The 72,089-nt window shown below is 35.4% G+C and overlaps 3 protein-coding genes and 3 non-coding genes across 6 annotated transcripts; 5 read left to right on the top strand and 1 right to left on the bottom strand.

The window, feature by feature from the left end:
• The first annotated feature begins 1,135 nt into the window (after window positions 1–1,135).
• LOC140805208 (receptor-like protein EIX1) lies at window positions 1,136–3,989 on the top strand. The gene has a single exon (XM_073161436.1). The coding sequence runs from the start codon at window positions 1,291–1,293 to the stop codon at window positions 3,976–3,978; it is 2,688 nt and encodes an 895-aa protein (XP_073017537.1). The 5' UTR covers window positions 1,136–1,290; the 3' UTR covers window positions 3,979–3,989.
• An 18,970-nt stretch (window positions 3,990–22,959) lies between these two features.
• On the top strand, window positions 22,960–23,080 carry LOC140806488 (U5 spliceosomal RNA). Its single transcript, XR_012112560.1, has one exon. It is a non-coding gene; the product is annotated as a U5 spliceosomal RNA (small nuclear RNA).
• Window positions 23,081–30,369: 7,289 nt separating this feature from the next.
• On the bottom strand, window positions 30,370–31,125 carry LOC140805553 (uncharacterized). Its single transcript, XM_073161817.1, has one exon. The coding sequence runs from the start codon at window positions 31,123–31,125 to the stop codon at window positions 30,370–30,372; it is 756 nt and encodes a 251-aa protein (XP_073017918.1).
• Window positions 31,126–39,610: 8,485 nt separating this feature from the next.
• LOC140806487 (U5 spliceosomal RNA) lies at window positions 39,611–39,728 on the top strand. The gene has a single exon (XR_012112559.1). It is a non-coding gene; the product is annotated as a U5 spliceosomal RNA (small nuclear RNA).
• A 2,460-nt stretch (window positions 39,729–42,188) lies between these two features.
• LOC140806485 (U1 spliceosomal RNA) lies at window positions 42,189–42,348 on the top strand. Its single transcript, XR_012112557.1, has one exon. It is a non-coding gene; the product is annotated as a U1 spliceosomal RNA (small nuclear RNA).
• Window positions 42,349–57,819: 15,471 nt separating this feature from the next.
• LOC140805551 (protein FAR1-RELATED SEQUENCE 5-like) lies at window positions 57,820–58,689 on the top strand. Its single transcript, XM_073161816.1, has one exon. It carries the CDS (start codon window positions 57,820–57,822, stop codon window positions 58,687–58,689), a length of 870 nt encoding a protein of 289 aa, XP_073017917.1.
• The last annotated feature ends 13,400 nt before the right edge of the window (window positions 58,690–72,089 follow it).

Below are 72,089 nucleotides of genomic sequence, written 5' to 3'. Positions count from 1 at the left end.
CTCGTTGCGGTACAAAATATAGCATATTACCATAATTTTATACTGTCTTCTGAATTTCCCTAATATCTGAAGAGATCTTAGAGGAATCTGGAACTATCTCCATAAACTTATTTGTTTGAATCATAAGTTTACCTGAGGGTGCAGTAGCTTCCCTTTCTGCTTCTGATATCTAACCATAGTTAGATGCACTTGTTTATATTCCAAAATATTGGAATATTCCTTATAAATTATTTTTCTCGAACCGAAGTTCGGATTCATAATTTTTTCGAAATTCTTCTCCTCAAACATTTAGTTACTTTATAATAATAAATATTGTGTTTGAAATAAATTAACCTTTTGCTCTGATACCATTTTGAAAGCGCGGAGGATCAATTAAAATTAATAGAGAATAAGGGGTATTTTTGTCAATTTTTAAACTTACTAGGTAGTTTGAACAAATGTTTTTAGGTATAGGAGGTTGGAATAAATTTGAGTTGGGTGTTAGAGATTTATGTACAATTTACCCTAAAATCAAACTAATAATAATGTGGATAAATCTTATCCATGCATATATGATGATGATGATGATGATAATAATAATAATAATAATAATAATAATAATAATAATAATAATAATAATAATAATAAAGTGATTTCGAATTTCACATTAAACAAATTGAATGGAAAATATATTATGTAAAAACCTGTGTGAGACGGTCTCACGGATCGTATTTTGTGAGACAGATATCTTATTTGAGTCATCCATGAAAAATATTACTTTTTATGCTAAGAGTAATACTTTTTATCGTGAATATCAGTAGGGTTGACCCGTCTCACAGATAAAGATTCGTGAGATCGTCTCACAAAAACCTACTCCATATATTATTAATGTTATTAAAGATAATCAACATAAAAAATGAATCAACATGGTTTGTTTCCTTATGTTTTGAAAACTTTATTAATGAAAAAATGGTGACTCATTATTCAGAGGTCCAATTTTTTAAATTCGACTCAGTACCCCTCAAGTACGTCACTTGTGACCATTCTAAAGATGGTCAAAATAATTACACAAAAAATATTGTTATTTCCATATTATAAGATTCCGTGGAGCAATTTTTCACATTCATTTGGATATGATCAGGGACAACCACAAATTGCCAGCCGCCACTAAATTATAAGGTTTTAACTAGCTAATGGGAAAAAAGACATTCTTAAAAAACATTTATTTGTTCAGAATATGAATGTCATACATGTGATCCGATTCAAAATTATAAGTTTTCTTCGAAGATTAAGATTTCACAAAAGAATTCTATGAAAATCCTTGCTTCACTTCTGTTTTTATCAGCTATTCTGTGCAGTTTCTTGATAAATGAGTTTGCTAATGCAAGTTGCCGAGAAAGTGAGAGGATGGCGCTCTTGATATTCAAGAATAACCTCAAAGATCCAAGAAACCGGCTTTCCAATTGGACAGGTACAAATTGTTGCGAATGGGATGGCATCTCGTGTGATGATTCCGGTTACGTTACCAGGATTCACCTTCGTGGCTGTGATGCTAAATTAGGAGGAAACTTGAATCCATCTTTGCTAAGTTTGAAGTACTTGTCTCACTTGGAATTGAGTTGCAATGATTTCGAAGGGATTCGGGTACCAAACTTCATCGGTTCAATGCGAAACTTGGACTTTCTTGATCTTTCTGAGGCTGGGTTTGGAGGAGAAATCCCACAAGAAGTCGAAAATCTGTCGAGTTTAAGGTATCTTGATCTTTCTGGTAATCATTTCAACTCCTTAGCACCTCGTTGGATTCAAAATCTGAGCAATCTGGTTCATTTGGACTTGAGTGATTGTGGATTTTATAATCAACTTCCTATCGGTTTGCAGAATGTGTCGCACGTTAGATACCTTAACTTGTCTTCAAATCATTTCAATTCAAGTTTCCCCGATTGGTTTAGCCGGTTTACTCGTCTCGAGGTTTTGGATTTTTCGGATAATCTTATGCCGGGTGAAATCCCTGATAACATAGGAAATTTAACTTCTTTGACGATTCTTGATTTGTCTGGGAACAAACTAGAGGGGACGCTACCGGAATCAATAAGAAATCTTTGCAAACTCAGAGAAATTTCCTTGTCTCGCAACCTGATTTCGGGTGGCTTAAACAATCTTTTAGGATGCAGTTCTAAAATTTTACATTACTTGCATTTGGCCACGAATAATTTTTCTGGTTCCTTACCATATAATCTTGGGGAACTATCTGAGTTAAGGGAATTAGACCTTGTGGGTAATAAGCTAACTGGAACTTTGCCTCATAGTATGGGACAGCTTAAAAATTTGGAATACCTTGTTTTATCTCTTAATTTTTTGGAGGGATGTGTGTATGAATCACACTTTAGAAACCTGTCAAGATTGAAGATATTTCGGGCGAATGGAAACGCATTATCTTACAAGCCGAACCGAACTTGGATCCCTCCATTTCAACTCACTGGACTATCTTTGAGAAAATGGGAGTTGGGACCTCAGTTTCCCTTCTGGATTCAGCATCTGAAACATTTGAACTATTTGAGCTTAGCACACACGGGGATTTCCGACACCGTTCCATCGTGGTTTTGGAATCAAACATTCGAGTTAGGATACCTAAATTTATCAGGAAATTCCATACGAGGACATATCCCAAGTCTGACAAATTTTGGCAGTGGTAAAAATATAGCAGTTGACTTGAAGTGGAACTTCATAACAGGCCCGTTGCCAATTATTTCTTCGAATATAACGTTGTTAGATTTTTCTTATAATCACATTTCGGGATCTATGCAAAATTTCCTATGCAACAACGGTACTCAAGAGAACAGGCTTGAAATTCTGGATCTCGGGTTCAACCAGTTGTCTGGAGAAATTCCTGACTGTTGGATGAACTGGTCTAGATTGAGAGTTTTAAGGTTGCATTCCAATTTCAATCTTTCGGGTGAAGTTCCGAACTCGGTAAGATTCTTGACCGTCCTAGAATCATTGCACTTACGGCGGAACAATCTTTCTGGGACATTGCCTTTCTTTGTGAATGAGCTAACTGGTCTCAAGGTTTTGGACTTGGGGCGTAACCATTTTACGGGACGAATACCAAAATGGATCAATATACTCTCTAAGTTAGTCATTTTTAACCTTAGGTACAACGAGTTTTCGGGAGAGATTCCAGATGAAATATGCTTTCTTGATTCTCTCCAAGCACTAGACCTGGCTAGTAACAGCTTATCAGGGAGAATACCGACATGTTTCGACAATTTCAGTGTGATGGCCGGGGAAAAAACTCCATCTGATCATATATACTACACAGTAGGGGACACGTTTGGGGGCCTTGCGGATAGCCAATTCCTAGTGATGAAAGGAAGATTCGCAGAATATAGCAATAATCTTCAACTAGTGCTAACTGTGGACCTTTCGGATAATGACTTATCCGGAACAATCCCAACTCAGATCACCAAACTTGTCAAACTAATGGCATTAAACCTGTCAGGAAACTCGTTAACCGGGTCGATTCCTGATGCCATAGGCGACATGGAATGGCTCGAGTCCTTCGATCTCTCCAAGAATCGTCTCTCCGGTGAAATTCCCCAAAGCATTTCGAGATTGACATTCTTGAGTAACTTGAACTTGTCATATAACAACTTGATAGGAAAGATTCCATCAAGTAGTCAACTCGAAGGATTCGGGAAGTCGAGTTTCCGTGGAAACCGGCTTTGTGGGCCGCCGATTTCGGAAAACTGTGATGAAAATAGTGAAAGAACAATAAACGAGGATGATGAAGAGGAGAGTAAAGGATCTTTTCTATCAAGTGACAAAATCGGGATTTTTGTTAGTGTTCTACTTGGTTTCATATTTGGTTTTTGGGGTGTTTTGGGACCAATATTGGTCAGCAATTCTTTTAGGACCACTTACTTCAGGGTCTTGTCTAGTGCAGGAAACTATGTTTACTATATTTGGTTCAAATTTTTACGAATTATAAATGTGAATTAATTTTTCTTCAATTTTTTTATTAGTTATGTGACATGTTAATGTGATTAGCTGCCCGATCAAACTAGATGATAATTTTTACAACAAATCAATGGAATATGGTTCCATTTTTTTCAAACCTAACATCCATACTAACTACATTTACTATTTTTTTTAAAAAAAAGACTTAATAATTAATTTTGGTGTCATTGTAAGTGTTTTGACAAATCAAAAGTATTTATCTTAGCAAATTACAAAAATATTTTTTATTTAATAAAATCATTATAAAACCTATTTTAATATTTTTCTATAATCTATAACTAACATATTCTAATAAAGTATATTTATATATTTATCCAAAAGACCTCGTATCAATATTGGATATATCATTTCATCTTATTAACTTATGATCTTCTTCGTATATTTACAACGTGGTACTTTTATTGAAATCTCAATAATCTTCCTTCTCAAATGAAGGACCACCATTCTTCTTGTGGTCCGAGCATCCCCCATTCCCATTTGTCCATCCTCGAGGTCGCTCTTCTCCACTGCATTGGGAACGCATGCCTTACGTGAAGTACTTGGAGCACAACCTACTTCGATGTCATCATTGATTTACCAGAAGCTCTCACCTCATTCGTTTGAGTATCTGAGGATTCCACTAACTTGACTCTGATAGTACTTGGTGTACAATGAAACTCACATATATCCACGATGATATGATATATTCTATTTTGGGCAAAGTCCTCATAAATTTTCTTTTAGACTTTACACAAAAGCCTTCACACTTGTAGATATCATTGCATCTTATTCAGTCATGATTTTCCTCAATTATTTCCAAGAATCCTTTGTGCATGACCAAGGGTTTTCATTTCAAATGTTTTATTTAGTTGATCCTTTAGCTTTAGAATTTCACTCATACTTTTACATATAATTTGCATATGGTTTACATAAAGTAGAAGATATAGAATACATCCTTCAGAGACTTTCTTGAAGTATACAAAACTATCAGTCAGTCTTACTAAATGAGATATTTATCATAAAGTTGTCAAAGTGCTTGTACCACTACTATATAGTCTCCTTTCAAGCAAACATACCTTAGATTATTTCCCAGCAACCTCAAACACCTCTGGATGTCTCATGAAGATTGTTTTCTCAAGGTTCCTGTGATACCCGTGACCAAATTTGCGATATAATAAAGAAAAATACATTTATTCTTGAGAAAATATATATTTGTTATGTTTTTCAAATCTATATTTTTATTTCAATCAACAATTTAGACAATTGATTTCACATGTGTTAAAATTATTGAGTAGCCTTCAAATCATTCCTTATTTATATCCTAATTACTCATATGTGTCGTAACCTACAGAATTCATAATGTTTTGTCCCACTAAACCACCATCTATACATGGTTTTTTCCCTCATTCATCGGTGTATAAAATTCTCCAGCCATTCTCATTTACAAAAAAGTTATATTCTCCAGGTTTTCTTTTTTAAAAAGGAAGTCACAATTTAATTTATTGGTGCCTAAATTTTCATTGTCATATTTTTGTGTTTTTAAAAAATAAATTCGCTTAGTGGGATGTATGCATTTTACTGGAACTATCCAATATTTTTTTGAGTGAGTCTCATGTGAGACCGTCTCACGGATCATAATCTGTGAGACGGGTCAACCCTACCCATATTCACAATAGAAAGTAATACTCTTAGCATAAAAAGTAATACTTTTTAATGGGTGATCCAAATAAGAGATCCGTCTCACAAATATGACCCGTGAGACCGTCTCACACAAGTTTTTGCCTATTTTTTTATGGTTACCTAATATAAATATAAATAATTTATGGTTTTTAATTAGTCATTATTTCTCAATTAATTATTATGCATAATGTCTTCCTAAAATCCTATCGCTATGATCCACTACCTCGTGCATGTTTCTTCCTCCATATATATATATATATATATATATATATATATATATATATATATATATATATATATATATATATATATATATAGATATAGTCTATATCTATATAAATATACGAATTGAATTGTGATTTTACTCTATTGTCCTCATTAATTAGTTGTCATCATTAAATTTGTATCATTCTCTTCCTCATCTTTAATTGATTATCCTTGTATTTATTTACTCATCTTTAATTGATTATCCTTGTATTTATTGATTATCCTTGTATTTATTTAATTAACTCTTTCACTCATTTCCATGCATGTACACTTTCTCTTTCACTCACTTTTATATATACATATTTGACCACCTCATTTTTATCATCAACTTGTTGCACACCATCAAATAATTGTTAAACATCTCAACTTCTTTTTCACCAAAAAAAAAAAAAAAAATCCAGTGACATATGTTATAGTACCTATAGTTATTTGTATTCTGAAATTTACAATCACAACCATACTCATGTATTTTACCATCAAATTAATCTTTCTCTGAGAAGTGCTTGGTAGGCTTGTTTGAATATTCTGATTCAATTCTTTGGTGGAATATTGATAGGATAGATTCATGTTTTATTTCACAATGCTTATATTATGTTTTCTACATGTTTGATCGATTATGGTCACTTGGAAGTTGGAAGCAGTATGTATTTTGACTCTGTATACCACACTTCGTTGATTTTTTTCAGCGACAATTTATTAAAAAACTTTGTTAGTTGATGGAAATGACAATTTAAAAATTAGAATAGTAGTTTGATTTCTGAAGTTGAAAACTTACATACACATATGATATTAAAGTTGCGTGTTTTAAAAATAGATATCTTCTGTTCATATGATTTTTATCATTGGAACAATCTACTCCAAAAACGATGTCATCTTCATTAATTGAAATCTTACACCGATGATTTATTATTGTATCTTTTTATATAAAACTGCATAACACAAATTATCATAAATTTTATTTTGTTCTTTTAATATTTCTTTAAAAATTCCCGAATTATATATACACTCCACAATAATTACATAAAATTGGAAAAAAAACAATAATTAGTTTATTTAATCAATTTGATTAAAATACTACTTTAACCATTTTTTCATAAAAAGCGTTCAATTATAATTTGATAATTAACGTTTCTACAAGAAAATATCAACTAAATCATATCGACCAAATTATTTTCCCCTCAACAAATTTGATGTTCGAACTAATTTATAATATTTTTATTTAACATAGAGTACGATCATTTAAAATTATCTTATATTACCATTTTTTTGTCTCATAAACGTTGTCAAATTAATCTTTCTCTGAGAAGTGCTTGGTAGGCTTGTTTGAATATTCTGATTCAATTCTTTGGTGGAATATTGATATGATAGATTCATGTTTTATTTCACAATGCTTATATTATGTTTTCTATATGTTTGATCGATTATGGTCACTTGGAAGTTGGAAGCAGTATGCATTTTGACTCTGTATACCACACTTCGTTGATTTTTTTCAGCGACAATTTATTAAAAAACTTTGTTAGTTGATGGAAATGAAAATTTAAAAATTAGAATAGTAGTTTGATTTCTGAAGTTGAAAACTTACATACACATATGATATTAAAGTTGTGTGTTTTAAAAATAGATATCTTCTATTCATATGATTTTTATCATTGGAACAATCTACTCCAAAAACGATGTCATCTTCATTAATTGAAATCTTACACCGATGATTTATTATTATATCTTTTTATATAAAACTGCATAACACAAATTATCATAAATTTTATTTTGTTCTTTTAATATTTCTTTAAAAATTCCCGAATTATATATACACTCCACAATAATTACATAAAATTGGAAAAAAACAATAATTAGTTTATTTAATCAATTTGATTAAAATACTACTTTAACCATTTTTTCATAAAAAACGTTCAATTATAATTTGATAATTAACGTTTCTACAAGAAAATATCAACTAAATCATATCGACCAAATTATTTTCCCCTCAACAAATTTGATGTTCAAACTAATTTATAATATTTTTATTTAACATAGAGTACGATCATTTAAAATCAACTTTCTAGGAGATTATTATCAATATTTAAGTAAATTTGACAATATTTGGTCGTATTTTGACTTTAATAGTTTTATACTACTATAAGCATCTGGATAAAATATAAAAATAATGATGATAATTGAGAACAAATGTTTACATCACTTGGTCGAAAAAAATAAGATATGATTTATGGGATTTATATGAAATCAATTTTGAGAGTATTCTTTATATTAAATTGATAATAGAGAATTTGAGATTAATACTTTTTTCAAACTTAAGTTAGATTGATTTTGGGATTAGTTCGTGTATTAAATCATCGATTGAAAGTTTGAAATTCTGATTTTTCGAGCTTAAGTCAATAACAGTGGGGCAGAGTAATGAGTAGCAGCTCGGCGCTGAAAACAAAGTCATCAATGGCTTTTCTCTTATAAATTCCAGGTTTACTTGATATTAATATTGTTGTGCCTAAAATATAATCCAAGAAGCCCACTTTGAAGCCCATGAGCAGTAGCCTTACAAAGGAAAGCCCAGGAGAATAGTGGTTGGCCCAGGGAAAAGCACGATGCACCATTACACGACGTGGAAATCGTGGAATGTGACTGAAACTCCCCCGTGGAGGTGACAAAAGCAGAAGGAATAATCAGAAAAAAGCTCTCGACAAATCAACACAAAAAATCTACAGCAATCTTCTGCAGAATTCTGTTTAATTGTTCGCTCATTTTTCCATTTCCAAGCAGCTTATTTTCTCATTCCTCCAACTTTATTGTAGATTGTTAACCAAAATTCATAACAACATATTTAATTTTGATGTTGTTAATGGATCCTCCCTATAATTTCTTTATTTTTCTCAGTTTATACATTAGCTTTGAAGCCATATCGAAGAAACTATAACTAACGGTTGAATCGAGACTCGCAACGCTTGGTAAACGAAGTCAAATTATTTCACAATTTTGGCACGAACACGTGCCTGACACGCCGCAAATTTCGTGATAAACAAGTTGGCACGCCTGGTGGGACCCAATGCCTCCAAAGCGTACTGAGAAGAATGAAGGAATTCCTCCATCACAGGGGAAAAGTCATCGTTCACAGAGAGAAGAAACTGATGCAGATGGAAGAGCAGTTGAAAGACTCGTACACCAGTTCAAAAAAGATGCTGTGAAGGAAGGAGTTGCCGTTTCTGGTGGTGATGGACCTTCCACAAACTTCATGTTGACTATGGAAAAGAATATCCGCAGTGATCTCAGAGAAATGACCCAAGCTTTCACTACTGTTATGATGGAATTTGTGGCAGAGGTGAAAGAATGGAGGAAATATGTAAAAGGAGAGTTTGTTACATCAGAAAATGATAAACTTAAAGAAGCGTACACTAAACTATTTAAAGATCAAGGCCAAGGATCGTGGATTCCTCAAGCAGGTGAAAATCGCTGCTTGGGAGAAGCACTGATTCCTGAATCTGCCAGGGAAGGAAGGTACACTCTTCCGCACAAAATGGATGAGGAATTGGGGAAAATTGCAGTAACAGTAAACAAATGGCTGGTAATATGTTCTCTGTGACGTCTCCTAACTTACATCCAGGGTTGTACAGTGATGGGGGAATGCGTAGATATTCAGTGCCAGGTTCGGGGAATAACACTCGGGGGGCAATCTATTCTCCTCACCAATTACAACAAACTCCAGTGTTGGATTTTGAGATGATACGTGATGTTATTCAAGAGTTGTATGGCCCAGGAGTCAGGTCAATCAACCGACCAGAATCCCATAAACCGTATCCTGATATTGTGGATCGTGACAATCCTTATCCAAGAGAATACCGCATTCCAGACTTCACGTTATACTCTGGAGAAGACGGTCAATCTAGCGTGGAACATGTGGTGAGGTTTACAATACAGTGTGGGGAACTAGCAAATTTGGATAACTTTTCCAACTACAAGCTACGTTTGTTTCCCAATTCATTGACTAGTACTGCATTTACTTGGTATGACACACTACCTCGGAATTCTATTATGACTTGGCATGACATGGAACGCCAAGTCCATACACATTTTTTCAGAATAGTACCTGAGATCAGTATAGCGGAACTGTCGAAAGTGGTCCAGAATTCGGGAGAATCTGCTAGTGAATTCATTTGCAAATTCAAAAGAGCGAGGAGTAGGTGCAAAGTTTGCATTCCAGAATCAGAATATGTGAAGATGGCTCAGCGAAGACTTGGCTTTGAGTTGAGAAAGAAATTTCAATGGATGGAATTCCGCGATTTTTATGAGCTTGCTGCCAAGGTATCAGAGTATGAGGAATTATTGTGTGAGGAAAGTCATAAAAGGAAGTCTATTGTTGGCTCTTACTTCCAAGAAGTTGAAGAAGTCGCCTTGGCAGAAGTGGTGAATTCTGGATCACGTACAGTCCCGTTGTTAAAGCACAAGAATGAAGAATTTCCCCGGAAAAATGATTCTCTTGTTCAAACGCCTTATACTGCATAAAAGACAGAAGAAATTTTTGATCATTTGGTGAAGGAAAAATTCATAACCTTCCCCCCAGATCATAAAGTACCAACCAGAGAGGATATCAGAGGAAGAGATTACTGTAAGTATCTCAATTCCTTCAACCATAATATTAATGCTTGTTGGGCTTTCAAGTATGTCTTGCAGGAAAGATTCAACAAGGGAGTCCTGAAATTTCCTGAGAAAAAAGAAACAATGATAGTGGATGAAGATCCTTTTCGCCCGGTAGCAAATGTGAATGTGAGCAATACTGACTTGCATTACTTAATCAATGAGAGGAGAAGGAGTGGAGGTGAGGACATGTCCATTGGGCCAAGATTTACTTTAAAGAAGTGTTGGGTGTCTTGGAAAATGATGTTTGAGGTTAAGGAGAAGAAAACAGAAATTTTTCATGAAAAAAACTGCTATTACAGAGGGAGTGGTGTGCATTATAGTGGGAGGAATATGAGATATGCTAGGTAATTTATGGCCAAAAGGCCAGAGAACCAGTACCTTAGAAGGAGCTCGTTTCCTGGGCTGACGAATGGTGAGAGAATAAGGGACCCACAGTTGGTTCAGAAGATAATACAGAGGCCAACACCTCTAAGATCTGATAAAAAATATGAAAGGAAACCTCGTTTTGTTGTTCTTCCCAGAGCAAACTCCGACGGTATATGGAAACGGGTAGAACATCCAAAGTTCCCAAAACCTCTTTCTCGGACCCAAAAACGATTGTGTTGAGAGAAAAATCTGTTGAGCGCAGATCTAAGATGGAGGATTCTTTCAAAGAGAACAAAAAATTTGGGAGGAAGGCTACTGAAGATAAAGAGGAAGAAGGTGATGACTTGCTATTGGTGGAAGACAGTAACATGGTCAAGAAAGCTACCTTCAAGGTAGGGCAGATTCTTGTCTCATTTGAGTGTGCCACAGGATCATTAATGTTACTAGATAAGTTCAAATGCAAAAGAATGTTTGGGTCTGGTGGATTTATAGGAAATAAAATTGCTACAGATTCCGTCCAAAATAATGTATCAAAATATTGTACTGGAGTTCTCGTTGATGAAGAGAAAATAGTGGTTATGACGAAACCTAATAATGAAATGACTAAACATATCAAACCACTTTATATCACAACGCATGTTAATGGAAAACATATATCTAGAGTATTGATAGATAGTGGATCTGCTATCAATATTCTACCCCACAAAATTCTGCAGAAGTTGGGGAAAGGTGTGGAAGAATTGATTCCAACAGAATTCTCTATGGCAGATTTTACTGGAGAATCCACCAAAACCTTGGGAGTTTTACCAGCAAATGTTACTGTAGGGTATCGATCCTCTATGTCAGCCCTTTTCGTAGTCAATTCCAGTGCTAGCTTCCATGATTTGTTAGGGAGGGATTTGATTCATTCCAATCACTGTGTACCATCATCCATGCACCAATTATTGTTAATGTGGAAAGGGGATGAGGTGGAAGTGATACAGGCTGATTCACAGTCGTATCAATCTAATTCCAATGTCATGGAAGATAGATATTATGATGGAGCTTTTGGTCCAATTAAGTTTCGTAACTACAAGGTGCATGGACAACCAAGAGCATTGTATATGGAAACTCAAAAGGTTAAAGAAGCAGTTGATAAGGTTCTCAAACCTACTGCCATGGTCTCTCCTAGACTCATGGTCCGACCTATTATCGAGAAGGTCAATGACTAAGTTCACTAAAGAAGTGATGGAAGTGGCTGCAACTTCCGAGAAGAAAGCCAAAATGCAGCAGCTAGTGAACGAAGTGCGGTCTCAAGAATTGTGGGATATTAATTGGGCTGGAGTAATATTTGAGGAGGAATATGGAGGTAGCGAGGAAGAAGAGTTACAAATGGAGGATTTAATCTTAGCTCCGGCTCAAATGAAAGATCGATAGTCGGAGACATATGGTTCATAAAGCTAAAATAGATGAGAAGTATTGTACAAAGTAGGCTGAATGGCCACTTTGGTTAGTTTTGTCATATGACATATAAGAAGTTTATGGAAATATGTGAGGAATAAGATTTTAAGCCATTCCTTACTGAACTTGTTTGTAAATAATGTCGGAGTATTTGTGAATAAATAAAAATAAGTGCTCATGGAATCCGCTGTATTTGATAAATTTTAGGGAGGAATATTTGTTGTGTTAGTTGGTCAAATTAATGACAAAATGAATTTCTTTCAGTGCATGTCTTGGAACCTTGGGGAGCATTATTTGAAAAATGTTGTTCAACTGTTGGTTGGTAGCAGACAAAGTTGACCCGCAATGTTTGCATCATTGTTGAAGAAAACAGGCTTTTGGTCGTTTTTTTTAGTTTTTAGAAAAAAAAATTGGCAGAGTTTCCTTTGTAAATATGACATGCCAAAAGTACAAATATGTGTAAACAAATCCCAAGCATCATGTATAAGGTAAACAACATGTTTTCAACAACAAGGTTTGGCTTTCAAGCCACTTTCCCAACTTTACACATCAGAAAAGACACTTGCCAAATCATGGCAAACAAGTGTAAAAGCGTACACCTAATGTCCCTAGCCTACGTATTTTATTTCATTTCAATGTGTATCACACTCCATACATATATGCTCAGTCGGTTGCAAATATATTCATCCAAGCTTGGAAAGTTATATTGGAATGGCCGACGGCACTCCCAAGAGGCAATATTTTCCTTCTCTATTGGTATTCAAGGTACTGCTTGCATTGGCATTTGAGATAAATCATCGATTTCTCCAACTATGTTCCTGTGAAATAAATGTGATCACATGAGTAATAATGGAGTATTGATCATCAAAATTATTCTTTGTGTGTGCTATATGTTGTCATTGATGTGGCACACGTCACTTCTTTGTGAGATGGAACGGATCTTGCCATTTTTGAGTTTATAGCTTGCCAAAATTCCAAAAAATGGGATCTCATCCTCAGCATCACAATTCCTTGTGCTGGTGCATTTCTTGTAAGCACGTGGAAGATTACATAAGTTGCACAAGCTATAGACCAAGATTTGAAGTGCACACTAAGGAAGCCGCTCTATTGAGGTGCAAGCAATGAGTGTTGCATATAAAAAAAAAAAAAAAAAAACTCATTCAAACATATGCACAAACACCTTGAGTGCAACATGAAATGTAACAAATTCTACAATGTTTTTGTGATGGAGAATTGAAAAAATGGTGAATATGCGTACCTTGAGAAGATGTAGCTTGATGTAAAGGAGATTGATGATGGCAATTTTCAGAAACTTGAATGGCATAACAAAGGCGATCTAATCGGTGATTTCTGTTGGAAGATCGATGAGAGTCTATGGAGATTTGGGGGAAGGGAATGAGGAAGAAAGAGATAAGGATGAGGTTCAGGAAATGCACACTTGGATTTAACCTGTTGGAGGAAAAACATGTGTTTCAGCTGTCAATTCTTCTTCAAATCCTTAGAACCATCCCTTTCAACCTCACGTATCTGAATAGATAGAAGGCTGAACAAAAGCAAATATATAGCAACATTGGCTCACTGGGCCGAATTTGTCAAATTAGCCAAATTGGCCATTGGCCCAAATTGGCTAGGGGGCAATTGTTGTGCCTAAAATATAATCCAAGAAGCCCACTTTGAAGCTCATGAGCAGTAGCCTTACAAAGAAAAGCCCGGGAGAATAGCGGTTGGCCCAGGGAAAAGCACGATGCACCATTACACGACGTGGAAATCGTGGGGAGATCGTGGAATGTGGCTGAAACTCCCCCGTGGAGGGTGACAAAAGCAGAAGGAATAATCAGAAAAAAGCTCTCGACAAATCAACACAAAAAATCTACAGCAATCTTCTGCAGAATTCTGTCATTAATTGTTCGCTCATTTTTCCATTTCCAAGCAGCTTATTTTCTCATTCCTCCAACTTTATTGTAGAATGTTGACCAAAATTCATAACAACATATTTAAGTTTGATATTGTTAATGGATCCTCGCTATAATTTCTTTATTTTTCTCAGTTTATATGTTAGCTTTGAAGCCATATCGAAGGAACTATAACTAACGGTCGAATCGAGACTCGCAACGCTTGGTAAACGAAGTCAAATTATTTCACAATTTTGGCACGAACACGTGCCTCGCACGCCCGCAAATTTCGTGATAAACAAATACATTCAGATATATATTCTTGTGAAAAAAAACATACATTCTCTTACTATAAATTACTTGATAGACTTAAGCGTCGGAACGACTACTCCGAAAAACCTTCAAGTCCCTTACTAACGATCTCTGTTATCTTGAGTCTGCAGATATATCAGACCCCATCCAGAATCTAGTATCCTTGCAGGAAGCAGTCCGACCCGAAGTAATTCTCCACCACTCTCAAACCCAATTTACCCGATCATCATCAACAGCCTTCTGGAACTTTAATCTAGTTTGTTTCTCTACAACACAATGTTCACATAATTAATCCAGCTTACTTTATTTGGTATTTCTCGAAGGTTCCTTGTTTACTCAACTCGATTAACCCTCTTTCACTAATATGACCTAACCGGACATTCCATAATCTTGTTTTATCGGTATTAGTTTGAACATGGAAAGCACTCGATCATTACAGGGCTTCCATTCCGGTACATATAAACCATTGTGCCTAAGTCCTTTTCATTACCACCATCAAACCTTTAGTGATATTGAGAACTCCATTCCTTGCCTTGAATTTATAACCAAGTTGATCCAACATTCCAAGGGAGATTAAATTCATTTTCAATCCTGGAACAAACCCAACTTCTGATAATATATTAGTTGTTCCATTAGACAATTTAATCTTGATATATAGAACCAATACCTTCAACTTGGCAGGCCACATTATTACCCATAAGAACTTTCCCAACCATCAAGCTTGGTGAAATCACAGAACCGGTCCCTATATGGACTCATGCGGTTCTTTCTGAGATTTTTCTGTGGTTACCAGCAATGCATCCACGCTTTCATATCCATCTTCAACCACTGCAGCATCTCCACAGCTCATTTCTTTCTCCTTATATTTATTATTTCATTCCAGGCAATCCCCTTTGAAATGTCCTTTGTGGCACAAGAAACATTTCCTTTTTATCTTAGACTTTGACCCTGATCGAGATCCGCCCTGTTCTTGGATTCTCTTCTGTGTGATCGACCCCTCACAAAAAAACTCTTATCTTTGTTCATCACTGGTCATCTCAGACCTCTTATTTAGTTTCATTTGCCGTCAGAGCAGCATGTGTTAGACATATAAATCATGTTTTAATCTTAATAACATGAATCTGAATGCGGATTAATAAACTAAATGTTACCTCCAGCCATTGATTATGAAGAACACCTTGAATACTTGAAGAACGCCTTGAATACTCCTTGAGAATTCCTCAGGTTGCTTGAGAGTCTTCTAAGTACTCCAAACCTCACTATGAATGGTGTTGTGATTTTCGGTGTGTGTACTCAGGGACCCCAAGCGTCACTATTTATAGATCTCTCTAACCATCATCGAGAACGTTTGAATTGATTTGTGACTTATCTTGATGACATCAAATCCATGATATGATAAATTAAATCTTTTATCATCATCTTAATACAGATAATGTTCTTGATTTACTTATTGATAAATATGAGACGTCTCTCGTATTTATCACGATGAGATATGATGACCACAAATTAGATTATTTCAAATAACTTAATTAAAATAACCTAACATTCTCCCACTTGGTATTCATATTTCAAATAACATAATAATGAAGAAATTAGTCATCATCCAAAGTTTAAGAAACAAATACATGAATCATAGCGATTAGTCCTCTTATACTGAGTATTATCCTCCATGTATCACATATATCATATTCCTTAATATAACTTAATGAATAAAACCCAATGTTTTATTCTAGGTCCAACTTTAGTGATATTTCTCAAATCAATGAATGCGTATACCAAAAAAATATGAGAAAAATATCAGAGTTTCATTAATAACTGAATTTGTTCTTATAACAAAAATTACATGGAGGAACCAAGTCCCATACTCTCTACATGATCCTTAAATTTATGTGGTGGCATGCCCTTAGTCAAAGGATCAGCAATCATCAATTCAGTGCTAATGTGTTCGATAATCACTGTCTTATCTTTAACACGTTCTCTTATGGCTAAATATTTAATGTCGATGTGCTTGCTTCGACTTCCACTTTTATTATTCTTAGCCATAAAAACAGCAGCTGAATTGTCGCAGAATAACATCAATGGCCCAGAAATGGAATCCACGATTCTAAGCCCTGAAATGAAACTCTTCATCCAAACACCATGTGAGGTGGCCTCAAAACAGGATACGAACTCAGCCTCCATAGTGGAAGTAGCAGTCAAAGTCTGCTTTGCGCTTCTCCAAGATACAGCTCCACCAGCTAGCAAGAAAATATATCCAGAAGTGGATTTTCTTGAATCAATGCAGCCAACGTAGTCTGAATCAGAGTAGCCAAAAACTTCCAAATTCTGAGTCCGTCTGAATGTAAGCATGTAGTCTTTAGTCCCTTGAAAGTACCTCATCACTTTCTTTGCAGCTTTCCAGTGATCCATACCTGGATTACTCTGATATCTCCCTAACATTCCAACTATGTATGATATGTCAGGTCTAGTACAAACTTGAGCATACATCAAGCTTCCAACAGCAGAAGCATAAGGTATGTTCTTCATTTGTTCCTTTTCAAAGTCATTTTTCGGGCATTGGTCCAAGCTGAACTTGTCGCCCTTCACAACAGGGGCTATACTCGGTGAACAATCTTTCATTCGAAATCTATCTAAAACTTTGTTGATGTAGGTTTCTTGAGATAATCCTAAGATCCCTCGAGATCTATCTCTATGTACCTTGATGCCAATGACATAAGATGCATCACCCATATCCTTCATATCAAAGTTTTTAGATAGAAATTGTTTCACCTCATATAGTAATCCCTTATTATTGGTTGCAAGTAATATATCATCCACATATAGGATAAGGAAAAAAATCTTAATCCCACTGACCTTCTGGTATATACATTGATCCATGATGTTCTCGACAAAACCAAATGAAGAGATGACATCATGAAATTTTATATACCATTGACGGGAGGCTTGCTTCAATCCATATATGGATTTCTTAAGCTTGCACACCAATTGCTCACCATCACTAGAGGAAAATCCTTCTGGTTGTTTCATATAAACCTCTTCCTCTAGATCACCATTGAGAAAAGCCGTTTTCACATCCATTTGTTGCAACTCGAGGTCAAAATATGCAACTAATGCCATAATTATACGAAGAGAATCCTTTTTAGAGACAGAAGAAAAAGTCTCATTATAGTCGATTCCTTCCCTTTGAGTGAATCCCTTAGCAACGAGTCTTGCTTTATATCTTTCAATGTTGCCCAATGAGTCTTTCTTTGTTTTGAAGACCCATCTACATCCAATGGTCCTTGCACCATCAGGCAACTTAACAAGATCTCAGACTCGATTTGATGCCATTGAATTCATTTCTTCCTTCATGGCATCATACCATAATTTTGATTCACTACAGCTTATGGCTTGTGAAAACGTTTCAGGATCATTTTCAGCTCCTACGTTAAAGTCCGATTCTTGCAAATACACAATATAGTCACTAGGTATTGCTGATTTTCTTGTTCTAGTTGATCTTCTTAAGTTATCATATTGAGGAACTTCTTGATTAATTGTTTCTTGTTCCTCATTGACAGTTTGATCGACTAGATTTTCATCAGCATTTTGTGGATCTTCAACAATTGGTTGTCCATCACCCGTTGTTTCTTGAGGGGTGCGAAGGGCATCCAATTGATTAATTGAATAAGAGGGTTGAACATTAATGTGATCATTTTCAAGAATTATATCTTGCATATGATCACTCCCACTAATCAAGTCATTCTCAAGAAATTTCGCATTTCTTGACTCCACAATTCTAGTGCTATGAGATGGACAATAGAATCTGTATCCCTTGGATTTTTCGGCATACCCAATGAAATATCCACTTATGGTTCTTGGATCCAGTTTCTTTTCTTGTGGGTTGTATATTCTCACTTCAGACGGGCATCCCCAAATGCGTATATGTTGTAAACTCGGTTTCCAACCTTTCCATAATTCAAAGGGCGTCTTTGGGACAGCCTTGGTTGGAACTCGGTTTAATATATACACTGCCGTTTTAAGAGCTTCAATCCACAAGGTCTTGGGAAGTTTTGAGTTACTCCTCATACTTCTAACCATATCTATCAATGTTCGGTTTCTTCTTTCAGCCACACCATTTTGGTCCGGAGTACCAGGCATGGTATATTGGGCAACAATCCCATTTTCTTGAAGAAACTTCGCAAATGGCCCAAGAGCTTGTCCATTTTCAGTGTATCTACCATAATATTCACCACCTCTATCAGACCTCACGATCTTAATTTGTTTATCACATTGTTTTTCTACTTCAGCCTTAAAAACTTTAAAGGCATCCAATGCTTCGTGCTTATTATGAAGCAAGTAGATATACATGTATCGTGAGTAATCATCAATGAAGGTGATGAAATATTTCGGATCATACAAGTCCATTTCTGGACAACATATATCTGTATGTATGATCTCTAATAATTTGGTACTCCTCTTGGCACCCCTTTTGGATTTGTTGGTCTGCTTACCCTTAATGCAGTCCACACAAGTCTTAAAATTAGTAAAGTCTAAAGTACTCAGTACTCCATCATTTACTAATATTTTAATCCTCTCTATGGAGATATGTCCCAATCTCCGGTGCCACAATATAGAGGAATCCTCATTTATAACACATCTTTTAATACCTGCTTGAACATGCATAGTGGTTTTGATATCATTTTGCAAAGAAATTGAAAAAAGACCATCATTCATTGTACCATTCCCAACGATATTCGATTTATAAAATAAATTCATAGATTTATCTAAAAAACTAAATGAGTATCCAAACGGTACAAGGCTTGAAATGGAAATTAAATTTCTAGAAAAACTTGGAACATAAAATGTTTTCTCCAAAATTAAATTAAAACCACTGTTCAATATTAAATTGCAAGTTCCTATAGCCTCCACATGTTAACGCATCTTGTTTCCAGAATAGATTGCTCCGCTCACTTCCCACTGGCTTCCTTAGGCTTTGCATACCCTGCAAGGTATTTGTGACATGGATTGTAGAACCAGAGTCAATCCACCATGTGTTATAAATCGTATCAACCATATTAGATTCATAACAAACAAATGAAGTATTAATACCTTTCTTATCAAGCCAATCCTTGAATTTGGTGCAATCCTTCTTCATGTGTCCCTTCTTTTTACAGAAGAAACACTTGGATTCTTTCTTGATGTCAGGTTGAGGTGGAATTATTCCTTTCCCTTTCTCCTTGACTTTTGCTTGCTTTTTAAACTTTGCATGTGCAGTCATAAGAACATTATCGCTCTTTTCCATCAACAACCTTCCTTCCTCTTGAACACACATGGTCATTAATTCATTAATTGACCATTTATCCTTATGTGTGTTATAAGAAATTTTGAAGGGTCTATATTGCTGTGGAAGAGTGCATAAAATGAAGTGCACAAGAAAGTTATCAGATATGGTCACTTCAATAGTTTTTAATCGAGCCGCTATAACCCTCATTTTCATGATATGCTCTTGCACACCTTTCACACTTATGAGCCTTAACGAAGAGAACTCCATTATTAGGGTGCTGGCAAGGGCCTTGTCTGAAGTTGCAAATTGTTCATCAATTGCCTTAAGTAGGTCCTTGACCTTTTCATACCTCTCAATCGAACCACGAATGCCAACCGATATCTTAGTCTTTATGAACATAACGCAGAGACGATTAGATCGCTCCCACATTTCATAAAAATCGACATCATCAGGTTCACTAGTTTCATGTATGGCAGCTGGTTCGTTTTTCCTTATGGCATAGTCAATATCCATCTACCCCAATTGAAGGTTTCCTTCCAGACTTTGTAATTATCCCCATTGAGTTCGGGAATATCACAACTCATATCAGAGAAATTAACAGGTTTTACTGCAATAAATATAATAAACATGCTTATTACAAAATATCTTGAGGAAATTTCATGTTTACCAATGTAAATCATGTATAAAATCTAGTAACATAAAATTTGCCTGTGGGCTAAAATTTTAATTCTATTAGATTTTATGCAATTATATAATAAAACTATCAAGAATAATTTTCCTTAACTCCTGTGGGTAAATTAAAAAAAACAGTTTTTGAAATTTTTATCCTAATTAATCACATAAATATAATAAAAGTCCCTGTGGGGTAAAATTTATTATATTTACATAATTAATTACAATTTCGTCCATAAGGTGATCCAATTCAACTTGATGTATAATTTTGCATAATTAAGGGTGCTGTGGCTAAGCCTCAATTATTTAAAATTACACGGTTCACTAGACAAAATTTTGGCACTTAAATATATAATAATTATTTAATAACACAATCAACATTTTTCAAGAGTGCTCCCAGGAAGATAGGTAGGGCTAAGGCCCTTTAAATACCTAACTCCTAGACAGAACAACGTTTATCAAGGATACCGGTGGCTAGTCAAGGCAATTTAAACCGGTCCATGAAAACTCCCCCAAATTATGTTTTCATGTGCATTTCATATTTATTATTTCTTAATAAGCCAAAATTTTTCACTTTACATTCACTTTTTTACTTAATATGAACAAATATGCTCCCATCGGTTTTTCTCTTAAATAAGAGTAGTGATAAAGTGAGAATCACATTTTCGTGAAAATCAGGATTCCTCAGCAGTTTTTCTCTTTTATCAAGAGTAGTGATAAGGTGAGGATCAAATTTTCATGAAAATGATAGCTTCTCAACAGTTTTTCTCTTTTATCGGAGTAATGATAAAGTGGGATCATTTGTTCATTTGTGAATATTCGAATAAAATATCTTAATTTGTTCATAAAAATTATGGATCCAAATATAATTTAATATGAACAATTTCCTCATATGCACAAAATTTTAACATAATATTTAATTGCATGCAAGATAAGGAAATAAATAAAATATTTTTGACATATATTATCCAAATAATTTAAACATGTAAAACATCAATGGTATCAAACGTGCAAAATATTCATAATTTGGAAATATAATTTTTCAAAAAAAAAAAAATTTCGAATTTTTATCAAGACAGAGGTAAAACTTAAGGCTCTGATACCAAATGTTAGACATATAAATCATGTTTTAATCTTAATAACATGAATCTGAATGCGGAATAATAAACTAAATGTTACCTCCAGCCATTGATTATGAAGAACACCTTGAATACTTGAAGAACGCCTTGAATACTCCTTGAGAATTCCTCAGGTTGCTTGAGAGTCTTCTAAGTACTCCAAACCTCACTATGAATGGTGTTGTGATTTTCGGTGTGTGTACTCAGGGACCCCAAGCGTCACTATTTATAGATCTCTCTAACCATCATCGAGAACGTTTGAATTGATTTGTGACTTATCTTGATGACATCAAATCCATGATATGATAAATTAAATCTTTTATCATCATCTTAATACAGATAATATTCTTGATTTACTTATTGATAAATATGAGACGTCTCTCATATTTATCACGATGAGATATTATTACCACAAATTAGATTATTTCAAATAACTTAATTAAAATAACCTAACAGCATGAACTTCTTTTAGTGTTAAATATTCATTTCCGTGATTCATATTGTCTCTGAGATTTTCATGAGTAAATGATCAAAGCTATAACACCAATCTTTATTTTCAACGTGAGATTATAGTTGAATTCTCCAAAATAATATTAATATAAATAAATATTAAAAAAAATAACTTTGTTTTATGAAGGAATAAACCAACATTGACAAATATAAATTAAAAACTAATTTTTAATTTTGGCTGTCCTAAAACCAATATATTAATAAGACTAATTGTCGAAATGGTCTTCCACTATTATCTTATCTTCCATGCAACTTACTTTGGAGCCGTTGCATTATTGTTTTTTTCAAACTCATACCCAATTTTTTTTGTTCACAAAATAAATAGCAATAAAAGTTGGATTTTGATGATCAGAGAAATTTGTAAAATAAACATAGTTAAGAAAAAGACATTTTCAAGTATATTTCAAATACATTTGATAAAGTCATTTTCTTAAAAAAAAATAATTAAACCAAAGAAAAAAAAATTTACCTCGATTTTGATGGCACCCTTACCTCGGTCAACCGAACTTCGCGATTAAAACTTTAAGTGCACATCAATTTTAGAAAATGAGATATACTTATTTTTTAAAACTAAAAATCGGTTATGTTATTTAAAAAAATTAATTTGATATTTAATAAGTACAAAAATATTTAAAATTCACTTATTCAATTAAATTATTGTTTAGTTTTTCTTCATAAAAAAATCCGAAGCTTAGCACTTCACATAGCCCCAGGGCACCAGCATTATTTTCACATTACATGTTCCCATATCGGTTAAATTACAATTAACGGGGAGAGCCAATCATATAAAAATCGAACTTGACCGAACTGTCATACCACGCAGCTGCGCAGTGAACACAAAGCGAATTATTCTTTCGCCTTTTACTAAAGAATACCGTGTGTTCGTTGCATTTAAGCAGCATACAAATTATTTTTGGAGGGGTCTTCTCTTTTGGTTGGCCTCAACAATTTAGTTCAAAATATTTCATGCTATTTTGCAGGGTCTCTCTCCTTTCTTTTGGCCCGAACAATGAAGTGTGTGAAGTTTCATGTCTTGTCTAGCGTATATTCTGTTCTTACGAATAAGGATATTGTATCTATTAAAATTTATATTTATAATGTACAAAAAGTCATAAATAACTAGTCGAATACAATAATTTAAGCTTGGAATAGCAAAATCATACACAAAGTTAATATCTAATATAAATTATTGGTGCGATCTCGCTGAAATAGGTGAGCCGGGTAAGAAGCTCCAACGGATCAGATCAACAATTTATAGTGTTTGGGAATTTGAGTGAAGGTAATGGCTTGGATTTACACCTGCAATAAGAGAATAACTCGTGAATGGTCGCCGGAGGGGTGTCCGATGTGGCCACTCCGATGCTAAAGTCAGCAGGTTGAGGATGAATACAAGCAATATTTGAAAGAAAATATGTGTAATGCTTAGAGTTCAAAGATTTCAGGATCATTAAATGATATTAATGCCTGCTATTTATAGTAGAGGAATGGGTAGTTACCTCGATTTTCGTGCCATCTACTAAGTCGGTTTACTATACTAGCCTCTTATGACTTCTCAGACACTCCAAACCAAAGTTGTTCTGATAGATTGGATTGCCAGTATCAATCACACTCGAGTGTGGTTTATTTCTCGAGGTGGTGCAGTTCTCGAGGTGGCCCGGGTTGTTAGTGAAAAAACCCGAGCTTACAATGCTGATTGACCGGGAAGAGCCACAATGCTTGAGAAGAGAAGATTTGCCCGGGTCTGCAGGAAAGTAACCGGCATACTGGTTACTATTTGGACTATCCAAGTAACGAACCGGGTTAATGCTGACCCGAATCCTAAAGGGGGGTATCACCACCCATCCCTAAAATAGTCGGGCTAGAACTTGACTCGCTGTCCTGATCAGTCAAAAATGTAACCCTGGGTAAATAAGAGCATTGGGTCTTCAAATATTCCACAGATGTGATGGGGTTTCGGGGTCCCACATCTCCCGGGTTTTGAATATTTTTCGTTAGTACTCTCGGAAAGTCCAAGAGGTGTCATTATGACGCATGCGGTAGTATTGATACCGTCGAAAATCGTTCGTATTCTGAGATAATAATGAGCCTATTTCCTCGATATCCGTACATGTCTTTTCACCTGCATACACAATTTCCTAGACTCCTTCTAATCGTCCGATTAGATTCGGATCCACGGTGGAAATTAATTTCCTTCCCATATATATAGTAATCCACCTACTTATTTTCCATCACCCCAGCAATTTATTATCCGAGAAGTGCAATGGTGGGTTCAAGCAGTTCGAAGGCTCCCGATATAGCAGAAGAATTCATGAACACAGCTTTCGAGAAGCGAAAAACTGAAATGGAAGATGAAGTCTTCTAAAAGATCCTTAGTTACTGGGAGGAGCTGCAAGGACTGCAATTCCTCTATGAATGCGGAGAAGCCACCACGCGTCGACTGATGGCCAAGTTGGAGAAGTACCGGGAACGCCTGCACGTTGTCGAGGCAGTGAATATTTTCGAAGATGAACATCTCTACCAGCTGCTACTTCACAAGGAGAGGAAGATTCTGGTGAACGTCACCAACTCTGCTAGCTTCCACAAGACGTCTACTGGGAATTTTAAAAAAATGGATGACCATGTAAATGGCTTTTGTAGAAAAGGAGTTCTTTAATGTAACCGGTGAAACCTTTTCTGAATAAATAAAAATTCTCATCTAATTTACCTCTATTGCCAGAATTTAATTTCATCAGTTGATATATGTATCATGAACTGAACAAAATAAATGACCATAACTGAAATACCGGGACCTTAAATTCCCTGTGCTTAAAGTAAAGTACTGAGGCCTTAAACCTCTCGGGATTTCGTTAAGACATCAGGGCCTCAAATCTCTCGGGCTATAAAATAAGATACCGGGGCCTTAAACCTCTCGGGATTTCGATAAGACGCCAGGGCCTCAAATCTCCCGGGCTATAAAATAAGATGATGGGGCCTCAAATCTCCCGGGCTATGAAATAAGATGCCGGAGCCTCAAATCTCCCGGGCTATGATGTGGTATCATAATGATGCACGAATCAGCATTAAATTCCCGTCGAAAAACGTTTCATATTCCGAGGTAATAATGATCTTGTCTTATCGATATTTGTGCACGTCCTTTCGACTACCCGGTACAATTCATCCTAAACATTCACATATTTATAGATTAATGTCTACGATTGGCTTCCTTCTCCTAAACAAATGAGAAGGCGTTTCACATGATTTGTGACCTTCCAACTTCCTCCACATTAAATGCCACTTGTCTATAAATAAGATGATAGAAATGAAAGGTGAGTATAAGTTCAATATGTCTTCAATTGATTCCACTGCTTGCAGTAGCACACACATCCTAGTAACCAACGAAACGCGTCCTTATCTGGAGGAACTAAAGAAGACGATTGAAGAGTATATCTGGGTGAAGGTCATGTCCACCTGGTATAAGATTCAAGACCTCGATGACACATACCGGAATGGTTTGGCTCCTACTCGAGCACAAAGAGCAAGAGCAAGGAAGTATAAGCGAGAGTTTGTAGTAGATCGAGTTACAGATCTGGCTATCGATCAGGTTCTGTTACACGCGATGATGTGGAAAGAATGACATCAGCTGAACAAGATCTTAACTACTGAGTCTTTCATCAATCTTCGGATTAATGAATTGACTGATTGGATAACTGAGTGGCAAGCTTCTGTAGCTTCGATAATGAATAATATAACAGTTCGTCGATATTTCCTTTAATAAAATTTTTATTGACGTTTTTTTCTTCCTTATTCTTCTGTGAATGAATCAATGTAAATTGAATAATATATAACCATCGCTAAATGAAATTGAAATGCCAGGACCTAATGTATCCTGAACTTAAAATGAAGTGTCGGGGCCTCGTGTCTCTCTGGCTTATAGATAAGATACCGGGTTCTTTCGCCACCCGGGCTTATAGATAAGATGTCGTTTGGTTTCCCCGGGCAATTAATGTGATGTCATAATGACGAGCCCCCTACTGAAAAGTTGTCAGAATCTGTACATTTTTCGAGCAGATGAATGATCACGATGCCTCGATTTGTGCGCCTGTCTTTTCAAATATCCCGCCTAATTATCCCGCTCAATTTTCGAGGCTAATTTGGTCTGTCTGATTCGTTTTAGATCAACGGTGAGGATCACTCGTCTCCTCCTATATATAGTAGATGACCGATTTCTGAAAAATCATTTGCAAATTCACAATCTCGGCGAAGCCCTTGCAAATTTTTCTCTCGAAGCTCTTCCGCATAAGCTCCTCCATCTCCGGTGAATCTCCGTCGCTGCAACCACCCGTTTTTTCTTAAGGAATCGTAAGTATTTCCTCTCCTGATTTAAAAAATATGTCTAATTCTACCACTTCTACATCAGGAGCAAATGCGCGAGGCTCGCCTAGTGACGAGTCTACCGCGCTACGCTCTGACTCCCTTCCGTCTCCCCCTCGCCGCTCTATCACCCAGCCTTCTAGAAAACCCTCAGCTAACCAAACTAAACCAACTTCTTCATAACCTTCTACTTCTAGCCACTCCCGAGCTCTTGCCAAGAGCAAGGGTAAAGGTAAAGCCCGGGCTTCGAGCCCTCCTCCTACTGAGATCTCAGAAGCCCCTTGGTTCTCCTCCCTGAGTAGCACATTGCGCTTGGGGGCAGATGAGGAACTTCAGGCCCTGGGCAATATTCCTTCATCTTTTTCTATCTTGATACCCGGGCCCTCTGACAGAGCCAACAACCCTCCTCCCGGGTATACTACTTTCTTTCGGGACCAGGTCAGAAATGGTCTCCGATTTCCCGTCCACCATTTTTATATTGCAGTTGCCAAGTTTTTTGGTGTACCGGTTAACCAACTTCATCCCAACTCCTTTAGGATTATGGCCTCGGCCTATGTCCTTTTCAAAATGAACAATCTTCTCATCACCCCCCCCCTCCCCCCTTATCCTTCACTATTACTTCTCTTGTCGGCTTGGGGATAATGCCTTCTCCTTGACCGCCCGGCTAAATGCCCGATTTCTTGATGACATCCCTTCCTCTCAGAAGAGATGGAAAGGAAAATTTTTCTACATCCAACTCCCGGGTCCTTTACCTTGTCTAACCGATTTTCTCCCTTCCCTTCCCCAACAACCTTCCCTTCCCCAATCCTGCAAATTCGAGGAGCCTTTCCTCATGAGTCAACCTTGGTGGAAGGGCGTAAGTATTCCTCCTCAATCCTTATCTCAGAGGAGAACTTAGCGGCCTATGGGTTGAGTTCCCAGGCTGAGGACCCTCTAGACAGGGTGATCGACGAGGTTGCTGTCTCGGGCTCTCAACCCGGTAATGCTTGATATCCTGGTTTTGTTTTTAAAGTATCATACTTATTGTTCGTGCTAAAAGTTCTCCTTGTTATTGTGCAGATACCTCAAAAATGCAGAAGGCCTTTGCCAAAAAGTGGGCGGCTGAAAAGACGGCCAAAGAGAAGAAATTGGCAGCCCGAAAAGCTGTTCTCGAGAAGAAACTAGCCGAGGAAGCAGTAGCCCGGCGTGCTGAGTTAAACCGGGTTGAGACTCAACAAGAAGAAGTGGCCTGGGAAGCACCCCAAGAGGACCCTGAGGACCACGTCCCCCCTCCTTCGGCGGAAGAGAAAGGCTACCACGAGCCCGGAACTGATCCTGACTGAGACTAATCAGGAAAGAGGGCAAGGCACCTCCCAGGAAACTCAGTCACTCAACCCCTCCCCCACAACAAACTACAGAGGAACCTCCTCAAGAAACTCCTCCGATCGATCAACCCACCTGGCCCAACATTTTTCTAGAGGGGGCCACTTCAACAAGCATTCGGCGCCTCAAGCACATACTTACTCCTGAAGAGGAGGCCTTCTTGAAGAACTCTGGGCCCGGTGCTCAATTTCTTGAGGGATCCAACCGCTTCCTATCTGTAAGTTTCCTCTTCATCCCCCCTTCTTTTTCTTATTTTTTTTAATAATTTGCTTTGTTCAAGCTGCCCAATTGATGCTCTCGGCATTCGAGGAAGTGGCGGCGACGGCCACTAAGAAAGGCCAACAAGCCCGGGCTGCCAAGGAAGTTCAAGATCAGTTGCACGGATAGCTTGCCAGGGCTAAAAGCCTTCATGAACAGGAAATCGCCATCCTGAAAGCTTCCTTGGAGTCGGCCCACATGGCTTTGGAAAAATCTTGGGAAGATCTCAACGAAGCCGCCCTTCGGGAGGAAAATCTACTGGGTGCCCTGTCTGTTTCGGAGTCGAGAAACCATTCTCTATCCGAGAGATGGAGGATCAGATGTCCCGAGCAGAAAAGGCCGAGAATGCTTTGGCCCTGGCGAAGTATGATAAAAATAAGTGGCATGCTTCCTTCCTCCAATCTCCTGAATTTAAGAAGGCCGTGGTGGACAAGGCCTACCCACTTTTTCAGACCGGTTTTGAGAAATGCCGTGAACAATTTGAGGAAGCCGGACTCCTACCCCAAGATAAGGAAAATTTTCCGGATTTAGGTCTGGCCATTGCATCCCTTCCCAAGGATGGCGAGGAGGAGAAGGAGGTGGGTCGAGAAGAGCAGCCCGAGCCTGAACACGTAGACATAGACTAGGATTTGTATTTTTCTTTTGTCTTCTCTTCTCTTGTAATTTTTCGGCCCTCGGGCTCTTATTAATGAAAACTTTATTTTCCTTTAGCGTTCTTGTATTTTCTTGACAAGTACTCAGGATTATGTCTCCATAATAACCGAGATATTTGATAATTCATTAGAAATTTTTGGGTATTAAGAACTGATCGGGGGCTTATGATCAGTATCCGCACATTCTTTCTAAGTAATAGTAAACCCTCCCTCAAATATTCAAGACGCAGAAAATTTAAACTGAGTTTTAAAAGCTTATCTCGAAATCTTAGATGGTTGAGGCGGGGATTTCTGAGCCAAGGTGTAGTGCCATGGGCTTTTTAGAACCAAGGTGCGGAGCCTTGGGCCGAGGAGCATGTCCCGGGACTTAATAACAGAAGCATTCAGAACACGCTCTGAGAAAATATATCTTTCCTTTATTTCATCCATCAAATAATTACATCTGTCATGCATAGTACTGCTTTAAATTAAATACATTCCAAGATCTTTTAAGAGAGCGTCCTTGCACATCTTCTAGATAAAAAGATCCCGAGCTGACTCTCTGAGTGATTTTGTAAGGTCCTTCCCACCGAGCTTCCAGCTTCCCAACTTCCCCAGCAGGGTTGACTTTCTTCATGACTAGATCCCCCACCTAGAATTCTCGGATGCGAACCTTTTTGTTATATGACTTCATAACTCGGCTCTTGTATGCCTCCATTCGAATGAATGCCCGGTCTCTTTTTTCTTCTATTAAATCCAATTCCATGGCCCTGCTTTGGTTATTGCCATCCGGGTAAGATTCTACCTGGGAAGAAGTCTGCCCGATTTCTACTGGAAGGACCGCTTCAGAACCATATACCAAGTTGAAAGGAGTTTCTTGAGTAGGTGCCCGAGGAGTAGTTCTGTAAGCCCAGAGAACACTAGATAATTCCTCCACCCAGTCCTTTCCTTTGCCCTGAAGCCGGGTTTTTAATGCTTGTACAATGATTCTGTTGACTACCTCTGTTTGGCCATTTGTTTGAGGGTAGGCAACAGAGGTGAAAGACTGAGTGATCTTCATCTCCCGGCACCATGATGTGATTTCTTTGCCTTGAAATTGTCTCCCGTTATCTGAGATTAGTTTTCTGGGCAATCCAAATCGGCACACGATGCTTTTCCACAAAAACTTCAATACTTCCTGCTCGGTTATTTTTCTAAGGGCTCAGCTTCTACCCATTTGGAGAAGTAGTCAACAGCAACTAACAAGAATTTTTTCTGAGCCCGGGCAATGGGAAAAGGGCCCACAATATCCATGCCCCATTGATCAAAGGGGCAAGATGTCCAAATAGGCTTCATGAGGGTAGCCGGGCTGTGCTTGAAATTCGAATGATGTTGACAGCCTTCACAAGCTCGGACCACCCTAGCCACATCTTGACTTAAAGTTGGCCACCAGAAACCAGCAAACATTGTTTTTCGGGCCAAAGACATTCCCCCGAGGTGCTCGGCACAACAACCTCATGAATTTCTCGGAGGACATAATCCACCTCTTTCTCATATAAGCATTTCAAAAGAGGTCCCTGGAATGATCTCCTATACAAAATATTATTTAAGAGCACAAACCTGGGAGCTTGTCTCTTAGTTTTCTGAGCTCAGGCTCTATCTTCGGGCAACTCATTATTTACCATAAACTTGATCAGAGGTGTCATCCAGGAGTCCTCTGGTTCTGGTAACATTTCTTCCTCAGTAGAAAGGATCAACCGGGAAACACGCCAGACCTCCCGGGTATTTACCTCTGACAAAGAAGCACCCATTTTGGCCAGAGTATCTGCATCATTATTCTCTTCTCGGGGTATTTGTTCAATACCCCAATCCGCAAAAACTTCTGCTCGGGCTTTGATGAGCTGTAAATATTTTAACATCCTGTCATCCTTAGCCTCATACACGCCCTTTATTTGTTGAGTGATGAGTTGTGAATCAGAATATAGAATAATCCGGGAAGCCCCGACTTCCCGGGCGGCTTGGATACCAGCCAGGACAGCCTCATACTCAGCCACATTTTTGGTTACCCGAGAGTCAATTCTAAGTGCCAGTTTAATCTTTTCTCCCGGGGGAGATATTATCACAACCCCTACTCCGTATCCAGCAAGGCTAGACGCCTCATCCACGAATACTCTCCATACTTCCTCTTCATTGGGTTGGACCATCTCGGATAAAAAATCTGACAGAGCTTGTGCTTTGATGGCCACCCGAGGTTTGTATTCAATGTCATACTCCCCCAACTCTATTGTCCACTTGACCATACGCCCGGACACTTCAAAGTGAGTCATGATCCTGCCAAGAGGACTATTGGTAAGAACAACTATTTGATGCGACAGGAAGTAAGGCCTTAGCTTCCGGGCAGTCATGACCAAGGCAAGAGCAATCTTCTCTACTTCACTATACCGGAGCTCGGGTCCTCTTAGAGCATGACTGACATAATAAACAGACTTTTGATCGGAGCCTTCTTCTTTTATTAAACCGAGCTGACAGCATACTCCGTAGTAGACAAATAGACATATAATTTCTCCCCGGGCTCCAGCTTCACCAATACAGGGAGTTTTGCAAGATGAATCTTCAAGTCCTGGAAGGATTGCTCATATTTATCATCCCATCCAAATTGCTGGGCCTTCCTCAAGACTTGAAAGAAAGGATAACTTCTATGCGCTGACCGGGAAATAAATCGAGACAGGGAAGCAATCCTCCCGGTCAACTTCTGTACTTCCTTGATAGATCGGGGAGATGGCATACACAACACAGACTTGAATTTTTCCTGATTCACCTCGATCCTCGGATCTGTCACTATGAATCCCAAGAATTTGCCACTCTTTACGCCAAAAATACACTTGGCATGGTTAAGCTTGATCCCGTATTGCACGAGAGTGGCAAAAGTTTCTTCCAGATCACCAATAAAGCTTGCAACCTCCCGGGTTTTGCCCAGAATATCATCCACATAGACTTCCACATTCCGCCCCCAACTGCTTCTCGAAAACTTTGTTCATCAGACGTTGGTAAGTAGCCCCTGCATTCTTCAACCCGAAAGGCAATACAATATAACAAAATGTACCTCCCGAGGTGATGAATTTGGCTTTATCTTGATCACTCTTGGCCAGGGGATTTGATGATACCCCTGGTACGCGTCCATGAATCTTAGCAACTCGAAGCCCGATGTGGAATCCACCAACTGATCAATGCGGGGCAGAGGATAATGATCCTTGGGACAAACTTTATTAAGATCGTGGAAATCTACACACATGCGCCACCTCCTGGTAGACTTGGGCACCAAGACCACATTCGAGAGCCATGAAGGGAATTGAATCTCTCGAATGTGGCCAGCCTTCAGGAGCTCTTTTACTTGCTCATCAATAGCTTTGTCCTTTTCAGGACCAAAGTGTCTCTTTTTTTGCTTCACCGGGTGAGATCCCAGGAGAATGTTCAATTGGTGCTCCGCTACCAGGGGAGAAATCCATGTCAACTCCTGTTGGGACCAGGCAAACACATGAATATTAGCTTTTAAACAGTTAACTAGACTAACTCAGGTGGATATGCTGAGATCCCGGGCCACCTGGATTTGTTGGCTTGGTCCGAATTCTACCGCTTCCTGCTCCTCTTCTGCTACAAAGTGAACCTCTCCTCTCTCCCTCACTCTCCCTTCTACTCCATCCACATTTGCCTTCTTCCCTTCCCTCCTGGTCTTGCTCTGATCAGCTCGGACTGCCTCCACATAGCATTTTCGAGAGGATGGCTGATCTCCCCGGACTTCTCCCACCCGGGCTCCCACTGGAAACTTTATCTTTGGGTGGTAGGTGGATGCTACGGCTCTCAGCTCGTTCATAGACGGCCTCCCCAGAATGATATTTTATGATGATGGGGAGTCCACCACGGTACATGAAGTCATCACCGTCCTTTTAAGATCTTGAGAACCCAGGGTTAATGGCAAAACAATCTCCCCTTCCGGGTAAACCACATGGCCAGCAAAACCAAATAGGGCAGTTTTCACAGCCTCTAAGTGATAGCCCTGCAAATCCATCTGCATAAAGGCATATTTAAAAATTACATTTACAAAGCTGCCCGAGTCCACGAAGACTCGTAGAATATCATAATTTGCCACTCGGACTTGGATCACCAGGGCATTGTTGTGGGGCAGATTCATCCTTTTCAAATCTTCCGGGCCAAAACTGATGACCGCCTCACTCCTTCTCGCTCCCTCCACCTCCAAACACTCCCTCCTACTTCTCGACTTCCTGGCTCGGTAGGAGTCTCTATCAGTAGAGCCTCCTAATATCATTTTAATCAATCTCTTAGCAGGGGGCGAATTCTTTTTTTCTTTCGGGTTCAGGCTCCCTTCTTCTACTGGGCTCAATCCTCGGGATATTCCTCATACTTCCTCCTCGAGCGCTGGATCCTGGTTGCCGAGATGTCCATGGTTGCACACTCGGCCTCTGACTATTGTTGCTGGGTCCCGGGATGGAAGGTGAGGCATAATTCCCCTTCAGTGTTATGGTAACAAACCTTGTGAAGAGAGCAAAATCCTTTCTTCTCTGACCGGGATAACTGATGATCTGTGGCCAAATCTCTGCTGCATTCCTGCACTTCCCCTTCCCGGGAAATTTTCAGAGGCACGTGATGAGAAAAGTGCCCTGTATTGCCCCTCTTCTGTCCCCTCACCTCGGGCTTAGACACCCGGTCTCATCTCTCCTTCCTCACAGCTTCCGTCTTCTGTTTCTGGGCCTCCTCCATATTGATGTATTTTTCTGCTCGTGACAACAGATCCTCGAAATCCCCAGGCACCTTCTTGGTCAGTGACTTGAAGAATTCACCCTCTCTCAAACCCTGAGTGAATGCAGTAGTCTTTGTTTCAGTGGCACAAGTGGGGACGTCTAGGGCCACTCTGTTGAACCTTCTGATATAGGCCCTTAAACTCTCATTTGGGCTCTGCTTAACTTCAAATAGACTAAAAGCAGTCTTTTTGTACTTTTTACTGCTGCTGAAATGGTGTAAAAACACCTTATGGAAGTCTTTAAAGGAGCTGATACTTTGGGAAGTCAAGCCCTCGAACCACCTCTGAGCTGAATCCACCAGTGTTGTTAGGAACACCTTGCACTTGATTCGATCTAGTATAACGGTGCAACATGGCCATATTTTCAAACCTGGCCAGGTGATCCTCCGGGTCTGCATTGCCATCATAGTCTTTCACTTTTGCAGAGTTGAAATTTCCGAGAAGAAGCTCCCGGACAATGATATCAGTAAACGGACATCCTCTCGGGACTGTCCGGGCAATGCTCCGAATTTCCAACTGTCCTTCCAGGACCTTCATCTTCTTTCTCAACTCCCGTAATTCTTCTGCCGTAGTCGGAGATTTCGACCCAGCACTGTTCTCCTCATTCTCTCCTCCTGCCTCTTCCTGCTCCCCCAACTCTCGTTCTTGCTCCTGCTCTTGCTCTTGCTCGGATGGGATGACATGCCGAGAAACTTCTTTTCTCGCCATAGCTTGCACGATGGCATCGACCATCATTTTCTTTAGCTCTTCAGGGGTCACGGTTATGAGATTTGGCCCGGTGTTATTAACACCTCTTTGTCTCGAAGTTTGTCCCCGTCCTCTGGGCCCGAGAATTATCCTGGTCTGTTCTTCTCGTACGAGCCATATCAACGTCTTGAGCTCAAGACTTCCCACAGACGGCGCCAATGATGCGATCTCGCTGAAATGGGTGAGCCGGGTAAGAAGCTCCAACGGATCAGATCAACAATTTATAGTGTTTGGGAATTTGAGTGAAGGTAATGGCTTGGATTTACACCTGCAATAAGAGAATAACTCGTGAATGGTCGCCGGAGGGGTGTCCGGCGTGGCCACTCCGATGCTAAAGTCAGCAGGTTGAGGATGAACACAAGCAATATTTGAGAGAAAATATGTGTAATGCTTAGAGTTCAAAGAATTCAGGATCATTAAATGACATTAATACCTGCTATTTATAGTAGAGGAATGGGTAGTTACCTCGATTTCCGTGCCATCTACTAAGTCGGTTTACTATACTAGCCTCTGATGACTTCTCGGACACTCCAAACCCAAGTTGTTCTGACAGATTGGATTGCCAGTATCAATCACACTCGAGTGTGGTTCATTTATCGAGGTGGTGCAGTTCTCGAGGTGGCCCGGGTAGTTGAGTACCGTGTTGTTAGTGAAAAAACACGAGCTTAAAATGTTGATTGACCGAGAAGAGCCACAATGCCTGGGAAGAGAAGATTTGCCCGGGTCTGTAGGAAAGTGACCGACATACTGGTTACTATTTGGACTATCCAAGTAACGAACCGGTTTAATGCTGACTCGAATCCTAAAAAGGGTATCACCAATTATTAAATTCAAATTTTCATAATTCTAACATGTTCATATTAAAATAATTATATCATTGGACCACCTAATAATTAAAGCTGTTAATTTTTAAGGTATGACCACAAGCATGGCATGTATCATGATTGGAGATTGATTTATAATGAGTGAATAAATAATTTCAATAAATTTTGAAAATATTTCGATTTGGTTTATAAAAAATGTAATTCTCGTTGATGAGGTATCAATAAACCAACAATTATTTACTGTATAGAAAAAAAGCTCACTGATAAAGGTTGAACATAACAAATGGCTTATGTCCAAGAACAGTTGGGCTATCAAATATTGAGCAAAAACAGGTTAATTGAAATGTAAATAACACAAGTTTGTTTCGGAATTTTCGGGAACTTGAATTACTCTTACGTGACCCCTTCTTCCTTGCAGAAGGATTTTGACAATTACAACAGTTTGAAACTGCACACTTCAGCAGGACTTACCACACATCCTAACTGAAACTCTCAGTATCTCAGAAACTTAATCACGATTAGCAATAAGACTTCTTACTCTTAATTACAATGATTTTTCAATTAAATTCTAACATTAATTGATCCTTAATTATCATATTACAAAGTATAAGCATGTGCTTAATATGATCGGTTGGGCTCTAAAAAATTTATTTGAACTCGAAGAACTTTGCTTAGACAGATAGAAAAGTTGAAGTTCAGAGGAGAGCTCTTAAGTAAGTGTTGGGTGCAATAATTGTCCTTGTTTAGTAGAGCGATCGAACCGTGATGCTTGAGCTGCTGTGCGGTTTAAAAAATTTGAGTTGCACCATTACAACCAACTATAGCTTTTGACAAAGTTGTAAGGACTCGGTCCTACAATTGGTATCAGTGCCAATGTCATGGGTTCGATTTCCATTTATTACAAGGAGTGCAATTATTGGGAAGGAGATTGTTCGATGCAATAATTGTTTTTGTTTGGTAGAGTGATAAAACATTGGTCCTTGAGCTGCTGTGTGGTTTAAAAGATTTGAGTTGCACCATTATCACTAGTTGTATCTTTGTTAAAACGGTAAGCACTCGGTCCTACAGTAAGCCCGAATCATCTATATAGACAGCGCCTGCAACAGTCGTCTTTTTAAATATGGAAATCTATTACAAATGCAAATGTCGTTGAGCTATGTTATTGTTCTTTTAACATATAGTACACATTTGGTAGTACGTATGGACTGTGATATTCAACTTATTGAAAAAGAAGTTACTTGAGACCTTATCAGATCATTAATCGGCTTTGCTTTTCAGGATTGATCAACAAATTTTCAGGGAATGTTCGTTGATTAGACTAACTGATCCATCGATTCATACTATTCTTATTATTTGAGTCTCATGGGAATGTCCAGTGCACTTGTATTGTATAATATTTTTTTTTACCTATTTTAAAGAACGAAGAATTCATTTTTTTTAAAAAAAAAAAAAACATGAACAACAACAATAGAAATAATAAAAATTGTCTAAATATCATCAATCATCAATAAATTAAAATAACTGAATACATTTTCAAACAAAATCAAACCAATGAAGACATGAATAAATTATTTATTTTCCAAAGCTTGATTTAATTTCTTTATATATATTCATACAAAAATTCAATTAACTTGAAATTTCTAATAATAAAAATGTACCGAACTAAAAAAAATCAAATTATACGAATAATTTATATTGAAGTTTAGTATGTTTAAAAATATTGAAATTATACATAGTAAATTTTTATATTAAATAATTACAACAGGACATTTAATTTTCTTATGGAATTTTATATATGAGTTCCGATTACATTATAAGTTGGTATCATAAATAAAGGTTACTTAGATAATTTTTATTTTTTTTTGGTTTAGGTGTAAAAAAATAATTCCTATAATGATAATTTTTTTAATGAAATAATAATGTTACTCGCACCCGCGTCGGCACTTTTTTATAACGTGCTTTTGTTTTTTTGTCACCTGCTTGTGTAAACAAAATATATAGATCAATATCTAGATATGATTATTGTAGTTTGAGGATCATCCAAGATATCGCTAAGAAATATGTTTGAGGAGTAATGCAGATCCATATAAACTAATGGTTGTGCTATGTGTTCCATACTTACCTGGACGGGGTCAATCGATGATCAAGAAGATCTATGGCATTGCTTGGTGACCCCTCCATTGTGTTTGAGTGTGTAGAAATTTTTTTATTTTAATAATATTTTATGCTTTATCCAATTATGACATTTACTTTATCTGTATACATATGCAAGCTGCATAGATAAAAATTTTGAATATATAATAGGTACATGATGTCTGTCTCTCAATGTAAAGATCATGAAACTCATTAGGAATTGTATCATATATTTCCCTAGTCAAAATCAGCCGCCTAAAATAAGGATAAATGTCATTTGAACTTGAAATTAAGATGTGAGATGTAAACGTCACGTTTCATTGATAAGGACATGTATATGTGCATTCATACAGATGAATAATCATTTGATGATGCATAAATAACTATCCATTGGACTGTGAAAGTGGTTATCATTTATCGAGTGGAATAATCCGCTATTATGGTTGTACACCATTAGCCCTTTGACCCAGGACAAAGCAAAAGCTCTATATATTAGCATGCACTTTGATCCATTTACAGACTCCATTGAGGGTCATCGGGTGGCGATGTTGGGTGTAGTTTCAAAATACGTAAGAGCCAATATATTGTAGTCGGGGATTCACCGTTTGCCTACGTGTGAAGATATCTTATGTGATCTGACGAGTTAATAGTACAAGGAATCTCTGGTCAAAGTAAGACATATACGTTTTGGAAAGGCTTTTCCTCAGTTGCACATACTATGTCACTGTTATTATTTAATGATACATTACATCGTTATCGAATTTATTTGCAACTCTCGATAAACCAAGAGTTACATATTCGATCGGGATATATGAGTCAAGGGATTGTAATGTACGATAATAATAACTTAAGGTTTTTGCAGACACTATAAATGATACCTATGGGATTAGGAACGATGCTACTAGACAGTCTTACCATGATCTGATAGATGCAATCAGACTTCAGTTCTGACATTTTTTATCAAGGTGCTAATGAAAAGAATGAAGCTAATTGGAGTAATCCCGAATAAAATTAAATGTTAATCTGAATAACATGAAAGTTGTGAACTCACGGCTAGCTGTATCTTTGATCATTAAGAATCACACAAGTATCAGATTGTATGTTCCCGTTGAGATAGTCAAGTTCAAGGAGTTGAATTTGGCAACTGCAGTTTGATGAAGATGAAACAGATTTCTTGTAAAGGAATTTATATGTGGATTACATGTATTGGAAGTTGTAGAAGTTAGCTTAACTGTTAATTAAGTGAGGAGAGTGGAACGGCCTGTTTTGGTGAAGGAATTCACAAAACTGTCAGCTGCCAAAAAAAAAAACAGTGAAAATTTTAATATTCGAAATTTTCAGTTTTCATTATATGAACAAGATTTGTAACTTTGGTACAGTACATTTGCGCTTTCTAATCGTCGATCAAAGTTATAATGAATTCACAATTATTTATTTAGTAAAGTTAGAATCTATTAATTAAATAAATAGATATGCTCGTAAGAAATTACGAGAAACGTTATAAACGTTCCAAAACATGAATAGTTAGAGCTATCGTTGAATACATAAAGTTAAACAAATATAAATATCCTATTAATCTTTTAAATCATACGATGAATGTTTTTCATGTCAAAATTAAAATTTTTAAACTTCTGCCGCGTTTTATTTGCAAGAAAAAGATACTCCTACACATTGCACTTGGGAGATTGGTGTCTGCCTAATGTCGGCCTAATTGGAATCTGGGCCAATTTCACCCAACTTCACCATGTTTGTATCAAGAATATGATGATGATAAATATATCGAAACATACTATTTTTTGTCTAACTTCAATAGATAATTAGATATTGTGGGAAATTAATAAATCGCAAACTCGATTTGTTGTGTAAAATCCATTATAGTCCGAGTTGATAACAATCCTATTTGGTCGCAGTTTAAGATTTGAACAAGTCCCTGTGTCTCAAGTTGATAACAAATCTTGAAAATATGTCGTTCGATGTTAAATTAACACTTTTGTTAAAACTAACAATTCAAATCTCTGTTTTATCATCAAAGAATCGTTGCACAAATTTTATCCTCTTGCTATCCGTTTCTGTGAAAAAGAAGCGTTGGTGGATTCCATAAATGTGACCAAAAAAAAAATCCAACTTTTATTGTGATTCCCCTGGAAGAAGAAAAAATGCAGCATCGGCAAGAGATTTCATATTTATTCCATGAAAATATGAAATTGTGAATTACTAGGCGCTGGAAGCCATAATTCGAGTGTAGCAAATATGTGGGAGACCCATGCCTCTAGCCTTGTTCCATTACCCTTTTCCCACATGGAGAAAACTGCATGACAAAAGGAGAACCTACCTTATAAATAGCGGACTCAAACTTCATTGAAACCATGCAGCTGCGCAGTGAGCACAAAGCGAACTATTCTTTCGCCTTTTACTAAAGAATACCGTGTGCTCGCTGCTTATAAGCAGCATACAACTATTTTTGGAGGGCTCAAGTCTCTTTGAGATTTGCCCCACAATTAAGTCTAATGTTTATTTATAATTAAGTCTAACAAAAATCTAATTAGATTTTGAACCATTTGGAAGATGGGATTTAGCAGTTAGGACAATCATCGAAGAAAGGAATAAATCTGATTGGAAAATTTTTGTTTAGTAGATACGTTCTGTTTAAAATGTAAAGAATAAAGAAATAATATAATATAATGGAAATAAAAGTGATGATAAGTTTAATGAATACTTTTTAAATTTTTTTTATTTTCACGAGCTTTTATACTGAAGGATATTGGTGAAATTTAATCAGAAAAATTGGAGTAAATAAAATTAAATGTGACTTATTTTAGAAAACTAAGAACTAATAGAATTGCATATATATTATTTTCAATTTATACTACAAAAAGTAAATATTAGGATTGTGCAACAGTCAGTTTGGTTCGGTCTTCTAAATTACAAATCGGTTTTTCGGATTTCAAAATTTTAAATTATTAATCCGAAACCAAACTACTTTATTTCGGTATGATTCAATTTATTTACAATATGGTGTGTGAAATAAATTTAGTTATATATCAAGTTGTATATTTTACTAATGATATAAGAACCTGAAATTAATTATCTGATAATTTGAAATAATTAGAAGGATTATTGAATTATTACATGTCAAAACTTCAATACTCTTTTAAAATATCTAGAAATGTCAAAGTTTTCATAATAAAATAAAATAAACAATTTAAAAAAATATATAATAAAGATCATAATCCATAATCAAACATCAATCAAGTAATTTATCTTACAAAACATGCTCTTAATATGCTTCATCAAGTCAACATCATCACATAAATGTTTCGAATAGAAACAAGTGCTTAAGAATTAGGAAACACCTTGAGACGCGTGGCTTGGAGGTGTGAAAATATATTAAAAAAAAAAAGAGGCAAAAAACCTACATATTTTTTTTGGACTATTTTATTATTTATTATTATATAAAACAGTCGTTTCAGTTGTTACAATTTTTTAAATTGAAAACCGAAAACCTACCGTAAAACCGAAACGGTCACAAACAAAAATGGAACCGACCGAAAAATCGTTTAAACCGTATCATAAAAACCGAAATTTATGGTATGGTTGATTTTTTAGTTTTAACAATTTAATGAAAGCAAGGGTACGCATTTAACAAAGCTTAATATATATCTTAATTCACCTAAAGTTGAACACAGAACTAAAACAAGGATCAGAACTCATCAAAACCAAATTATTTTTATAAATTTGAAGATACTCTGATCATTTTATCTAAACATATATTAAACTTTAGATTGATTAATATATATATATATATATATATATATATATATATATATATATATATATATATATATATGGTGTTTAATATCAAGTTTTTTTTTTAGAAAACAATATATATATACAAAGGAAACGATAGATGTTTGCAAATGGTTAAAAAATATATTATGAACTTTCTCTTTACAAAGTTGTGCAACTTTATAAAAAAATATATTTAATAATCACTTTTGTTAAGCATTTGCAAATTTTGCTTTAATATATTTGTTTCTTTAAAGTTAAGATGAAATAAGAGCAATAATTATTATAATGGGTATATTTTTAAAAAATATTTTCAAGTTTTTTTTATATTTAATGATATTGACAAATTTAATCATAATTATTCAAGAACTATTAACAAACTTACCTAAAAAATAACTAATATTATAAATTTTGTACAACAAAAATAAAGATTACTATCGGCACCATTTCAATAGAGTTTTTCCTTGTAAATACATACCGTAGGAGCTCATCCAGCTGATTCAAAATGTATGAGAAAAGTGTGACTTTTTTTAAAAATAAAATTCCATTAAATTTATGAATTTTAGTAAATCACAGGGACGATTAGAATGCCTTTCGTGATATGTTAAACCTAAGTTCATAAGAATCGATGTGCCGAGCCGCACGATTTACGCCGAGTGTAAATACGCAGATTATGGAACACTTGAATGTTCATGTTTTGGTATATTTAAGAGTACTTATTATTTTACGATGGAAACTAAAACAACTGAATCGGAGAGTTGAATAAAAACCACAAATCTAATTAAAAATATCGTATGCAATAAGTTTATTATTTTTCACATTTCGAAGAAAAAAATCAAATTTCCCTAATAATACACAATTTTTTGAACTCCATACGAATCAAAAAAAATTGACGGTTCGATTTCCATGAAACGGAGATCGGTCGACCCGAACTTATATTGTCTCTGATTTTAGGACCTCTTAAAGAGGACAATAAGACTAAAATTGGATGGCCTTGAAGTTGAACTTTTGGAGAACTGAAGGATACATGCATGTTTTGGAGTTATCATTACATTTTCTTGCATTGATCTAAGCAGGATTTAAGAAGTATCCCACATCGCTGATGAACATAGTTAAGAAATAACATATTTGTATATAAACCAATGGTCGTGCCCCGTATTACATACTTACCTGGATGGGGTCGATGGATGATCAACAAGGTCCATGGCCTAGGTTGGCGACCTCCATTGCACTCGGGAGGGGTGTCTGCCTGAGGTCGGCTTAAATGGTCGAACCTACATCATAATTTGTGATAGAGGGGGCCTGCGTTCGCGCGGCCTCTACCAAAACTAGTGAATTATTTTGTAGTTTTCTCTTTTTTTTTATTCTTTCCATTTTTTCATTTTCAAATTTCCCAGGAAACCAAAATGAAATTATAGTGAGAAAATTCCATTTATACCAAAATATATTTAAAAATTAGTTAGACCCCGCATAATTTTCTATTTTTTCAAATTAACCAAACCATTGAATTCTTCGTTTTATGACAGTCGTAGAATCGTGCGGAGACTACTCTTGATTCCCGCCTTATTAGTTAAATAATTTTTTTAACATAATAATAAAGATTGCGTGTATCAAATATAAGTGTTGTCTCGAATGTTGTAACATATGGTGACAACATACAACATAATAATATAACACAGATAAATAACTTGATTAGAAATATCACAAAGATAATTATGAACAAGTGAACACACTTGTGCGATATCTCAAAGAAAAATAATAACTAGAAAAGAAATTGAGTTTACAAAATTAATACCAGTCAATAAATGAAAAAAATATTTTCGTTGACAAGTTAAAAGAAGTAAATCGCATCCTAAAATATAAATAACCAAAACACAAGAATGCAAATCAGTATAGCCAAAATTTGGAACAAAAGAATTCTTCAATCAACACTATGTACGGTTGTTATCTTCAAGTGTCTCCAACACGTCATTACATCGAAGTGAAATATCGATGTTTTGTCTTTGCGAGTTCTTCAGAAAATTATCCAGAACTTTATCCCTATTTTCTCGTATCTCGCTCGTTTATTGTGCAACAACTATTCTTCAATATATAGAGACTTGTGTCAATCTTAATAAGATTCCTTGAATAGATTTCTAAAAGATAAGAAAAGTAATATTCTTTAGGAAACAAACTCTTTTTAGTATTAGATATCAAATCTAGAGTTTATGAAACTCCATATTCCAGAAAGACAATCTTTAACGTACAATCTCATTTAAAAAGAAAGAAATGATTTTAAGGAATTGTGTCTTGCAATGAAAATCACGTTTCCTTTCCTTTCGATCTCCACTTTTTTTGTTTTCCTGGAAAAATAAGCACAAACAAGTTTACGTATATTAATGAAACTCCATTTAACATCTCCTGAATTTGAAAACATATCTCCCCCTGAATTTGATCATGTCAGCTTGGATGTTATTTTCAGTGTTACAACACGGGGACAAAAACATTTATCACTTACTACTAAATCAGAGCATAACATTAAAAACAACTTAACATCCAATGAATTAACAAGAACTTAAGAAACATAAAAATTACTTAAAACTAAACAAACTTAAGAGCAGAGAAAATATAATTACTGATTGCTCTTAGTGTTAGCAACTTCTTCTTTAGTGTTATCACTTTCTTTTGTTCCTGATGGTCCTAATGGTCCTCCTTCCGAAGTTTTTGCACCACTCCAATCTCAATCTTTTTGTCCAGAATGGACAACAAAATCCAAAAGGAGGCAATATTGATGCGATCCTTCGACCACGAAAAGCAAACGCGCTCAAAAACGGAGTCACGCCCTCGATTCGATTAAACAAAAAAACGGTTGTGTTGTCCAGATCTTTTTGACACAAGTAATGATGTAATGTTCACCTCTAAATTACAACGAATCTAGCAATAAATATTAACGAAGATAAACAATTGAAATTCAAGCGAACCTTCAAAGAACTCGTCTTTGACAATACGAGTGAAAAACAATCGACAACGCCACAAAGTATTAAACTTTGATAAGTTTGATTTGAGAAACACACAAAGGTGTAAACAAAGTCAAGCTTTGAAATTGAGAGAAAAACTCAATTAATATGATTAAACTCAATGAATAATTCTTAATTGTCTTTTCCATCAATAAAATTCGTGCATATATTGCTACAAAATCAAAAATATATCAAATCTACTTGCCAAATAATTAAAACTCTAATTTAGGAAAAATATTCTCTCCAAGTCGTAAAGGACACGGACCCCGTGTTGGATCCCAGTTTTCTATACGCCCAAATGCAACGGAAGTTTTCAAATTTTTATTTATTTTGACAATCAAAATATGTTTTGCTTTGGGCGCTCGTATGATTTTATCATTAAACATTCATAGGGAGTGTAATAATATACCTTTGGTGACGATTCACACGGCTCCAACTATTCCTGGGTTAGCGGCGATAGCTCTTGATGATTTTCCTACGAACTTTCTTCAAGGACTCCTTTCTTCTAATCAGGTCCACGACTAGATGATTTGTTCCTCTTCTAATTCGTACTAAAAAAAATTAGAAGAAGTTTTACGTTGGAGATTTAAAATTTGAGAGAGACTCAAATCTCTTTTCTTGAAAAATGGAAAAAATATTTGGAGGAATTTTTGAATTGTGATTCTCGGCCATCGCAATTAGTATTGTTGGAGGCTAGGTCTTTTTTTTATTTATGTATTAAAAAAACAATAACCTTAACCTAAATTCCATAATTATGGATTTAGGTTACTTAATTAAATCCAATGTGCTTTGTTAATTAAATGGACAAGTTAAACTAGTTTAATTAATTATATTAAAGTCCATTAAGAACTTTAATCATTTAATATGTTGGACTTGTAGTCCTACAAGCCCATTAAACATACCTCCCATCATATTTAATTTAATATATAATAAACTCAACTCTTGAGTTTAATAAATTAAATCCATTATAAATTCAACATTTGAATTCATTATTATAAATTCAACTCTTTGAATTTTATCACCTCCAAAATTTAATATTGAATAAACTCAACCTTTTAGTTTAATAAATTAAATTATCAAATTTATAAATTCAACTCCTTGAATTTATTCTCGCCAAATTTCATAAATTCAACTTCTTGAATTTACTATCTCATAAATTCAACTACTTGAATTTATTTTCTCAAAATTTAATTATAATAAATTTAACTCCTTGAATTTACTATATCATGACATAAATTCAGCTCCTTGAATTTATTCTCTCAACGGGAACAAACGATCCAGTGCTTGTGTGACCCTCAATGGTTCAGGGATACAGCTAGCCGTGGGTTCACAACTCTTTGTGATTCAGGACATAATCCTTTATTCGGGCTTACCCTAGTTAGCCCCATTTTTTTCATCATCAACTTGATCAAGAATGTCAGAATTGATTTCTGATTGCACCCATCGGATCATGGTAAGAGCGTCTAGTAGCATCGCCCCATGATCCCCTAGGTATAGCTGATAGTGCCTGCAAGAACCAGTCGATTTTGAACGTACAGTAAGGTCCCTTTATCACATATATCCCGATCAAATCTGCAATAATTGGTTCATCGAGGGTTGCATATTAATTCGATAACTATGTGATAACTGTAATAGTGGCATCGCGTGTACTATTTGAGAACTCCTTCTCTAACGTACATCTCATGCTCTGGCCAGAGATTTCATGCACTATTATTTCATCAGATCACACATGATATCCACACCCGTAGGTGAGCGGTGAATCCCCGACTACAATGCACTGACTCCTATATGTGTCGCAACTGTACCCACCCTCGCCACCTGATGACTTTCCTAGAGCCGGTAAACGAGTCAAAGAACACCCCTAGAATATAGAGCCTCAGTGTTGTCCCGGGTCGTAAGGACGAATGGTGTACAATCATAACCACATACTTATCCTCTCGATGAATGATAACCAATTGGAAAGTCCGATGGATGATTGTTCAGTATAATCATCATATGACTACCCATATGCATGTTTGGACATCTCCATGCTCTTACCAAAAAATGCAGTACACAACATCACATATGCTAGTCTCGAGTTCAAGCGACCTTTATCCATGTTTTAGGAGGCTGAATCGACTAGGAACGAATTTAGAATATGCAGCAGTTTACTAATGAGTTTCAACATCGAATTACGATTCATTTGTATTAAAGCATAATCAAGGACTTTATCTATATTGATTGCATGGGTATACAGATAAAGTATCACGAAACCATTAAAAGTTAAATTATATTAAAATAAAGATTGTTTATTTCACTTGAGTCAAATAATTCCCTAGCCAACCGTTGGCTTGCAGGGCATCTACTCTAACACCCCATGTACAGGTCCGGAAGGGGGTCCGTGTAGGCACTGTAATTTTCACGTCTTGAAAGTAGTGGACACGGACCCCGTGTACAGGTCCGTGTAGGCCCTGGATTTCTCATGCTCGAATGTAAGGGACACGGACCCCGTGTACACGTCCGTGTATCCTCGGTCATTCAAAAAGATGCTTGAAGAATGTTCCTTTGGCCCTCAAACCTACTCCCATGCATCACGAGCTCTTCTTCCTTGATCATCACTCCTTGTAGTGCCTCTTTGAATTTATTTCCAACCATTAGCACGTCATTTCCGGCCAGATTCATATCATACTCTCCTTCTTCAAAAAGATTTGTCCTCAAATCTTGTCTATCTATGCAAAAATGAAGCAAGTTAGTAAAAAGAATTAAATTATCAACATGCTTACCTTTCAACTCAAGTTTGTAGACATTATCAGGTGCTCGCTTCATCATTACTGGAATTCCCAACTTCACGGTCGCCTTCCCTATGTATTCATATATTGCTCCATACGATAAATAATACATGACATAAAATGACATTAACAAAATCTCATTAAGCATCACGAAAATTAAATTCCTCCCCTTCTTAGACCTATTCAATACTAAAATAATATCCATACATGTGTACGACCATAGTTCACTAGGAATAAGACATAATTGATGCAACACATAAGAATCAAGCCTAGATGCCCTTTCCCGATACCCAATGCTGTAACGAACCGTACTTTTACTACTTTTCAAAATTTGCGGACAAATTAAAAATTTTCTTAAACATAAAATTCATACAGTCGTTACTTATCATTCAACATAATAATATTTAAAATCAACATCCCATACTCAAATTTTCCAACAAAGTACTTATTCCAAATTATCTCACAACCAACATAAAAACATAATATTTTTAAAGTTTTCATAAAACATAAACATAGGGGTCCTCGGGTTTAGCCTTCCGCTCAGTCCAAGCCTGCCCCTTGGTCGCCACCTCCTGTCTCCTCATCAACATACTCACCTGCATCGATCAAGTCTAGTGAGTCTAAAGACTCAACACGTATAAACTGGGAATAACGAGTATTACATAATAAAACCACATACAACTTCAAAATATAACATATATACTTGAAACTTAAACTTTGCGTAATAAACTTGAACTCTTAATAAACTTAACTTTCATAATAACTTTGAACTCTCATAAACTTCTTTGAACTTGAACATACATACTTTGAAACTTGAACTTGCATAATAACTTGAACTTTCATAAACTTGAACTTTGCATAAACTTTGAACATACATGCATACATAATATGACGTGTCCATCACATAAACTTTTCTTTAAACATGATTTCATACTTCAACATACTTAACTTCATCATTTTTCGTAGAGGATGTTTCAAAGCAAGTGACCCATAACATAATAAATATCTGATCAGACAAACCACAATACTGGGCTGACAGGGACGTATCCACTGCCACATACATGAGATCCCTGTTCATAATTTAACAGGCCAGTTGATCCACGTTCATAATTTAACGCTTCACAACCACGATCTAACCCGTTCATAATTTAACGGGCGGATTGGTCTCCGTTCATAATTTAACGCTTTCCAATCCTAACTTCAAACCCGTTCATAATTTAACGGGGTGGAGAGGTCCTCGGCCACGTTCACCGACTTCCAAACCCATTCACTTTTGGTCACAAGACATTTAGCATACCTCAAAAACTTCAAATATTTTCTTTGCACGTCATACATACTTACTTTGCATTGAGGGATTCGTTGAATGTCAATCGGGTCGTTGCTGCAACATACTACTATGAATACATAAACTTAACTTGTACAACTTAAACGTAAATGTCATGCTTAATCTCAAGCTAAATAAATTCTTAGAACATTTTATAATTTCCCATGACATAACCCTGTAAAACATCATATTAAACCATGGTATAAAACCTCAAATCAAACCTTAAATAATAAAAGAATATACCTAAAATCTGAAGGTACACGGACCCCGTCCCTAGGTCCGTCTCATGGTCCGTGTCCGTGCGCTTAAAAATTGTTGTGATGAAATAAGAAGGCACGGACACCGTGCCTACCTCCGTGTCCGGGTCCGTGTTCGCTCTGTTCGACGAATTATTTTATGAAAATTTTGCGACATGTCTATTCTCCCAATTAACACATAAGGCATCAAGATTCATCACTATGAGACCTATTCTAGGACACCATAACAATGAACTAAACTTTTATAATCACCCTACAATTCATACGACCCAAAATATTGTCATTTATATTAAAGTTTATTTCTTACGACATCTTAATAATTCAAGCTCTTAACGACATGAATCAAAACCTCAAAAATACTCTAAACATCATTACTAACTTTCTTATATGCAGCAACGATCACCCGTCGATCCCCAACAAAGCCTGCAACATAAAAACTTCAAGAACATATTAAAATTCATAACTTTCTTGAAACACGATTTGAGCAGTCATACTAAAAACACCATAACTCACTCGTTTTTAATCCAAATAACTCGAATTTTATATCAAATCGAACGTATCGAAAAGATCTACGTTTTTGTAATAAAAGGTTTTCTTAAAATATATACCGAAAAATCGCAGTTTTCGAAAGAACAGCGAAACATGAGTTTTCGATATAAAAATAGCAGTCATACTAAAAACACCATAACTCACTCGTTTTTAATCCAAATAACTTGAATTTTATATCAAATCGAACGTATTGAAAAGATCTACGTTTTTGTAATTAAAAGTTTTCTCAAAATATATACCGAAAAATTGCAGTTTTCGAAAGAATATCAAAACATGAGTTTTCGGATCTAAAATTTGTTCAAAACATATTTAATACATTTCTTGCTCAAACTTCTACATCATATATACATTTTTATGCTTAAAAACAACTCAACACATAATATGACATGATCGATGCAGCAAGAACAGATTATACGTGCCTTTTGATATTTAAAAATATCGTAACGACGATACCGAAGCGGAGACGATACGGGAGACGATCCGGGAGCAACGTGGCTCGATTTTCTTGAATAAACTACATGAAATGATGCTGGAAAATTTCAGAGAATAGATGTCGTTGAAGGGAAAGGAGGAGAGAACTTCAATAATTCTTCTATTCCCTTTTTGTCAAAGAAATATTTTTGAAACTCTTCTTTAGTCAAAGAAGACAAATTATAAGTTTGGTGTGTATATGTTGTACGTGTGTGGTTATAAAGAATAGAGTGTGTTTTGTTTTGTTGTGAGTATAGGATATGCGTGTATATGTATGTGTAAAGGTGTGAGTGTGTGTGTGAGTCAAAGTGTGTGTGCTTGCATGATTTGATATATATATATATATATATAAAAGAATTTGAAACATGTGTGTATATGAGTGGAACATGATTAAAATATATTTAAAAATATTTAACATACTACTTTAAAATAAAACTCATATTAACCCCACTATAAATTTTAAATTTAAATAATATGCACAAATGCTACAACTCTAAAAATTTAAAATCAATTAATCATTTAAATAATTTAATTAGGCTCTTAAATTACTAAAATTAATTAAATTATTTAAAATACTTCATCCTTTTCTTAAATAAAATAAATACCATATTTTAAAATAGCCAGAATCGTTGCCGATCTTTTCCTCTTCATAGGCAACCGACACATATAATCATGGATTATGTCGATGATAAAATAGCAACAGTATGCTCCACTAGTACGTAACTCATGCAATGAATATAAAATGTCAAATTTAATCTCTTTAAACATATATTCATCATGAATGAAACAATTATGATACCCAACTATCAATCTCTCAACACCATGCCAACACAAATATAAATCATGCAAATAGAACATACTAAATGTACTATCCATGTAATCATTTAACACCTCATGATGATTTAAGCATAATGCATACAATTCATGTCTAAGACTAAGTTTTATCAATTTGAAAGCTTTTGAGAAATCAAAATCAGTAACATTTGAAATTAACTCAATCAATGCCACACCACTCTCACCTCCATGACTCCTCGACGAAAGCGCTAATTCAGAGTTAGACCCTTTGGACATCACATTTTTGACACTCACTCCAAATTCTTGAATACAACACAACAACGAATTAAGATAAGGACGAAAGTCATACCTCATGGTTGTTGCGTTGGCAACTAACCTTACATCACTTTTATTAGTTCGAAATTCATATGGATCATCCCATTGCATTCTCACACCAATAACACTGTCTCGCCTCCTCATCACGACTTCATCAAATTCCTACAAAGAAGAAGTAACAAGGCTCGAGATTGAATCGGCTATATCATCACAATGAGAATAAACCACTTTGTACCTAGGTACTTGATATGGTTTATGCAAGAATAAGCAACTCTTCACCTCTCTTTTCACTCTTTTGGGCCTTTAATTTATTTTTCTTTTCTTTTTCTTCTTCTTTGGCCTCTTTTCTTTTTCTTTTCTCTCTTTTTTTCTTTTCTATGGTCATTTCACTCTTTTGTTCACTCTTTCTTTCGGCCATTTCACATTTATTTTCACTCAATTCACGAATAAATTACAATTGATCCTCAAGGACATTTTGATTCAATTGAAACAATGAAACATTTAGTTCATTAAGAAATTTATGTACAATAGCTTCTCCTTGCCTACTCTCTTCCTCCAAAATAGACAAATTAAGCATTTCTTCCCCACCTAATGATTCATTCTCCGCTGTATATCGTTCAACATGTAACTCACTCTCCTCAACCTCAACTTTAGATTGAGATTCAACAACAACCACAACTTCCACTTGAGACTCAAGCTCAACCGCAACATCAATCTCCATTTGAGATTTAGGCTCCATTGGTGATTCTACTACGGTCACCTTCTCACGTGGACATTGGTTGATATCATGCCCAACGGCTAAACACCAACAACATATAATATCAAGAGTATGATGATTAGAAGTTTTAGATGTACATCGATGTTCATGCCTTGTAGCTTCATGCCTCGACTCAACCATTGACCTTCCCATGATTTTGTCGTTTCTGTTGGGCCGCCAGGTGGATGACAACAAATTATCATACAAGCCATGTTCATCGCTCCTACCACCTCTCCCATCATTGTGATTTGGAACAAAATTGCTTCCTCATCACCCTTTTCATCTCATCACTTCGCCTATCATCATAACGATCCACATGCAACACTCTATTCCCCCCAAATCTACTATCTCGCCTATTCTCATCAACATGCATATCATACATCTCCTCTCCTTCACACCGCCTATACTTTTCACGTAGATGCTTAAATTCTTTCTCCAAAATTCTATCCAACCCTCCTAACATTGATTGAAATTGACTGTTCGTCAACATTATACCTGCAAGAAAAGGTTAGTATAAAACAATAAAGAATAAATTTCCTCACCACAAATCCTCACTGGTCACTCCAATGAATATTCACTCGAGTTATTTTTTTCTTTTTTTTTGTCCTCACTACAAATACATCACGTCACTCCAAGAAATAAACGCTCACACTCAAGTATTTCACTCGATTTTTGAGAGTTCTTTCGTAGGGTACTTTTTCAGGCTTTGTAGTTTGTGTGCATCAAACTCACAAGTTCAAACTTCACGACACTTGCAAACTGACTTACACGGACTGCGTAGAACAAGAAATTTGAAATATTTTTTTTTGATTGTGATTGTCACTTGAATATTACTCACAAAAAGGAACAAGTTAAAATGCTAGATAATAGCACAATGATATTTTTTTATTGTGAGAGACGCTTGAATATGGCTCACAAAAAGGAACAAGATAAAATGCTAGATAATAGCACAATGATTTTTTTTTATTTATTGTGAGAGACACTTGAATATGACTCCCACAAGAGAATAGAACAAAATACAAAAATCAATATACGGCAAAATTTCGGAATTTTGGTACTTTTTTTTTTGGAATTGCACAAGATGATGGCTGTGCAAACTCGAAAAAAAGAAAAAACAATCAGAATTTTCGAGAAAAAGAAAAAAAATCAGAATTTTCGAGATTCGCAAGATTCACGAAAGACGAAGAACGATAGGATAAACAGATATGATAACAAACGAGAGATAAACTCAGATCTGAAAGTAAAAAGGATAAACTTACTTGAATCAAAGGGAACCAAAAACTCTGATCAAATGATGCGATCCTTCAACCACGAAAAGCAAACATGCTCAAAAACGGAGTCACGCCCTCGATTCGATGAAACAAAGAAACGGTTGTGTTGTCCCGATCTTTTTGACACAAGTAAGGGTGTAATATTCACCTCTAAATTACAACGAATCTAGCAATAAATATTAACGAAGATAAACAATTGAAATTCAAGCGAACCTTCAAAGAACTCGTCTTTGACAATCCGAGTGAAGAACAATCGACAAACTCCACAAAGTACTAAACTTTGATAAGTTTGATTTGAGAAACACACAAAGGTGTATACAAAGTCAAGCTTTGAAATTGAGAGAAAAACTCAATTAATATGATTAAACTCAATGAATAACTCTTAATTGTCTTTTCCATCAATAAAATTCGTGCATATATTGATACAAAATCAAAAAGATGTCAAATATACTTGCCAAAATAATTAAAACTCTAATTTAGGAAAAATCTTCTCTCCTAGTCGTAAAGGACAAGGACCCCGTGTACAGGTCCGGAAGGAGGTCCATGTAGGCACTGTAATTTTCACGTCTCGAAAGTAGTGGACACGGACCCCGTGTATAGGTCCGTGCTCGGGTCCGTATAGGCTCTGGATTTCTCATGCTCGAATTTAAGGGACACAAACCCCGTATACAGGTCCTTGTACACGTCCGTGTAGCCTCGGTCGTTCAAAAAGATGCTTGAAGAATGTTTCTTTGACCCCCAAACCTACTCCCATGCATCACGAGCCCTTCTTCCTTGATCATCACTCCTTGTAGTGCCTTTTTGAATTTCTTTCCAACCATTAGCACGTCATGCCCGACCAGATTCATATCAAATATTCTGCCACTTGGGTTTCATAATGAGCAATTAACTGTTTGGTTTGGACAATTTCTTTGAGGGAAAAATCAATCTGAGTCTAGAGATGTGCTGAAATGATCAGTATGAAGTCAGATGATGAGGCCCTGGCGCCAACATCTGGGGCAACATGTGATCAGACCAGGGAAAATCTATCTTTCGATTACCTTTGAATAAGGCAGGGCAATCTTTAGCAGAACAGTTATATTGGACAGCTCCTCATCAATGTCTCTTATGTATCCTTGAAACTCAAGGATCCTATAAATCAATTAGAGAAAAAGAAGTTTGTGTTAGAGTAGCGTTTTCTCGCACCTAAGAAGCAGCAAAAAGTTATAAAATTTTTATTTTGGCATTCAAAACTTTTCTTACGTGTTGTATGATTTTAAATCATTCATAGGGCATATAGAATATTAAATTTTGTGTTCTAAGTATTGCATACCAAACAATTCCGGATTTTAATCAGAGATAGTTTTTCATGTATTTCCCTACAAACTTTCTTTAATCTCCTAATCAAGTCCACTATCAGAAACATTGTTCCTAATATAGATCACACAAGATATCTATACGAAGATTGCATCGAGCTTAGATCGTTGGAATTTCAAAAATTCGGTGGTGTTGCGGTGACAATGCAGTGGAAGAGTGGTCAACAAAATAATCGAATATAACATTAATGGATTTCATAATTGTCCTAGTACTTAAATTAAACATCTGATAGAAACGAGTATTTGTAGAGTATCCAAGAAATAAACATTTATCACTCTTGGAATAAAACTTTGCTAGTTGATCTATATCATTTAAAACATAAAATATGTATAAAAAATCATGAAAATATTTAAGATTTGATATCTTTCCCATATGACATGCAGTGTTTAAGGCCTCAGCTCAAAACATATTTGAAATATTCTTTGAACTCAGCATTACCATAATCATATTTTGCAAGGTACGATTTTTACTTTCGCCAATATCAATTTTTTTTGGAGTATTTGGGGCAGAGAACTCATGAGTTATACACTTTTTATCACACAATGATGAAAGCAGAGAGTTTTCAAACTCGTTACCATGGTCAGTTCTGATTTTTCTTATCTTCAAGTTATGCAGGTTAGTAATTTTTGCAAGTTAACTTTAAAAGCAATGAAAGTGTCTGATTTTTTCCTAAGAAAGCTTACTTATGTGAACCGTGAAAAATCATCGATACAAACGAAAGAATATTTTTTACCTCCATAACTTTTCACTTCCATTGGACCCATGAGATCCATATGTAGTAGCTTAAAGTACCGCACCCAAGTTTGCTTCTTCTTTTAACAAGCTCCGCAAACATATGTTAACGCTGATGATAAATTTTGTATACCTCGTACAACATCATACTTAAAAAGGTTCTTCAATTTCCCGAAGTTTGCAGTGCCCCAACTTTTGATGTCATAGATCAAGTTCACTTGCTTTTGTATGTTAGCTTATAAGTTCTTTTCATAATTGATAGCAATTATCTGCAGATCTTGTAACTCTCGTGACACAAGTGTTAGCCATATCAAAAATTCACAAGTGCTTTTTTTTAATCAAACTTAACATAAGTTATCATCACACAATTGACTAATACTTAGTAGATTTGAATTAAGTCCCTCGACATGAAGTATGTTGTGAAGCATGGGAAGTCCAGTCCTTCTACATCCTATGTTCTTTTTCCAATTATCCTTCCTTTTTCACTACCTTCATAGGTCACTCTTCCACTCTTTTGTTCGACATAGTCAGTAAGATATTCTCCTGAACCTACCATGCGACGAGAGCTTTTACTATCAAAGTATCAGAGACCTGCAATGTTAGTTATCAGATAATTATATATAACATGGCAATTAATTTCATCCTTATGTACCCAATTTTTCTTCGCCGAAGTTCGTTTGTTGAAGGTGTTGTGGGACACTTTGGAAAAAATCCGACTGGCTTCCCAGTATATGTAGTCTTTTCTTGGCTTAAAACAATACAGCTTGATATGACCAGGTTTGTGAAAATAATGGCAAAAAATGGCGCATACTTTTCTTCGGCTTCTGAGTGGAAACTTGCTTCTTTGAGTTGAATATTTTGGCCGTAGGAGTGACTATTGTTGTACTTGTCGTGTTACTACTTTCTCTCATAAGTACAGTTGGTTTTGATGATTTCCTAACTTCAAACAAAGTGTTGTTGAAACCTAGACCAACCTTACTATCCTTTTTCATCATCAATATAATGTTAAGCTTGGTTGTGTTTGTATTAAACTTGAGCAAAATTTTGGGTTGTTGTTTCAAGTTTGCACTTAATCTTGAACAATTCCAAATCTTTCTTGCTTAGGAATATATCAAATTTGACCACATCATCCTCTAACTCAGTATTGTCCTTTGAGAGAGTTGTGTCCAATTTATTTCTCATGATCCGATCAACATACAACTACTCCTCATACAATTTGTAAACACCATCCAAGGTGATTTCTTTGTCCTCAATTCCAAATCTTCCTGATCACTTGAATTTAAAAGAGTTGTAGCATTGAAGCAGACTGATTTTTGAGTGATGTTCCAGCCAAGTGTTGCAACACCAAAGGAAACACCTAGTGGATTGACTTACAACCAAAATCTTACTTCCAAGAGTCCAATTGGGAAGTGTAACTTTTTTATTTATTGGATTTTTGCTCTTCATCCGATTTCTCATTGTCTAAGGAGACATTTGATTTTTTATTTTTACGAAATCTATTCACGTATTCATTCGCGTAGTGTCCAAAATCAGTGAACTCTCTACATTACACACAATCAAACTTCTTAGGATCAGATTCATTCTTACCTTATTTTTCTGTCGAAAGTTTCATTGGATGAATTAAAACCTTTGAGATTTTTTAGGAGAAGTTAGACCTGAGAACTTAGATTATTGTTAAACTTTCTTTTTTTCTCTAATATTTTTCAAATAATCTCCAAACTTCTTCTTGGTTAATGAGTTAGAGTCTTCAATTAGGTCAAACTCATTGATTTCTTGTGGCAATTGAAGAAGATCGTTGTAGTAATCAAAGAAACTTGGAAATCATACTTTTGTCCTTTTTTAAGTCCATATTCATCTCAAAATTACAAAGATAACTAATAAAGACATCTAGTGTGATCTGAGTTGTATCCCGTGCTTCATCAATTGCACAAATTTTATTTTGAAGCTCTCCGGAAGTGATTGTAATTACTACTTTGCTGAACAATCTTTAGATTGAAATTGAATCACTATTATGAATTATTTTTTCTTAAATTACATACAAATGAAAATATTTGTCTTATAAATCATTAATTTTTGTCGTGGATAGATTTGATGATAAATAGAAGTTTGGTAATTGATAATTCAAATCATCCACAACTTTATAGTTATTGAGGTATGGGACCAGATCCTCTGCTGTGCATGGTCCAACAACACTGTGTACTGTGCGATCAAACGACGTAGCATCTATTTTTTTTTCCAATCGGGCTTGGAAAAAAATGAGCCCAAATTTCCATCTTTTTTTTTCTCCATTTCACTTCGTTTCCCTATGAACCAAAATTTCCCTTTTTTTCACTCCATTTCACTTTGTTTCTCTGCGCCCTGGAACTTGGCTAATTTGAGAATCCCAGAAAATCTGAGCATTGTGCCGCTCGAAGGTCCAGAAGCCATAGGGTCGCAGAGGTAAGCTCCACATTTCCTTAGTTTTCTGGCACTTGTCTTTCCTATCATACAAACACTCCCTAAATTTCATGTCCCTCTCCTTGGGATCCTCCATCATTCGCAGAGTCAAATTCTCTCAATTTCACATTGTTTCATTTGTTATTTAAACACTAAAACTGTATAAGATGTTAAAAATTATTTCACACCATTTTTCACGCATATGTTAATTGGATTTGTTCATATCTTTAGAAGCGCTCAGTTTAGCCAAGATTTGTTTTGTAATATTGTTCATGTATAAAGACAAAAATTTAATTGATCAGCAGAGTTTCTTGATGGATTGTGGTTCAGATATTGAATTCAAACCTAAGATTGATATGAAATTTGACATCTTAGATGAGACTTGGAAGTATTGGGTTGAATATGATTGAAAAACTGGATTTGTAGTTAGGAAACATTATTTTAATAAGAACAAGAACACTGACTTTGTAACTTCGTATAAATATGTTTGTTGCAAGGAGGGCGTTCGTATACAAGACAAAAGAGATTCTTTGACACTCAATCCTCGGGCTGAGACTCGAACAAATTGTAAAGTAAGATTGGGAGTGACATTTGACAATGGTAAGTATAAAGTTACTGAATTTATCGAAGATCATAATCACCCGCTTCATCTTCAAGAGACAGTTCACATGTTGGCTTTTCCCAACGTAATGTTACAGAAGTTCAGGCCTATGAGATTGATTTGGCAGTCGATGTTGGACTTAAACAGAAATAGACTTTTCAATTGATGAGTGGACATGCAAGAGGAAGAGATGGTCTCAGTTATACCATGTTGGATGCTAAAAACTATATTCGATCCAAAAGACAAAGAAATATGGTATATGGGGAATTTGGTTGTCTGATGCGATATTTTAAACAAAAATTATCTAAAAATCCATCATTTTACCATGCTAATCAGATGGATGTGGAGGAACAGATAAATAATTTTTTTTGGGCCGATGCAAGAATGATAATTGACTATGAGTACTTTGGTTATGTTGTGTCACTCGATACCACATATTGTACGAACCGTGCACACCGACCACTTGCTATCTTCTCAGGTTTCAATCATCATAGAGGAGCGGTGATTTTTGGTACAACACTTTTGTATGATGAGACTGCAGCATCATTTAAATGGTTGTTTGATACATTTTTAGAAGCACACAAGCAAAAAAGACCTCTCACTATCTTCACAGACCAAGATCAAGCTATGGCAAAGGCTTTGAAGGAGGTGATGCCTGAGATATTCCATAGATTGTGCACATGTCACTTAATGCAAAATGGCATCAAGAACTTGGGAAACTTGATGAAGGATGGTTCTCATTTCTTAACTGATTTTAAGAGGTGCATGTATGATATTGATGATGAGACCCAGTTTGAGGAGGCATGGATTGTCCTACTAGCACAATATAATATTCATGAAAGCACATGGCTACAATCCACTTACAGTATAAAAGAGAAATGGGCAGCTTGTTACACGAAGAAGGCTTTTACGCTTGGTATGAGGAGCACACAACTTAGTGAGAGCATCAATTCTGATATCAAGATTTGTATGAAGCCCGACTTAGACATAATGCAATTTTTTAAGAATTTCGAACAGGTCTTACAGAACAAATGATACAATGATCTAAGGTCTGAATTTGAGGCACGCCAAAAATTACCGAGATTAAAGATAGAGAGTTCTCCTATGTTGCGTCAACTTTCAGAGATTTATACCCCCACGATCTTTAATTTATTTCAAATGGAGTTTGTTTTGTTTGTAACTACTTACATAAAATATAAAAATGAAACCCAACCATTATTTGAATATGTTGTTGGGAAAATCGATGAGGATGGAGAATGGAGAGTGGCATTTAATCCTAGAACCAAGATGATTTCATGTACTTGCCAAAAATTTGAGATGACTGGTTTATTGTGTTGTCATGCTGTGAAAGTATATGATGTCATGGATGTCAAAATACTTCCAGAGCATTATATCTTGAATAGGTGGACGAGAAAAGCTAGGAGTGGAGTGGTACACGATTATATGGGCAACAAAGTCAAAGAAGATCCTAAGCTAGAAAGTACGGAACGATATAGAAAACTTTGTATGATGCTCGTAAGCCTGGCGACCGAGGCATCCGTCCAACCATCAACTTTTTCTCTGGTGCATAATTCGGTGTGTGATCTAACCAAACAGGTCATGGAAATGCGTCTGACAGAAGTGAGCCAAGACAACAATGGTTGTTCCAGGACATCATCAATAGAACCTTCCATGGTACAAGCAAAAGGATTCAAGAAAAGAATTGGTGTGAAAAAATCGAAACGATTGAAGAGTTGGGTAGAACTTCAATCAAAACGAAGAAAAACAAATCCGAAATTCAAGGTAAATATATTTATTACTATTGACAGTTTATGGAAACAAAATTGCCTAAATTATTTTTCTTACAATCATTGAAGGACAATGGAAATCATGATGAATTGCCTATATCTTATTCAGTACCGTCGGTACCTCATGCATATGTTCAAGCAGCTGGGAGTCAATTCAATTTCACCGAATTATTTATGGTATGAACTTGAATGATATATATAATTTTTTTGGTGTGTCAAAATTGTAAGCAAAAAAAATTTCATTCTTATAAGGTGAAAATGTTTATTATGATATGTATTCTTGTTTAATGTAGGCACTACTTGACCATCTCCAATATTCTCTTGAAACCATGGATTTCAATGAAGATATATCTAAAACATATTCTTGAATTGTTGTCTTTCTTTTTGAAGATATAATACAATTATTTGAATTTATTAATGCTCAAAATGTATGAGTAATTTTTTTGTCTATAAACTATGCAAAATTGTTTTATCAGAGATTCAGAATACTTTTTCATTTGTCAATTTAGTTGCTTTGCTTCAATTTTTCTTTTGTAGTAATTACCATTATTGTGTAACTATCTTAAATATTGTTTTGCTTAAGTGGGATCTCACTTAAGAAAATAGCAGATGATCCTCATATTTTTTATAGGTTTTACATTTCTCGAATAAATGACGTCGTGATTTATGGTTAAGAATTTTATATGCCACTAAATAAAAATGTTTTCCTTATACTTATTAAAATAATTTCACGATGTTCATGAAAGTGTATCTTTCCAAATGCATCTCTTTATTGAAAATATTAGTAGAACGAGTCCTAATATTTATTGTTTTAATTTGATATTTAGAATTTTTTTGGTGTGTAAAAATTTTAAGTTAACAAGTATGAATTTTTTTTTAACAAGTAAATATTTTTTAAGGTCAGAGTATAATTTTTTTCGTTATATGGAAAATTTGTTAACAAGTAAAAATATTATTACTAATATAATAATATCTAATTTTAAAATCATTGACTAACTTAATAGAAATAGATTTAATATATATATAATTAAAATTTTATATTTTAATTAAAATTTTCGTTTAGTTTAATTTCTTATGTAAAGTTGTTTTGCAAGCTAAAAAAAATTAAAAAATTATAAAAGACAAAAAAAGAAAGGAAAAGAAAACATAATAACACAGCATACCACAGTACACTTTGAAACCAAAAAAAAAAAACAGATGCTCCGTCGTTTGATAACACAGTACATAGTGCTGTTGGACAATGCACAGCATAGGATCTTCTCCCATTGGGGTATATGTCATAATTTTCTAATTTAAATACTATTTGAGAAATATTTTAATGATATTTTTAAATGCATGGACCCAATCATACGTTCCAAAAATAATCTGATCAATTTTATTGATCCATACCATTTGATTTATTTTTTGATCATCATCATTTTTTGATAAAATATCTTCTTCTTCTTCTTCCTCAGAAGTAGAATCTTTGTCCCAAGTATTATTATTAATACTAAGGCATAGTTTGGTACATATGATAGGATAAACATGTGATATATAATATAAGGATAAGTTGAGGATAAATAAGATGTAGGATATGATATTTAATGTTTGGTATGATTTTAATAAGAGTGATTAAATTTATATATTAGATTGTAATGACAAAATTAACCTTATCATAATAAATTTTATAATTTCAAAGTTGTTGCTTGAGTTCATATTTTTTATCCGTTAAGGTGCCGATAGTGCTTGCATGATTTATTTATTTTTACCTAATTTTATATATTATAAAATATGATAATTGAGCTCTTGATTTTGTGAGTCAAGTCAACTATCAATTTTTAAGGTTAATCGAGTGATACTAATAATTTTATAGAGATTTATAAAAATTATTTATATAATTATCTCGAATTCATTTATATAATTATCATATTTTATAATATATAAAAATAAATAAAAATATTTATTTGATTTTAATTTCTACCTACTAGCATAGATTTATAAAAATCATTTATAAATTGAGGGTAATTAAGTCATTTGTAGTGTATTTTATCATTAGACTAAAATTATCACACCAAATAGAAGTGACAATTTATCATTCTAAAATATTATTTATCAAAGGCCCATGATATTATCATGAGCTTTTTAAAAATGTAGCAAACATGGGATAGGGAGGATTATTTATCAATCCCTCCCTTATCCCATGTACCAAACTATGCCTTAAGAGTATTTACTCTTTCTTTTAAATATTTTATCTCAGATTTTATCTGATCTATTTCTCCTTTTAATTCAGAAATAGTAGGCTCTCTTTCTTTTTGTTTAGCCTTTTCTAATATTTTATTATAAGAATATAATTCATGTTCTTGTACAGTATTTTGTACAAGTTTAGTCGGCTTGTGATTTGCCATATTTAAATTATGCGCGTGTTATACAGAATCTAAATATATTTAATAGATTAAATTTTCATTTTAATTTAATGATTGAATTTGAATTTAAATTTTTTTTGAATAAATTATTGTTGGAATTCATATTTGAAAATGAATAGATCGGATCAAATTTGAACTTATATATATAACCCAATCATACGTTCCAAAAATATTTTTATTCGTTGATTAACAAATTTTTTTAGTATTTTATTTGTTTATCGTTAGACTTATTCAAGAAAAAAAAATAACATATTTTTTATATTAAATATTTTATGCGCATGTTATACAGAATCTAAATATATTTAATAGATTAAATTTTCATTTTAATTTAATGATTGAGTTTGAATTTAAATTTTTTTTTGAATAAATTATTGTTGGAATTCATATTTGAAAATGAATAAATCGGATCAAATTTGAACTTATATATATAACCAAAGATGTTTGATTTTTTTCCATTTTATATTAACATGTTATTTAAATTTTTTATTTTCAGATATCTATTTATAAAATTACATATAGTACTTTCAAAACTTTCAGATATAGCCGATACATCTTCAAGTTTTGTTTGGGTGTGTTTTACTGGTTCCATTCTTTCTTATTTATAGATAAAATTTTCGGGACCAGTTGTCTTGCCTTTATTCATTGGATTCCCTTTTTAAATTAGGTATTCAATGTTCCTTGTCATTTTCCACCCATTATTGGTGGTCCTTGAATTCCACTCACATGATTTTTCACATGCTGGTCCTTCTTTTCTTGGTGGGATGCTCACATGTTCCTTTTAACTTTGTCGAGGAATCTTTGGCTTTCGATTTCCTCGAGGAAAACGTGAATGTGGTCCATCCCCACTTGTGCTCGTGTCGGTAAATTGTTTCCGATCAGATCTCGGTTTGAATCCTTTACCGAATTCAGGTTCCTTCTGGTTTTGGCATTCAAGGCAGACGTTTTCTGACCATCTTCCTATGTGTACCATGTTACAGAATTTTCGGCGAGTTTCTTTACTGGCCGGCAGCTTGCTGTTCCACAAAAGATTTCTCTTTTTCTCGAATAAATCTTCTGCAAAACTTGTTGTTTTTCCTGTCATGGTATTTAACAGGAATGCTCCGTTCACTGAATGATTATAAAATTTGAACGAAAACTTGACTTTATCCATCTCAGTGAGACAGACCCATAGACCCCAAGCTCTTTTGGTAGAAATATCATCTTAGTAATTGAAGCAACCAGGGGTGTTTCGTCTGTCGGAGGATCCTTGATAAATTTTTGGACATTTGTATCCGGCCTCCTTAGCTTGATGAAATGAAAGGCTTCATGAGAACCTTTTCATACTGGTTCTGGTGCTGCGCTAAAGAAGTATAGCTCCAGAACATCTCCTCTGGACAAATAATCATTATTTGTCCAAGTCTCTTGAACAGCTTCCTGGATCCACTTTGGTAGACCTGAAATTTCTGGAAAGCTGGGTGATGTAGTATAAACTGAGGCAAGAGCCCCGAATTCATATCATGCCTTGACCTCCTTTGGATATGAATTTGGTTTCAGGAAAATGGTTTAATCCATATCCTGGGATATTTTCCTGAAACATCAACCCTGTTTGTAGCTGGGTTAATGCCAATACGTGTTTTCAATTTCTCCCAATTCTGGTGATAAACCTGAAATGGAGAAATTACACCTTCATTAGTATCAACCTTAGTTTTGCCTTTGTCAATACGAAGCCTAAGGTTGATCTCTCCCTCTTCAATCCCCGAGGTGAAGGGTTGACTTGAAAACTCAAGATAAGGATCAGGAGTCTCAATTTTTGTTTTAGCCGACTCATCTGGTGATGATCCCGACTTAACACTTGTGCAAGGGGTATTTGAATCCCCCGCTACAGGTATAGAGTCATGTACTCGAAAACTATCCATTTGGGAAACCAATGGCTTCTCAATGCCTTGGAGGATAGGCCTTTGCATTACAGACCATAACTGAGTATATGCCTGTAAACAACCTGTAATTCGATCAGAGACAATTCTCTTATCAGCTTGTTGTAGCCTTCCCGCAACTTCTGCGTTAACGGCCAACTTGTTGAACTCGGTTTGAAGCATTTTAAGGTGTTCCCTTAAATGCCTCTGCATCTTGATAATAGCATCAATGTCAATGCTGTCCATCTCTTGTTAAAAAATCTGCAAGAATATTTTCATGAGATTTTATTATCACAATATCAAAAATATAATTCTGACATAGTGCTTGCCATCGTAATAATCTAGCCTTCTCAGGTTTAGACTCAATTCTATTCCTTAAAAAAGCTTTAACTTGTGTGTTATCAACTTTCAAAGTGAATTTCTTTGCAAGTAGAAATAATGGCCATTTTTCAAAAGCCCTATTTACTGCATAAAATTCATTTTCGTTGATATGCCATCTTATGGCTTCTGCATCCGAGAATAATCCACTACAATATCTGCATGGTTGTTCTCCATCTGGTGTGAGCTTAGTAAGAACTGCTGCCCAACAATGATCACTGGCATCGGTATATAATACCAAATCATCTTCGTCTTGAGGAATAGCCATTTTTGGAAGATTTTTACAAACCTTCTTTAAATGGATAAGTCCTTCTGTGTGTTCTTTTGTCCTTATAAATCTTGCATCTTTTTTCAATAATGGACTGAACACCTTCCTGTGTTTTGCTAGATTTTTGATAAACATCCCAGCAAAATTAACAACTCCTAAAAAACTTTGAAGTTGTTTCTTGTCTTTGAGATTTTCTTGAAAATTTTGCACTTTTTCAACTATGTGGTCTTGCAGAATTATTCCTGACTCATCAATTTCATTTCCGAGGAATTCAATCTTTCTTGTAGCAATGATTGCTTTCTTTTCAGATAAAACCAGTCCTTCTTTCTGGCAAACATTAGAGAAAATCTCCAAATGCTTAACATGTTCATTCATATCTTTAGATGCTATTAAAACATCGTCGATGTAAACAAACATAAACTTAAAATAATCTTTAAAAAGATTATCCATCTTTCTTTGGATTATTTGGGGTGAATTAGCCAATCCCATTGGTAATACTTCCCAAATATAATGTCCTTGAGGTGTGGAGAAAGCTGTGAATTTCTTGCTTTCTTCCTGCATCCGAATCTGGTAGAATCCAGACTTGCAATCAAATTTAGAGAATATCTTGGCATTGCGTATGCAACTAATTAGATGTTCTCTGCTTGGTATAAAATACCCATCAAACTCCAGAATCTTATTAATTTCTTGATAATTAATAACTAATCTGGGTTTACCTCGTTTAATTTCACCATGATTTCTTACCAGAAAACCCGGACTGCTATATGGTGACATACCTGCTTTGATCAAACCAAGGTCCAAATGTTCCTTGATTATAATCTGCATATCCCTTTGTCAATGATGTTCATTGGGATGGGTTTGCAACGGACAAATTCATACTCTTTGCCTTCCTTGATCTTAAGGCAAGCCCTAAGTTGATTTCTGTCCCACCATGCCAAGAGATCTTCATTGTAATTTTCTTTGATCCTTTTCTTGACATCTTCCAATGATACCTTAGATTCGAACTCTACTTCATTTGTTTGTAAAGTTATCTTAAGGCATTCTATATCTTCTGGTTGGAGTGTTTTATCTGCTCTCAACTGGAGCATTATTTCTCCAAACTGTCTTGAATCCTTCATTTTTGGATTCAGAAGTTTTCCTGAATCACCACGCTTGCTGCGAAACTGGATTGGCAATTTTCTATAAAATGCCTCTCTAAGTCTCTGGATTATGATTCTGTGATCACATGGTGTTGTGAACACTAATCTTCTAGTCTGATTTTCTTGTGTATATGACTTGAACATTTGTAGGAAATTATTTCCTAACAATATGTCAGCTCCTGTATCATGATAATAAATTGGTGGTGTCTTTACCTTATACCAAGGTGTTTGTCCAGCACCGCCAATCGTGATTTCAGTCATCTTAGTCCCTTTACATAGGATTAAGATTCTTTTGGAAAAATCTCTTCCAGCAATCTTGGGTAATTCTTTTTCCAAATTATTTGGAAAAACTCCTCGTTTTGCTGTACATATTCCAGCACCTGAATCAATATATGCAGCAAAATATTCTGCCTTATATTGTTCATACAACATTGCTACTGGAATGTATATGGAGAATGGACTTGTGGTCATTGGATTTTCCACATTTTATCTTCTGCCATAAACTCCATTCCATACTCTAGACGTTTCCAAGGTTTGTGTTCCTCGAGAAACTCTAGTCCAAGAATCAGTCGATCTGATTATTTCCCTGGAATTCCTTGAATGTGAACCTCCAATTCTCCGATATTAATCAGTCCTTGGTAAGTTCCTATCATCGGTTGTTCTAAATAGTATATTGAATTACAAGGAAATTGATTCATTTGTTTTTTAATATCAAATACTATTTCTACTTTCTTCCAACCTTCTGGGCATCTAAGTTTTCCTATTGTAGAAAAACTCTTTGGCTCTTGTTGGGTTTCTATGACAGGCATTTTTCCCGACCTGTAACTTGTTATTCTATCTCCCTGAAAAGATAGTCTTCTTGATTCCAATCTAAGGCTTTGATTCCTTTGTAGAATCGGTTTGTCTTGTATTTGGATATCTGTTTCCTGTATTAATGGAAACTCTACTCGTTCTGGATAAACTACATGAGCAACTTTTCCGAATATTTCAGGGATTTCAATAAACTCATTTCTAATAAACAGTTCAGAATGATGTGTATTAGATAGAGCATATGAAATTTGATAGGTAATAGAATATGGCCTATTACTTTCTTTCATCAGCCTTTTTTCTTTGAAGTTCTGATGCAATGTCAAGGCTCGGCTGAAATCTCGATCTGCCAGGTTGTAGGCTATCCTTGGATAGATTACTCCTACAATCTTTCCCGCACCGATATTTCCTGAGATTGTTCCCAGTACTGAATCTTGTAGATTCCCCATTCTTTTATCACATATAGCAATATCAATAGGTGAATCTATTCCCTCTTTGAAAGTAGCTTTTATCATAATCTGGATTTCTCCGATATGAATCGAGGACATGGTCCTTGCTACTTCTATCTTGAGTTTTTGTAATTCCTCCTTAATTTCTTCGGAAGGAATTAACTGCATCTCCATTCTATTTCCTGTAAGTTCCATTGGGATTGCCATTTCCCTTCTAGAAACTTTATAGATTAGATGATGCTTTCTGTTTCTTAGGCCAAGACTTCCTAAGAACTTTTCTACTTGTCCTGCAGAGAAACCTTGATATCTCTGTAGACTCGGATTTTCTCTCATGATTCTTTGAACCATATTATGAGATATGGTTGTCTGGCTGAAAAATCCAGACAGATCTTCAGGTGTTTCGTGTCGAAACACCTCGTTTTCAGTCAGATTCCGATTCTTTTCTATCAGATTCTTCCTGACTTAAAACTTCTTCTTCTTCATATATACTTTCATCTGAGGCGATGTCCTCAAATCGGTATACTTGAATAAGATCTTGGTAGTAAACTGATTCTTCAATATTTGGGGTAGGATCAAAGCGTTTAATACCTCTTTTTTCATTTTCTGGACAGTTGGTCGAGATATGACCTCTTGCTCCACATGTCCAGCAATTGCAATCCTTGAAACTTTCATTGGCTCGAGTATGAGCTCTTCTGAAAGTTTTCTTCGTAGGTGTTCTTCCCGTGCTTCGAGATGTACTCGATGTTTGGGATGATATCCTACTCCTGGATGGTCCGCTTCTTTGTCCAGATTTATAAGATCTGGCTTTCTGTCTAGACCATATAGTTCTTGGTTTCAAAGAACTTCTTCCACTTCCTGCATAAGGATGAGTCCTAAAACTCTTCCTCTTATGCTTCTGTGGTTTACTTCCAATAATTGTTGGAAGATCATTTTCCTTACAACACAAAGGATTTCTTTTGTTGATACCCCTTAGTCGTTTGTAATTCTTTTGTAATGCTGCCATGTGACACCATTCTGTCAATTTTCCTTTAAGGAAAGAGGCTCTTCTTGCCAGCGTATCTGGATTACCTGGTACGTATTCCCTTATGAGCATTTCTCTCCAAGGGCTTGGCATTTTTGCGAAGAAAAGCTGCATAGCTATATCTTCTTCGACTCCTGAATTCCATCTATATTTGGTGAATAACATGATGTATTCATCCACCAAACATATGTCATGTAATTCAAGACTATACAGAGCTTGAGTGTATTTCTTCTTCTTCTCTGTATCTTGACTGTTGAAATAGTCAACCCCTATAAAATGTGCTTTAAATAGGGTAGCCATTTTTCCAGCGATCTCACTAAGAGATTCACCAGCTAGGACTGACTCCTTCATGTCTAATGAAGTCATGTCCCATGCAATTTTCACTGATCCCATAATACTCATTTCCAAAAGTTTAATGAATCTTTCTTTGTTGAGATCGAGTATTCCTGCTGCAATTCTCATAGCAGATGTCCAATCGTCTATGAGATCTTCTCTGTTTTTGAAGTCTAATACATCAAGGTTAAGCATAACCCCGTAAAGATGTATAGGATCCAAAACAGTTTTTCCATAGGGTGTTTGGTGCAACGGAATTTGATTTCTCCTTGCCCTTGTCCCTGCTGGGTGTGATCCTCCACCAGTATGGAAATCAGATTGAGATTCTCCCATGTTTACATTTTGAGATCCCACACTTTCCCTAGGTGGCTCTTGAGAAGATGATCAGTTTATAGCAGGTGGTGTTTCACCTATTGCTGTGTTCATCTTTAGATCTACTACTTTGAGATTTGCGAAAGATTCCACAAGCTCTTGTAGATCCTCTAAACCAATCCTTTCTAAAGTTGTCATCAGCTAAATTTCTTTTCTGAGACAGACTTGATTAGATTGATCATTTTTTCTTCTTCAGTAAAAGGTTTTGACACCACTCTGGCCTTCCCTTGTTGATGTAACAAAGGTTCAGTACCAAAAGATGGTGGTAACCAACCTCCTGAAGCTCGTCTACTGGAACTGGGTTGTTGTTCCAGTTTCTGGATTCTTGTTTGAATATCCTTTAATATTCCAAGAATATCTTCCTGGGTTTCAATGATTTTCTCAACTCGTTGTGGTACAAAATATAGCATATTGCCATAATTTTGTACTGTCTTCTGAATTTCTCTAAGATCTGAAGAGAGCTTAGAGGAATCTGAAACTATCTCCAGAAACTTATTATTTTGAATCATAAGTTTACCTGAGATTTTACCTGAGGGTGTGTAGCTTCCCTTTCTGTTTCTGATATCTAACAATAGTTAGATGCACTTGTTTATATTCTAAAATATTGGAATATTCCTTGTAAATTAGTTTTCTCGAACCGAAGTTCGGATTCATAATTTTTTTCAAAATTCTCCTTCTCATACAATTAATTACTAGTAATAATAAAATTTGTGTTTGAAATAAATCAACCTAAAGCTCTGATACCATTTTCGGAGGCACGAGGATCAATTAAATTAAAATAGAGAATAAGGGCAATTTTGGCAATATGAAACAAAGTTTCTCTTTCCATGTACTAAAACAAAAATCCTTTTATAAAAGGTACTGAATCTCAATTAACCCTTCATTTAATGACAAAAACTTGTGTGAGACGATCCGGGTCATATTTTATGAGACGAGTCTCTTATTTGGATCATCCATAAAAAAATATTAATTTTTATGCTAAGAGTATTATTTTTTATTGTGAATATCGGTAGATTGACCCGTCTCACAAATAAAAATTCGTAAGATCGTCTCACAAGAGACCTACTTCCATTTAATTATGCTGACCAATTTGGTTTTGCATTTGAAAATGAGTGTCTAAAGTAAGGCAAAGTCATATTCGATTCACGCTCCACATCTTCGTTTTTTCTAATTAATTATTGTAATTTGTACTTAAGAGACATTGACTTTCAATTGAACTTATTAAACATTTTTATTATCATATTTAATGCTTATCGAGATTATTAGGGATTATTTATCAGTCTCCAAATTAGTTTAATTAATTGTACCATATCTCCCATGCATATTAACATATTACTTACCTTACACACGCGTTGCATGCTTGTATAATATTTTTTTATAATTTATTTGGTTTATATTTAAATATAGATCAAAATATAATTATAAAAAATAGTGATGGACTATATATACTGTAATTTTGATATGTTAATTAAAAAATAAATAGATGTAAGAAAGTAATAAAAAAAATATTCAAGTAAGAATTTAATCTACAACTTGATGTCTAAAAAACAAAGACTTTATCCGCTGAATCACATGTTTGCTTGCACTAAAGTTTTAACATTTTAATAATATATATAATTATAAAACAGACAATAACACCAAAACTTATTTATTCTAAGTGTATCAAACTTTATAATATAATATAGATAGTAATAGTTAAATTGAAAAACAAATTAATTTTCTGCCCAAAACGGAATAAAAATCCAACTGTCCAAAAAAATTAAATTACAGATATAGACGACAAACTAACCGTGAAAATGAAGTTGTAACCTCGTTTGAGCACATCTCTAAGAAAAGACGTTCTTCTCCACATCATCTTGATAAAATCCTCAGACATGTAAAGCTTTTCTCCCACAAAATCGACACCCTCAGTTTCGAGCTTGTAACAATGGAGTCTGAGGAATCGACACCTTTCGTACGAGGTTTGATCCATCGCCACGATCAACAGATGTTCGGTTAAATTCCTCGTGTTTTCGCCCATCCAAAACCCGTCGAGAAACAAGTCGAGCATCGGCTTGTCTCCTTCTACATATGCTTTATTTATAATGGTGATGATCAAAGTCTTGCTCCTAGCTAGTTGAAGTTGATGATAAGGTCCTTTCCAGCTCGTCTTTATCGACTAATATGTTACCCTGACATATATCGCTCAAAATTAAATAAAGTAAATTTATTTATTACAAATTTAATTACATTTCAAACTATTTATCATATCTTTCTCACGCTGTTCCAAATATAAAATACAGTGAAACGAATTAAAAATTTAAATGAAATTATGCTAAAAATTGCAGAAAAAATATTATAGAGTAGAAGAATTTCCTCATATATTTTTTTTGTCTGAATATTCGATCCCTAAGTCCCACACTAATTTACAGTCACGACTCAAATTCGAGATTTTGATGTTCGATAAACAAGAAGTAGATCGCGCAAACCCTAGAGATATAAAAAAAAAACTTACCATTTTCGAGTCCGCTGTAAATTTCTGCTGTGGCTTCTCCAGCATCAACAGATGCTCGTTGTTGCTGACACGGGAGAAGAAAACGTAAGATAAACCAATAATCAAATGTAAATAAATGTCGTAATCGAGTCGATTGATCTTCGTGTTCTCCATTCTGTATATGATGGATTTCGATCTGAATTTGGCCTAGGAATGTTTTCATGCTTAGAGGGTTTTAATTTCTTCTTCCTGATCTCGGGATCCAGGTTATCAAATAGAAATATTCTGAATATTATGAATTTCATTATGTATATAATTTTTTCCACACAGTACTTTTTATATTAATCTTGAAGTCAACCGTTGTCTGTGATTTTATATTCATCTTTGGAACAGAAAATTACATTCAATATTTCTCTCTCCATAGTATTTTCCGAGATCTATATTTTTTTTGGTGAAATTGCTTTTTTGATACTGTATATATATATTTTTTTGCGATTTTGGTTATCTATGTTATCAAATTTAAGTTTTAGTTATGTATCTTCTTATTTTTTCTTCAATTTGAGTCATTTTTTTATTAGACGTGCTCATATGACGTTATACAAATCGGTACCACATCAGCGTCACATGAGCGGCTCGTCGGAAAACAAATAAAATTGTCAAAAAAAAAAGACAGCGAGTAAAACTGAAAATCGACAATATAAAAAAACAAAAGTATACAAAAAACTAACATAAATGACATAAAATGCAAGTTTTCACTAATTTTGTTTATAGATAGATAAAGTATTAATGATTAAAATAAATTAATTTTGGATTGTTACAAAAATCTAAATCCCATGTCAAATATATATTTTGTATGATATATATATTGGGACAATTGTATTAAAATCCCTAATACCACTTCAAAGTTTGTGTTCAGTCACTAGTGTAAAACAAATATATTCTCACTCCCTAACAAAACCATTTCATATGTTTTAACTCCCTCGTAAGCATGAAATTACCTAATTGATCTCATTTTTAATTAAAACTCATTTTTACCCTTAAAATCCCTAACACCATCTGTATTTGGGATTTTAATACTATTACCCCAATCCCCCATCGGCTTCGTGAGAAGAAA

The sequence above is a fragment of the Primulina eburnea genome, chromosome 11, assembly GCF_022965805.1.
Source record: "Primulina eburnea isolate SZY01 chromosome 11, ASM2296580v1, whole genome shotgun sequence".
Lineage (NCBI taxonomy): Eukaryota > Viridiplantae > Streptophyta > Magnoliopsida > Lamiales > Gesneriaceae > Primulina > Primulina eburnea.
Note: the sequence above shows the minus strand (reverse complement) of the source record. Positions and strands in the feature narration are given on the sequence as shown.

What these genes read in the sequence shown, in the direction of transcription:
- LOC140805208 (XM_073161436.1), top strand. Translation starts at nt 1,291, where the DNA reads ATGAAAATCCTTGCTTCACTTCTGTTTTTATCAGCTATTCTGTGCAGT.
- LOC140805553 (XM_073161817.1), bottom strand. Translation starts at nt 31,125, where the DNA reads ATGACTGCCCGGAAGCTAAGGCCTTACTTCCTGTCGCATCAAATAGTT.
- LOC140805551 (XM_073161816.1), top strand. Translation starts at nt 57,820, where the DNA reads ATGAGTGGACATGCAAGAGGAAGAGATGGTCTCAGTTATACCATGTTG.